This window comes from Schistocerca nitens, chromosome 6 (genome assembly GCF_023898315.1).
Source record: "Schistocerca nitens isolate TAMUIC-IGC-003100 chromosome 6, iqSchNite1.1, whole genome shotgun sequence".
Taxonomy (NCBI): Eukaryota; Metazoa; Arthropoda; class Insecta; order Orthoptera; family Acrididae; genus Schistocerca; species Schistocerca nitens.
In genome coordinates this window covers 304,181,766-304,253,854 of record NC_064619.1, presented here as the reverse complement: position 1 = coordinate 304,253,854, position 72,089 = coordinate 304,181,766, and the positions used below count along the sequence as shown (strand labels likewise).

Below are 72,089 nucleotides of genomic sequence, written 5' to 3'. Positions count from 1 at the left end.
AACCTGGACCTCTGTTCAATGACCATGTACTGTGTTCTTGACACCAGTCTTTACGGGCTCCTGTGACCAGGGGTCAGTGGAATGCACCTTGCAGGTCTCCGGGCGAATAAACCATGTTTGTTCAGTCGTCTGTAGGCTGTGTGTCTGGAGACAACTGTTCCAGTGGCTGCAGTAAGGTTCCGAGCAAAGCTACCTGCAGGACTCCATGGCCGTCTGCCGGCACTGATGGTGGGATATCGGTCTTCTTGTGGTGTTGGACACTGTGGAAGTCCCGTAGTGTAGTGACTGGACACGTTTCCTTTCTGCTGGAATCCTTGCCATAACCCTGAGATCACACTTTGTGGCACACGGAGGGCGTATGCTACGACCTGCTGTGTTTGACCAGTCTCCAGTTGCCCTAGTGTTCTACACCTCATAACGTCATCAATATGTGTTCTTTGAGCCATTTTCAACACAGAGTCACCATTAGCACGTCCGAAAACGTCAGCACACTTACTCGCTGCACCGTACTCTGATATGCACCAACACACCTCTGCGTCTGTGGCCTGCTGCCAGCGCCACCGTGCGAAGACCGCAGGTCAAATGCACCGCATGGTCATACCCCGAGGTGATTTAAACCCGGGGTGTATTTAACCGACGTGACTGTGCCTAGTAGCACATTACTAATGCTGTACCCGAATATTACGGAATTCTTGTTCCTACTCAGTAACTTACATTTTTCTACATCACAGCTGTCATTTAGCACACCAAAGAGAAATTTTGTCTAAGCCATCTAGTATCCCTATTCCACATGCTCGTACCTTCTTTAACAGCCTACAGTGGAACACCGTGTCAAATGATTATGTCAATCCAGCAATATGGAATATGCCTGTTGTCCTGCATTCATAGTTCGCACGATATTATGTGACAAACGGACAAGCTGAGTTTCTCACATGTGATGCTTTGTAAGACATAGAGGATGAGTCAGGAGGAAAGGTACACGCTTCCACGGGTGATACTACCGGTTCTAATAAACATAACGCCCTTTTCTTAACCGTCTCTGGGTAAACCAATGAAAACAGCTAGGAACGGGAAAGGTGCAGGTAACGGTAAATCCCACGCCCGGGATCCCGGGTTCGATTCCCGGCGGGGTCAGGGATTTTCTCTGCCTCGTGATGACTGGGTGTTGTGTGATGTCCTTAGGTTAGTTAGGTTTAGGTAGTTCTAAGTTCTAGGGGACTGATGACCATAGATGTTAAGTCCCATAGTGCTCAGAGCCATTTGAACCATTTTTAACGGTAAATTAAGATACTGTTATGTTATGGTTTGTTTAATTGTGTACGTTTCCTCACAGAAGATGTTCAAACAGATCACCGTCAACTTCAATGCATGTTGCTGGTCTTGTAGACAGGTGTTGCGTCGCTGATCGGAGCTGTTTTGCATTCCTTTACCTGGGCACAAGCATGTAAAATACGAGCGAGGAGTTCCTCTCTTGTGTCCACTCTGTGCTTGTAGATGTCGTTCTTCAGCCATCCCTACAAACAGTATTCCAATGGGGTAAGATTGGGTAGCCTCGGTGGCCAAGCAATGACTCCACGGCGAACGATCCAACGACCAGGATATGTTGTGTCACTGGCCGTACGGAATGTGTAGGAGCTCCGTCATGCTGAAAGTACATACGAGCTCGTGCTGCCAAAGGGATATCCTCCACGTATTCTAGTAACACATTTTGAAGAAACTCAAGATACCGTGTCCCAGTAAGACCGTTATCTAAAACAAATGGACCGATGAGTTGGTCATCAATAATTCCGCACCACACGTTGACTGAGAAACGTCGTTGAAAATTCGTTTCCACAGTAGCGTGCATATTTTCATATGCCCATATATAAGAGTTGCGCATGTTGTTGATTCCGTTGCGGGTAAATGTTGACTCATCAGTGAACAGAATATGTGGAATTAATCGCTCATTGGCAATGATTCATTGACAGAATTCTTGCCGGGTGGCAGCATCTCCTTCATGCAGATGTTGTACACTCTGCCGATGAAAGGGATGCAGACGGTGCTCGTGTATCACTCGTGTTTGTGGAATACCATGTTGGGCAGCAATTCTTCTAGAGCTAGTAGCAGGGCTGCGTTTCACTGCTTGAGGAATGTTCTCAACTTCATTAAGAGTTTGTTGTTCGGGACGTTCAGAGACAACACGCACGCTGGGAGGCGTAACATGCTCACGCAATCCGTGAAACACACTGCAAAACACCCTGCTATCTGGCACTCTGCGACTCGGAAATCATTGTTGGTATTCTCGCACAGCAGCTCTTGAGTTCCAATTGGATAAATCATAGACAAACACCGTGTCAGCATACTCTGCATGTGTGAAGATCCATGGCATTTTCACTACACAAAACTGTATTCGTAGTTCACGTAACAACACTGTAGTACCGTGCACCACGACAAGCGCTGACGGACTGAGACTTGAGCTAAACAACTGCACCGTGCACAAGTGAACTGCGTACTGACACGGTTAGTAGGGACGACGATACACGTTTCCCGTTCCTAGTTGTTCTCATGGGTTTGCCCGGAAACGGTTAAGAAAAGGGCATATGTTTATTAGGAGATTTTTGTTCAGAATCACTACCACTAGTATCACCCCTCAAAGCATGTACCTTCCATCCTGACTCACCCTGTATACTTCTCGGTCTTAAGGACGTATATTATATTCGAACTGAGAATATGTTCAAGAATTCTGCAGAAAAGTGAGGTTACGGATATTGATCTGTAATTTAGCGGCTCTGTTCTTTTACACTTCTTATACACAGGAGTCACTGCGCTTTTTCCCAGTGGCTTGGAACTTTGCATTGGGCGAGATATGTAAGCTAAGTAAGACGCAAATGCCGTAGATTAGTCTTTGTAAAATCGAACTGGGATTCCATACCTACCTGGCGACTTACTTGTTTTCAAGTCTTTCAGTTGTTTCTCTGTGCCAGGGATGCCTGTTACCGTGTCTTCCATACAGGAATCTCTACGATTGTCGAACGACTGTATGTACAATCCTCCTGCATAAACGATTTCTTACATGTGAAATTTAGAACTTCAGCTTTCCTTTTGCTATCTTCTGTTGCCGCACGAGATTGGTAAATAAATGACTGGACAGAAGCCTTCGACCGGCTTAACTAATTTAACCAAGACCAGAATTTTTTTCAGGTTCTTGGCAACATATTTTGCTAAAGAATGACGGTGGTAGATGTTACATGCTTCGCGCATGTATCTCATAACAGACTCGCGAAACTCTACTAATCTCTACCTGTGTGCGCGTTCTTTTTTAAACGGAGAGTGCAATAGTCTTCACGTCCTGGAATTTACAAATTTTATTTTTAAAGCACGTTGGGTCTTTTCCGTCCTTAACCCATTTCCTCAGAACATACTTCTCGACAGCACAATTTACAATCTGTTTAAACTTTGCCCGTAATTCCTCTACGTCCATCATACTGGAACTAAACGATGGCCATTCATTGTCTACGTAGGACGGCAGTAACTGTTTATGTGCTCATTCTAGTGAAAATACTCTGCTGTACTTCTTGATTGATTTATTAACCTCAGTAACCACCGTCGCTATGGTGACACCATGTCACTATAGTGACGCCGTCGACGTCAGGGCTGTTTGGAACTGTGACGTCTGAAACATTTCCATTGCATTTGGGCTCTCAAACTAGCTACAAAAGAGAGTCGGGTGCCCAGCGGTTCGGTTAGTGGGAGGGCGCCTGTTCGACCGTCGGCGTGTCATGCGGCAACTGAACCTTGCTGGTAGGCAGTTGTGTCAGGATGACGCCAAAGGGATGGTGATGTCGCAGAGGAACCAGATACTACGAAGATGGGTGATTAATGGCTGGCCGATTTGGCCGATGACCAGCCTTGCCGGACATACAGTATTTATGCGCACTACAGTGGGCCTGTTGTGCAGTTGCGGCTGCCGAAGGACCAGAATACCAGGCCACAAATTTTTTCAAACCAAGTGCTAGTCTGGATCAGGTGACAGAGGATTTAGGTTCACTCTGTAAAGGATTTACCAGGGAAGACACCGTGGTTATTGTGGGAGGGCCAGGCAACAGCATCGACAGAGATCCTGGGTACAGTATAGAGTGTGACCTGGTAAAGATTGCGTCGGCATCGAAACACACCAATGTTGAATTTGTATCTGTCCTGAGACGCCATGACCGGCCTCATTTTGGACTCTTCTGTTGGGAGAGTTAATTTGGAGTTGGAACGGCTGCTTGGGTCGGGTGCGGGGGCTCATATTGGTGTGGTTCCTGTTGATTCTCTCAGTAGGTGGGACTATACCAGGCACGGCCTATATCTCAACAGCAAAGGGAAGGGGAAACTGGCTGGGGTAATAGCAGGAAATTTAAGGAGGGGAGGCACTGCCATGAATGGTAAAATACCAGTGGTTACAGGTGTTGGAGCAGCACCTTTTTTAGGATAGGTGAGACAGTAAGATGTCAAGTTCTACGAGAGGTCAGGATTGAAACAAATCTTCAGTTTAGGAAAGAAATTAAACAGCACAATTCTAGCACATTGGATCACCAATCACAGCTGTCAATTATAAATTTTCACCAATCACCAGAAATTTTATCTCCACCAAGTTGTATCTCAGTCCTAGGTAATTGCATTGATGAATTAAAGTCACCCAACCCAGTTGACATAATCTGCCTCTCTGAACACCGTGTGACCACTGGTATAGGAACTAGGCCTAAGCACAATGAGAAAGACAGGAGAGTACTGCAAATGTTAGAATAAGGAAAGGTTCTCATAAAAGTATAATTAAAAATAATGTAAGTATATTTCATCAAAATATTGGGAGTTTAAAGAATAAAATAGATGAGCTTCTGGTTTGTTTAGAAGATTTAGAAGCTGAGGATGAAATAGATATACTATGCCTGTCTGAGCATCACATTGTTACTGATATGGATAAGGTAAATGTAAGTGGATATAAGCTCTCTGCACATGTAATGAGAGAAAATATGGAGAAAGGAGGAGTTGCCATATATGTCAAAAGTTATCATTGTGCAAAAAGTATAGAAAGAAAAAAGTTTTCTATAGAGAAACATATAGAAGCATGTGCCTGTGAGCTCAAGTTAAATAAAGGCACATTTATAATTGTAACTGTATATAGGTCCCCATCAGGAAATTTTCATCTATTTCTGAAAAATTTGGACTCCTTGTTGTGCTATCTGTCAGACAGACAGACTTCAATGTAGATTCTCTGAAAGAGGGTAATAGGAAAAATGACCTTGCAGTATTACTCGGTTCTTTCAATTTGACACCCGTTATTGATTTTCCTACTTGGGTGGTAAAGGATAGCAGCTCACTGATAGATAACTTCTTTATAGACCAAGATAAGTTTAACCAGATAAATGCTCAGCCTGTTGAGAATGGTCTTTCTGATCATGGTGCACAACTAGTTACAATATATGACATAGCTCCATTCAGCAATACTAAACAGTCCTCCAAAGTAGTACGTTCAGTCAATGATTTAACAATTGCAAATTTCAGGGAAAGCCTGCAGCAGTTAGACTGGGATGAGGTGTACCGTGAACCTGATGCCAATTTAAAATATAATTTATTTCATGACATTTTTGTAAATGCATTTGAAAACTGCTTCCCCAAGAAAATAGTTAAATATATTCGTAAGAAACCTTGTAACAAACCATGGCATACTAAGGGTATAAAAATATCTTGTAACCGGAAAAGGGAAATGTGTATGACAGTAAGAAAGAGTAGTGACCCAGAAACTATCAAACATTATAAAAACTACTGTGTTATATTAAGAAAAGTTATTAAAAAATCCAGAAGTATGTGTATCATGTCTGAAATCAGCAACTCTGATAATAAAATTAAAACAATTTGGAATATTATTAAAAGAGAAACAGGTCAACCAAGAGCACAGGAGGACAGTATTACCATCAAATTGAATGAAAACTTTATGAACAAAAAGTCAGAAGTTGAAAATATTTTTAATAATCATTTTCTAAATGTTGTGGATATAGTAGGATCCAGGTGTTCATTAGAAGATGCTAGGCTGTTAATGGAAGAGGCCATACCTATGCAATTTGATACAATTGAAATCTCACCCACTTCTCCCTCTGAAATTAGAAAAATAATAAACTTGCTTAAAAGCAAAAACTCACATGGAATTGATGGCATTTCCAGCAAAATACTAAAATCTTGTTCTCAACAGATAAGATTTTCAGCCACCTGTGTAATAGCTCTCTGGAACAGGGCATTTTCCCTGACAGACTGAAATATGCTATTGTTATACCTTTGCATAAAAAGGGGGATAGATCTGATGTCAACAATTACCGTCCAATCTCCCTTCTAACAGCTTTATCCAAAATTTTTGAGAAAGTAATGTATTCAAGAGAAGCTTCACATATCTGTAAAAATGAACTACTAACAAAATGTCAGTTTGGTTTCCAGAAAGGTTTTTCAACAGAAAATGCCATATATGCTTTCACCAATCAAATTTTGAATGATCTAAATAACCGAACACCACCCATTGGGATTTTTTGTGATCTCTCAAAGGCTTTTGATTGTGTAAATCATGAAATTCTGCTATACAAGCTCAAGTATTGTGGCATGAGTGGGACAGTGCACAAATGGTTTAATTTGTACCTAACTGGAAGAGTGCAGAAAGTTGAAATAAGTAGTTCTCATAATATGCAAAGATCAGCACATTCCTCAAACTGGGGAACTATCAAGAATGCAGTTCCACAAGGGTCAGTCTTGGGTCCTTTGTTGTTCTTAATATATATATTAATGACTTGCCATTCTATATTCATGAAGAGGCAAAGTTAATTCTCTTTGCTGATGATACAAGTATAGTAATCACACCTGACAAACAAGAATTAACTGGTGAAATTTTCAATACTGTCTTTCAGAAAATTACTAAGTGGGTCCTTGTAAACGGACTCTCACTGAATTTTGATAAGACACAGTACATACAGTTCCGTACAGTGAATGGTATGACGCCATTAATAAATATAGACCTTAATCAGAAGCATATAGCTAAGGTAGAATATCCCAAATTTTTAGGTGTGTCCATTGATGAGAGATTAAATTGGAAGAAACACATTGATGATCTGCTGAAACGTTTCAGTTCAGCTACTTATGCAATAAGGGTCATTGCAAATTTTGGTGATAAACATATTAGTAAATTAGCTTACTACGCCTATTTTCACTCATTGCTTTCATATGGCATCATATTTTGGGGTAATTCATCACTGAGGAATAAAGTATTTATTGCACAAAAGCATGTAATCAGAATAATAGCTGGAGTCCACCCAAGATCATCCTGCAGACATTTATTTAAGGATCTAGGGATATTCACAGTAGCTTCTCAGTATATATACTCTCTTATGAAATTTGTTATTAACAACCAAACCCAATTCAAAAGGAATAGCAGTGTGCATAACTACAATACTAGGAGAAAGGATGATCTTCACTATTCAAGATTAAATCTAACTTTGGCACAGAAAGGGGTGAATTATACTGGCACTAAAGTCTTTGGTCACTTACCAAATAGTATCAAAAGTCTGACAGATAACCAACAAGTATTTAAGAAGAAATTAAAATAATTTCTGAATGACAACTCCTTCTACTCCATAGAGGACTTTTTAGATTTAAATTAAGAAAAAATAGAAAAAAAATATTTAAAAAAATAAATAAAATAAAAAAGTTGTTATATTAACTTAAGTATGTTGTTAAATTAACTTAATTATGTCATGTATTGGAAAATTTGACTCGTTGCACATCATTACGAAATATCTTATTCATGATCCATGGAACTAGTATTAATCTAATCTAATCTAACGTACATCGCATTCTGAAGTGTCTCCTGGTTTCGGTAATCATCTCTGCAGGCGGGGGGACAACAGTCAGTGTACGCCGTGGCTCAACGCTCGGTCAGAGTATTGCTGCATGTGACCCGTTTATCAGCATCGATCCCATCTGCCTAACCTTGTGTCTTTACAATAATGGAGCATTCAGATGATCATTGTGGTGATATCTGGATAGAATTCCTGAGACACCTCGACAGAATCTACACTCATGCTCATAAATTAAGGATAATGCTGATACATGGTGAAACAGTGCTCTGGTGGGCGGTCTGCGGGTTTAAATCACCTAGGGGTATGTCCATGCGGTGAATTTGACTTGCGGTCGTCGCACGGTGGGGCTGGCAACAGTCCGCATACGCAGAAGTGTGTTGGTGCAGTCAGAGTACGGTGCAGCGAGTAAGTGTGCAGACGTTTTCAGACGTGGTGACTTTGTGTTGAAAATGGCTCAAAGAACACATATTGATGACGTTATGAGGGATATAATACTAGGGCGACTGGATGCTGGTCAAACACAGCAGGTCGTAGCACGGGCCCTTCGTGTGCCACAAAGTGTGATCTCAAGATTATGGCAACGATTCCAGCAGACAGGAGACAGGTCCAGGCGCTACAGTACGGGACGTCCACAGTGTGCAACACCACAAGAAGACCGATATCTCACCATCAGTGCCCGCAGACGGCCACGGAGTACTGCAAGTAGCATTGCTCGGGACCTTACCGCAGCCACTGGAACAGTTGTCTCCAGACACACAGTCTACAGACGACTGAACAGACATGGCTTATTCGGCCGGAGACCTGCAAGGTGCATTCCACTGAACCCTGGTCACAGGAGAGCCCGTAAAGCCTGGTGTCAAGAACACAGTACATGGTCATTGAAACAGTGGTCCCAGGTTATCTTCACGAACGAGTCGAGGTATAATCTGAACAGTGATTCTCACCGGGTTTTCATCTGGAGTGAACCAGGAACCAGATACCAACCCCTTAATGTCGAAAGGCACCTGTATGGAGGTCGTAGTTTGATGGTGTTGGGTGGGATTATCAGTGGTGCACGTACACCCCAGCATGTCTTTGACAAAGGAACTGTAGTAGGTCAGGTGTATCGGGACGTCATTTTGCACCAATATGTCCGCCTTTTCAGGGGTGCAGTGGGTCCCACCTTCCTCCTTATGGATGATAACGCACGGCCCCATCGAGCTGCCATCTTGGAGAAGTACCTTGAGACAGAAGATATCAGGCGAATGGAATGACCTGCCTGTTCTCCAGACCTAAGCCCTATCGACCACGTCTGGGATGCTCTCGGTCGACGTATCGCTGCACGTCTTCAAACCCCTACAACACTTCAGGAGCTCCGACAGGCAGTGGTGCAAGAATGGGAGGCTATACCCCAGCAGCTGCTTGACCACCAGATCCAGAGTATGCCAGCACGTTGTGCGGCCTGTGTACGTGTGCATGGTGATCATATCCCGTATTGATGTCGGGTACATGCACAGGAAACAGTGGCGTTTTGTAGCATATGTGTTTCGGGACGGTTTTCTCAACTTATCACCAATACCGTGGACTTACAGATTTGTGTCGTGTGTGTTCCCTATGTCCCTGTGCTATTAGCGTCAGTTTCTTGTAGTGCCACGTTGTGTGGCAGCACATTCTGCAATTATCCTTAATTTATGAGCATGAGTGTAGTTCACATTGGTTGTAAAAAAATGGATGTCTCCTGTTCCTGGGTGGCACGCTGAGCATTTCGTCTGCAATAAAATAACACGAACGCGAATATTTCCTACCGTCCACCACACAGCAACACTGGTCACCACCCAGGCGCTCTGAGCTCTAACCGCCTGCGATGAGAAAAGCCTGAATGCAGGTTACAAGAACGGCTAATCGGAGATACAAATCAGATATCCTCTCCAGCCGGTCAAGAAGCAGCCATAACAAGAATTAAAGTTTCTGACATTCCTACGCCGGCCGTGGTGGCCAAGCGGTTAAAGGCGCTACAGTCTGGAATCGCGCGGCTGCTACGGTCACAGGTTCGAATCCTGCCTTGGGCATGGATGTGTGTGATGTCCTTAGGTTAGTTAGGTTTAAGTAGTTCTAAGTTCTAGGGGACTGATGACCTTAGAAGTTAAGTCCCATAGTGCTCAGAGCCATTTGAACCATTTGAACATTCCTACGGTACGCAGACCCCCCACCACCAACTTTGTGAGGGCACTAGGGGAACACCATACACGTCACGTACGAAGCATTCGCCTCGGTCAGACAGAATATTTTGCTGTGACAAAGCATAGCGTGGGTCAAGGAAGAACACATGTTAGGTTTTCATCAAAGGTACCACTGTTTAGTGTCAATGGTTTCTGGGGCTTTCTTATCAAAGAGCTTGTGCAAATACGACCAAATGACGATTTGTGAGAACGTAATTTTTCGCAGCAACATCTCGAATAAATAGTTTACTCATTAGTTGACGTGCCAGAATTGTGTATAATCCCGAACTTCCTCTGTCGTCATCGTCAGAGTTATCTACAGGCCGTGTGTTACTTTATTTAGTTGGCCGAATTGTCTCATGCAGACATAGCGAAGAAACAGAACATCCATATGCAGCAAGAAATTATATCAGTGTCTATGATGGAGGAATATTGGCAGCGTTGCTGATTTCCTTGGATGATGCATAACTCAGCATATTTCTCTGTAACCTTTCAGCATCAAGCGCGCGTTTCCATACACAGGATGGGCGGGCGTCCCGGTTATAGCTTTTGCACATTTTGATCCTAGTGACTTCTCTGACGACAGGACCCCAGTAGGTGGAAGCATTTGCGCTTCATCAAACTTAGTAATACCAGCGTTCATGAGGCTGTGTTCGGCAACAGCAGATTTGCGGAAATTGTAATATTTAGCGTGGCGCCAGTGCTCTGTGTAGCGTTCTGAAATCGTTCAAAATGACTGACCAGTGTAACTGCTGTCGTAACAACAACTTTAAGGATACAGGGTACTTTTCCGGCCAATGTTATGTAAAAATCAACACTTATTTCTTTCAAGCACTGTTTATAATGTATATGTTTGACAGATTTTTTGTTGATATCAGGTAATGCAGCACACTTTCTAAACAAATTAGAAGTATTTTGAATATTTCTGAAACTGTTTAGGGTCATTAAAAAATTACAAAGAAATTGATGCATTTTTTTCCAAAATGGTTCCTCAAACTGTTATACATTTGAAGGAGACCAAATTTTTACCAGATATGCATGACATGATGGCTGAGGTACTGGACCTATTTAACTACACGTATTATGTATATTACAAGGATATAAAAATCACATCTTACATTTTAATTTTTATAATTTTTTCCTAGTAAAAATGTTATTTTTTCTATAATTTAGTTGATTCTGCAACAAAGCTTAGGTCTACAAAAAAGAATGGACTAAAGTAAATTACAGAAAAAATATTAGAACAATGCTTTATAAACTTTAGGAAGTATTTGCACCTGAATTCTTAAAAAATACAACTTGTAGGAAATTGTGAATGAAGATATGAGTCCAATTAAACTGTGCCTCAGAACATTCCTGAAGCATAGTCGTCATCCTGCAGCATTTCTTCATCTTCAAGCTTCATCTTGGCATTCCTTTTAGCACTTCTTGCTTCTTTGGTAACTTGAAGAGCGAATGTTTCAGCTTCATGCACCCGTTGTCTATCACACGCAAGCAATTGATCTTCCATATTAGAGCCACATTTTATGCCTAAATTTCTCAAAACTTCCAACCTTCCTATCAGTCCATCATTGAAGCATATCGCTGCATCTAGTACACCAACTTTTAATGTATTTAGTCCTACAAAAAATTTCTTGGGTAATCTTTCCCATATGAAATGGTTGGAACTTTCATTTGTATTATGGGTGTCCCCTTGAAGACATTTACTAAGCAAAACAGATGTCTAAAAGTTGGTTTTCTTTCATTCATAACAGACTCAGGAAGAGAATGCTTATGATGGTATATTTGACCACTTTCTTTTGCTTTTTGGTAACCACACCAAGAATCTGCTCCTCTAGGGCAAAGTCTGTGAACAGGGTGGTCATCTGTGGACAACTTATGAAAGTAGGTGGCCCATACGGCTTTTCTCATTACTGTAACATCATTCAGAGGTGCAGTTAACTCAATGGCCAGTCCATAATAACTCTGCTGAAGGTCTATTTCAGTTTCTGTCAATCTGCCTCGGCCAGACAGAGATTTTCCATCAGATAGCAACTTTCATTTCCCTTCGTAGCTTCCTCAATCTAGCACCCATCCTCTTTTGCACATGTCCACAAGACTCCAGTTTTGTTACCAAAGTATCACCATAAACATTGAACTCGTTAATTTTACTGAAAGCTTTAGAGTACCCATCGACTGGGTACTTCGTATATCTAATGTTATAAACGGGCACCGAACTCTGAATTATTTTTAGAACTCCATCACACTCCATACCTCCACTGTGACCATCATAATTTTTAGAACACGGATCTTCAGTATGTCCTTGACTGTTACCATGCCAGGTGGGGCAATACTTAGATAAACATTCAACATCAACAACTTTTCCATTCTCCATAGAAGTAGCCACGTTCCATCAAGTGCAACAGCAATGCCCCTGGTTCCACTAATATTTACATGTTCTTCTACTGCACGTTTTATAGATGCTTTAGACACAACCATCAAGGCACCCAAAAATTATTTTTATGTACTTGTTGAACCTACTGGCAAGAGGAGAAAGATCCATCAAACATCAAAACGTTTGAGCAACCTTTTTTCCTTTTCCTATTGCATACACTAACTTCAAATTCACATCGTAGGAGTTATGCACAATGCTGGAAGTCATTTTCGAGGTAGATTTATTGCAGGAGCTACACAGAAAAACTAATTTTGACATCAAACTCTTCCTGCTACTTTGTTATTCAGTTATTTCCAGACAGCCTACACCCTCACATTGTTTACATTTCGCCACTTCCTTTATCAAAGAAGATAAGATGCTCACATCAACAACAACAAATCCACTACAAACAGCGTCATTGTTAACACAAAAATTTGAATCAGCAGGAGGCGTGCCACGTGGAAGTTTCTTCCGTGAAGAACTGATACAAAGGTTACTTTCAACAGTGTGGCTTTCTCTGTTTGTGAACTGGTTACCATAGAATTTCCTTTTATTGACTTTCTTGATGCGTGGCATAGTTCGTATTTATTGCACACTAAAGGATATGTACTTCCACAAATATATGTAGCACTTGGGCAACAAACATTCAGTAACAGATGAACAAACAGCTTCAGCGAAACGAAAGTAAATACTAGCAAAGATAATCATTTACAGACACTAGAAACCTGCACTGTTACCAACACGTGCAATGTATCATACGTATAATCGCTGGAAACAGAAATTTCACAGTTCTTTTCGAAATAATACTGGTTTCTGTAACAGAAATAAAGGGGGCGTGGCGGCATAGATGACCGTAACTTTACAATTTGGTATATATAGGTCATTTTTCATGTGAAACCCTATAATGTATATATCAATGTAATCAGGAAAGACTATAGAATTTAATAAAGTTATTTAAAAAATCGATTTTTCCACCTTGTATCCTTAACCGGGACTGTGGCTACACCCTTAGTGGTGCTTGGAAACGGTGCTTGATACCGAAAGGCTACAGAGAAATATGCTGAGTTAACCGTCATCCAACGAAATCAGCACCACTGCTTATGTTCGTCCATTAAATATATAGACAGAATCTCTGGTAGCGTATGGGAGTTCCATGATTTTGAAATGTCTCCGTGGCATAATTAGGCCTACTAAATGAAATACTACGTGGCCCTTCAGATAATTCTTGACCATTATGACAGAGGAACTTAACGAAAGTTTGAGATTACACATAAATCTGATGGAGCAAAAAATCCGTGAACATTTTATCCAAATTAAGCCCTTATCAGCTGGGACAGTAGTTTTCAACCAAGTTCCGCATGGGAAGCACCATAGCGCAGATTCGTCAAGAAAATGCCCGTATGTATGTGCAGCAGGTAGAAGATGGAATGAACAGGCTGAATCACTACACGACACCCAGATAACGCCCACACCCCTCCGCTGCCACCCCACCACCCATCCACCCACTAGAGTGGTCGACACGAAAGTGGAGTCCTCAAGATCACGGCAGCTGCCTACCGCTAGGAGGGACTGCGGGCTGTGATTCGCCCGCCTCTCGGATTTGTTGCCATGCAGGTGCCATTAGCGGTGCGGTAGGTCAGAGCAGCTGAAAGCTCAGTGTTACCGTGCTATATGGAGTGTTCACGACTGATCTCAGGGTCTTACTGTCTTTAGAAAGGTGCTTTGACGTGCGTTCGGTGATGAACAACAATGCAGGAGCAACGGCCTACTTGTAGTACTACTCCGGTCGGTGTGCGTAAAGGGCGGGAAGACATTCGTAAACAATAAAAAATTATCATATCGAATGTTCTCAAGTGTTTTACTGGTCCGGCCGACAGTGAAAAAGAAAGGCATAACTTAAATTTTGGGCAAATTCATAAACTAACTGCTAAAGCGTGTGGTGTCTCCGAGTTAACTGTAGGCCGTATTAGCAAATCTGTGTCATTGGCAGAATCTCCAGACATGAATGAGTGTTTCGATTCTCCAAGAAAGGGATACGAACGTGAACGGAAATCAACCGACTTTCACGATTTTAACAAAGAGCTCGTGCATAGAACTGTACTTGGATTTTACGACAGAGGAGAGTATCGAACGGCTAAAAAAATATAAGCTGACCTCCGCAAAAAAATTTATTCCTCGGGCTCAGAGACCGCCGTTCTTCGTCTTCTCCGCTCCCTTGGTTTCCGATTCAAGAAGTGTAATGACGGATGGAAATTATTAATGGAACGCAGAGACATTGCGGCAGCAAGAGCGAAGTTTTTGCGTACAGTGCACTTCTTGCCTGTTGAAATTGGAAATTTGTGGTAAGGACTATGGGACCATACTGCTGAGGCCATCGGTCCCTAGGCTTATGCACTACTTAATCTAACTTAAACTAACTTACACTAAGACAACATATACACCTATGCTCGAGGGAGGACTCGAACCTCCGATGGGGGCAACCGCGCGAACCGTGAGAAGACGCCCAAGACCGCACGGCTACCCCGCGCGGGCATGCGTGCTGAATATACCAGGCCTGTAGTGTACTTGGATGAAACTTGGGTTTCAAAGAACCACACCAATAAGTATATATTGCACGACTCCAAAGGAAACGTCGGTTTGAAAGTGTCTACTGGTAGAGGTTGTAACATTATGTGATTGCCTTATCATTTTAAATCATTCACTAATCGAGTAGTCGCTCGGCAACAGCTACAGTTAGCAAATAATGTTGCGAGAATGTAAAAGGTGAACGACCTGTGACGTAACTTCTTTATTGTCGAAGCGCCGTCAGAGATGCAGTGAGTTATTGACTTTGAAAACCGCGGCGCGAAAAACGGACAGAAGAAGAACACTTTTACACTTTTTTTTCTTTTTATGTACGAGATATTCTCGATGAACAGTTACTCATTTTTTTCTCTTGTCTCTTGTAACTTGCGTCGGACGCGCATGTCTTGCCGCCGTATTATTATCGTTAAAAATGATATTATTTTAGTGTAAAGTAAATGTGCAATGCTAAAAGTGCAATACTGCATAGCAGTAGATTTATTGTGCGACGTGTATGTGAAAACGTCAAAGGAATTATTTTCATTACGAGAAAAGAAGTGCCAGTCAAAACGGAATCCATGTTAAATTCTTCATTGTAGTGTAAGTTCATCTATTAATTGCCATAAATTCAAAGTTCATAATGTAATAGTCTTTGAGGAATTTGATTGGTTGCGTTGGCGGCCGTGTGCCTCCATTCTTAAACGTGTTGTAGAAGGGCGTCCAGTAACTGTTAATGTTAAAAATAAGCCCGGTATGGCCATAAAACACACAGGACTTGTTATATTTGTGTCAAACGACTTTAATATTGGCGATGAAGCATTGATATCACGGTTGAATGTAATACATGCCGACTGCCACATAATACATTGTTTAAATGTTAAGGAGGAGATGGCGTCGGACACGTCGGACGTGGAGGCCGAGGAGGAAGTTATATGCATATCGTCGGACGAGGATGATGACCCGGTTTCGCCGTGCACGACCGAGGCGTTGGATACGCCGACGGAATATTCTGACTAGGCCGTATTTCGGTCGAATGTGTAAATGGCGTACCGAATATAGGCAATCAGATGGAGTACGCTTCGAATATGGAAAAATGGGCACCACCGAAAAATATGACGAAAATGCGCACAACTTCACAACACTTAGACATTATGATATTGCCGAAGAGTTTAAGTTCTTTGCAAATAAATATGGCTCTGTTATTATTAACAAGATTGTAACATATGTTTATAGAATTAACGTAAGAGTTGAACGACTAACACTTGATGACAGAGCTAATAAAAAAATATTTGAAGATCAAGGTGCATTGGAAAAAGTACGCCTAGCGTGTAGTAATAAGTTAGGTCCATTCAGTTTACGGCCGGAACGTTCATCAGGCGTTCCATGGCGAAAGTATAGTAGAAAGAATCGTTTTAAATTTGTAACATATTCTAAACCAGAGACTAGTGCAGATATAAGTAAAGTAAAGTCATGGCCTGATTTAGAGAATCTGTGTAAATCTAAGAACAAACTGTTTCAAGGTGTCAATCCGTTTTATATCGGTTTGGAAATAGCTGGCGATGAACCGGCCAAAAATGATGTTGTACAAAGTGAGGTCAAATATGTAACATTTGTAGTTAGGAACAGAGTATATATGACCTTTTGTAAACGTAAAGGTACGGTCACTTTCTAAATAAAGATTGTTGTTTACAGCTAATGTCTGCGTTGGAATTTTTTATGGAAACTGGGACCATATCAGGAATTATCCAGACGACCTGCGCCTCGCCTTCCTTGTTCCTACTACACAGCAACGCATCGACGATTTAGCATTAACATTTTATGGAAATAAGATAACTTACTCAGCTGCTGTAATTGTGCTAGAGGAACTGTGGTACTACAAGCCAAATTTGCAACAATTAATTAATCAGTTCCGTGATGCATACAGAGAGTTTGTTTTTATGCCAAATGGTGTGAGATGTGCACATCGGTATTACGATTTCAGACAGGGTAGATACAGACCATTGTGGTATAATTATTAGAACCTCAGTGAGTAAAAACCTCAGAGTCCCTCTCAGACACACAGCCGTAGGCCATCCTAGAAAATGGCCTCACGTCCAGTGAGGTCTCCTAGCCAGGGTAGTCAAAAATATAGGCTTGTTTACAAGTTAAGAAATGAAAAACCTAAATGGCATTGTACATGTCAATACGAGTACTGTCTGCATTATCGATCACAATGGCTTACACGGTTGTATTATGTATTGGACATGAAGTTATTTAATTTTCTTTATGTTTCTGCCAAATAGAGAGTTCACGGTCACGAATTCTTTCGTCGAGTTCGGACGGAAGTTGCATGCGGCGAAATATTTTCTCCGCGCCATATTCTACTGGTAAATGCATGATAAACTGCGGTCCCTTAGGAAATTCATTTTGAGCTATCCAAAAATAATTATATTTTGAATAGGCATTTACTCTCCTCTGCAATGCAACTTCTGACTGATCAGACGATCCAACAAGAGACAGCCGCATACGGTCGGCGTTCGCAAATATATTTCCACCGCTGATTATAGCTATATGTTACAGCACAAAAGTAAACATATTGTTATAATAAGCGACTACGAACGGGGACATTTATAACAGTATGTTTATGTATACACATTACGTAAACATATCGTTATAAGGTGGCCGATTAATCATCCCCCACACTGGTTCATTAGCCACAGGCTTCATACCACAGGCCAAACTTCTTTTTCGTGGTGGGAAACGTTCTTGCCAATCCGATTACCATTCAGAAATGAGCGGAGAAGTTTTTAAGAATTAGTTTATTCGACTGTTGTCTGCGCTGGAAAAAGGGTCAATTAGTGTGATAGATAACGCCAGCTACCTCTCCTTTCAGATAGAAAAGCTACCACGTTCAAATTGGCGCAAGGCAGATATTATGGAGTGGTTAAAGAGAAAGAATGTTTCATTTTCAGTCGATGAAACGAAGGCCGAACTCCTGTCTAACGAAGAAATCGTAGGTGCCAAAAAGACTTACGATTTAGATCAACTGCCAAACGAAATGGGACACCAAGTGGTATTTTTACCACAGTATCACTGCCAGTATAATCCCATTGAATTGATATGGGCCCAAGTAAAGCGAGAAGTAGCGAAAAGAAATACTACTTTCAAACTTGCTGATGTTGAGAAGCTAACACACGAAGCTCTAGACAATGTTTCTCCGTAGGACTGGGAGAGGTGCGTAAAACACGCAGAAGCATTGCAAGAAATTGATTTCTTGAACCAAGGTTTACGAGACACCTTAGTGGAATCTGTTATGATACACCTGGTTGAAACAAGCGACAGTGAATCTGAAGACATGGAGCCAGAAGATCCTTCAGTTTAGGTAAGTGCAGTCTACGTAAAAAGCTGACTTGATTTAAATGTTTGTCTACTCATTTCAGTTATAGAGGACATACTGCGAATGTTTTTCTCTTACAGTAGACATCTGATAAATTTATCATAAGTGGTGGTGATTTGTTTACTCGACAGTAAATGTCAATTAAAATAAGATTGTCAATTCTGCATTAATTAACAACAGCTTTTCCTAAAAACCTATATCGAATGTCTTTACATTCGGATATAATCTTACTGCATTCGGTTTACTTGTACATTCGAAATTTAACTCCTTTTTTTTCATAGAAAGATTTACTGGCTCTTTCGTAGTAAGGGTAACGCAGTTCATAAAATGACAAAACGTTGTGGTGCTTCTGTATAGACTGTATATATATTCAGTGCAGTAACATCAGAGCAGTCCCAGCACCTATTCCGATTCTCCGAGAAGAGCATTGAAATCTATGATATTTGACGACTTTTACAAAAAACTAGAACGTAGAATTGTATTACTTTAGGATGAGAGAGGACAGTACCCTATGGCTAGAGAACTACAGGGGAATGTCCGTGATAAAACTGATTATTCTGGCCAGTCACTTCAATGCACTGTCTTCTCCACCCACCTGGTTTTTAATTCAGAAACTGTAATGATGGACAAAATTTGTAACACAAGACAGCGACATTGCAGTAGTAAGAACGAGGTTTTTTGTGTACCAAGTACGTATTGCATGCTGAGAATAATAGGCTTACAGCAAATTTAGATAAAACTTGGGTTTCACAAAACCTTTCGAACAAATATTTGCTCGTCTTCAGTGAAAATATTAGCTTCAAAATAACTACAATTACTTTTGCCTAGCGTATATTGGCGTTTTGATTGATGGATGCAATGACGAAGGATATGTATTAGCAGCCAGTAAAATATTTTCGGGAAGGAGGGAATATTTTCGGTCATATTAAAGTGAGCCGTCCGAACAAAACACTTGGCGACGGCCTACAACGACTCGCGCGCCGCTGCGCACCGAATATCGCGGAAGTAATTTGCCTCTTAACTATTTTCTCGCGGGAAGTTTGTTCGCAGTCCTACAGAACGAAACTTCATCAGCGTACGAGGGGATGCAGATCTCTTCTGAACAGCACGTTGCAAAGCTTCCCAGATATTCTCAATAATGTTCATGTCTGGGGAGTTTAGTGCCCCATGGAAGTATTTAAATTCAGAAGAGTGTTCCTGGAGCCACTCAGAAGCAATTCTGGACGTTTGGAGTGTCTCCTTGTCCTGCTGGAATTGCTCAAGTCCGTCGGAATGCACAATGGACATGAATGGATGCAGGTGATGAGATGGATGCTTACGTACGTGTCACCTGTCAGAGTCGTATCTAGATGTATGTTGGGTCCTATATTACTCCAACTGCACACGCCCCACACCCTTAAAGAGCCTCCACCAACTTGAACAGTCCCCTGCTGACATGCAGTATCCATGGATTGATAAGGTTGTTTCCATACCCGTACACGTCCATCCGCTTTATACAATTTGAAACGAGACTAGTCCGACCAGGCAACATGTTTCCAGTCATCAACAGTCGAATGTCGGTGTTGACGGGCCCAGGCAAGGCGTAAAGATTTGTGTCGTGCAGTCGTCAATGGTATACGAATGGGCCTTCGGCTCCGACAGCCCGTATCGATGATGTTTCGTTGAATGGTTCGCACGCTGACACTTGTTGATGGTCCAACATTGAAATCTGCAGCAATTTGCAGAAGGGTTGCACTTCTGTCACGTTGAAAGATTCTTTTCGGTCGTCGTTCTTGAAGGATATTTTTCCGGCCGCAGCGATGTCGGAGATCTGATGTTTTACCAGATTCCTGATATTCACGGTTCACTCGTGAAATGGTCGTACGGTTAAATCCTCTCTTCATCCCTACCTCGGAGACGCTGAATCCCAACGCTCGTGGGCCGACTATAGCCCCACGTTCAAACTCAGTTAAATATTGATAATCTGCCATTGTAACAGCAGTAACCGATCTGACAACTGCGACAGACACTTGCTGTCTTGTACAGGCCTTGCTATATTCTGGCTATTTACATATCTCTGTATTTGAATACGCATGCCTGTACCAGGTTCTTTGGCGCTTCAGTGTAATATAAGTGAATTAATAATTTAGACCCCGTTAATAATTTATGATGAGAAAATTAAATCTGTTGTTTGTTACACATCATCCCAAATCCAATACACAGTAGCTGCCATAAACAACAAGAAAAAGATTTTGTTTTACTTTCAATTGTTTCAAATGACACATTTAATTTGCTATGTGCAATACTTTACATCAGTATAGTTCACTGAGGTAATAGTTTTCAATATTTCTTCCTTTTATTTAACCAATTTACAGAATTATAAAATTGCTAAATTTATGTAGAAAAAATTGCAGAAGGGTAGTTTACTGGGACGACGGCGGGGAGGCGGGGGGGGGGGGGGGGGGGGAGGGAATCATGGGGGGGCGGGGTAGCTTGGCAGTTCTGCAAGGGTGCGGGATCACATCAGCACGGCTTTGCCAGTGGCCTTTACACTTACGATGGAACAATGATCTAGTTTAATGGGAAATTATATCCGTTGTGACAGATGGAAGAACATCCTCGCACTCTTGTAGACTCTATGCTAATTGAACGAAACATAAATCTGGATGAGCTGTCTGGGATTTGAGTTCACTACCTTCAGAAATGCAGTCGCAATTCACCTGTTCTCTCTATGCAAATAAAAAAACGAAAAAGAAGTGTAGACGAGGCCTGACAAATAAAGGCAGAACCGCTCGTCTTGAGCGACATACTTCTCCCTCCAGCATACTCTGTAGCTTTTACAACTCGAGTACACGGGGATTAAGTTACGACAGAAGGAAAGCAGATATTAACACTAGTTGTTCTGCAACGGAAATGAGAAAAGAACTTAGGGACCTGAGTGCCTACCGGAGTTGGTGGGGAGGAGAGTTCACGAAATCGATACCCGCATTAGTTGCCACGGCGGGGCAGAGAAATGAGGCTGTTGGGCAGGGAAGAAATAAAGGGAGGGCCGCAGTTAAGCAAAGAACACTTGTGGCGGGAGGGGCTCCAGAGCTGTGTGTGTGGGACGAGGGCACGCTATGCCCGCAGGGGCAGCGGCAGGGCCGCAGCAATACGGTAATGGACGCGCCTCATCTCTGCCGCGCGGTCGATACCTCCCTCCCACATTCAGCGTTCGCCCCACACAACTCTGCTAGCGCAGTCGAACGTGGATTAGCGAGAGTTCAAAAGTCCAGGAATTTCTCCTTGCTTATATACGGAGCTCGTAAAATCCCGCTCAAACTACTAGGACGTATAGAGGGGAGTGAGTACTTAATATTTTGAATAGGAACCCATGACTGGAAACGTACCGTTTCCGTTTACGACAGTTTTAGTTCAGATGAATAATGCGTCGACATTTGGTGGGGAAAGAGAAAAGTCTCCGAGTTGCTTGTCCTGGTATGCACTAGGGTAGACAGGATGACGTGTACTACGTCAGAGGGTCACATGATATCACGTTACTCCTCCCTTGATTCTTGTAGAGACAGAAGAATATCTGCTGGCACGAGTTCTCGCCGAACTGGGAACAGAAGAGACACCAGGTGATCGAGAGTGTATACCAGAACATGCTTCAGGGGCACAGTGTTTGAACAATGTTGGTGGTCACTACTTCGAGCCTCCTTCGTAATGCGTAATGTAAACTTCTTTTAAATTTCTTTTTTTGTTTTGGAACAATGTAAGCGCATAATGTTTAAGTGTTGACACAAACAAATGTACTTAAGTGATAAATGGATATTCCGTTCTAATTGTTACCTAATAATTGTACTGCGTTACGGATAATTCAATACCTCAAGCAGAAATAGATGAGCTTTAAATAAGGACTGAAACGTCGTAGAACGGGAACTGTATGTTTCCGGACACGGGATCGGCTCCTATTCAGAATATTGTATACTCACTGAAAATTTGGAAATTTGTGGTAAGGGCTTATGAGACCAAACTGCTGAGGTCATCGGTCACTAAGCTTACACACTACTTAATCTAACTTACACTAACTTACGCTAAGGACGACACACACACCCATGCGCAAGGGAGGACTCGAACCTCCGACGGGGGAAGCCGCGCGGACCGTGACAAGAGGCTCCAGACCGCTCGGCTACCCTACGCGGCCTGTTTACTCACTCATTCCTACAAATCCTAGAAGTTTGTAAAGGGAATATCCGAACACCCCTAGGGGTTTCTCAGTTACACAAGCTCAAGCGTGGTTTTCTCATTTATGGAGACTTGTCCTAACACTAATAGCTGCTTATCTCGGTTGGGGAGGTGTAAGAATAGTTCTTCATGGGGCACGAACCTTTCTAGAAAAAGAATCTGAAGGAGCAGTTGCCTCTTTTTTAAGAATAAACACAAATCTAAGACAATGATACTCTTAGATCTTGCAGTGATCAGCATTTAGACGCTAGTGATGTAGAAGTAGAAATTTTTGGTGAATTAATAATATACTGGGCTCCAGTTGGCTGTTTTGAATTATTCATGAAACAACTTGGTGCATGATTAAATTTTTTAACAAAGGCCGCAACTAGACCTATAACGACAGGCTATTTCCCTAATGATCACCAAGACTTATTCGCAACTAATTACCTGATTTCGAGGATTAAAGTGTTATAGACACATGTGGAAGAATATAACCTTCTTTTTCATATCTACCGTCCGTGACAAAGACCATGAAAACAAAGCACTTGAAGTGCTGAACACTCTTTAGTCTGTTATAACATTTGACGGCGTGATGCATATTTCATTGACATATTTTATACCATTTATATTATGTGTAGTGTGCATATAAATAGAGTTTATACGTTAATAGCGACTTTCCCCGGCTTGGCATTGGTAGCAATAAATGTCTACGGCCAGAAGACTGGGGTCGCGCACCGTATTTCGTTTGCGGTCCACTGCGTTATCAATAAATTTCAGACAACGGTAAGTCACTGAATATCATCACTTTCTTATGATTTCCGCTTGTAAGCACCTCATGGCAAAAACGTTGTCTCGAGCCTTCAGTGTTATGTGATCCATAATTAACTTGCGTTTGGAGTGACATGTCATAGCAATGATGGGAGCACATCTTTATGTAAGTAATATGTTTACAACCCATGTGAATACTGTATGCGAATCATTAGTCTATACATGTGTGTGTGTGTGTGTGTGTGTGTGTGCGTGAGTGAGTGATTCAATAAGTACCAGAGAAGAGAAACTTTATTCTCGATAACCGGTTCCAGTAACCAGTGTTACCATCTTCACATCTTGACAGACAGGTTATTGCATATGGCTTAAAACAGCAGTAAAGGTACTCTTTTTCATTAATTGGCAAATCTGAAGATGGTAACAGTGACTATCGAAACCGGTTATCGAGAATACCGGTTATTGTTAGCGATCTCTGCAAAGATGTTTATCTTTTCTAATGTATTATCACAGATCTCCCCTTATTTCTCAAAATGAGTAAACTAAAAGATTCATTATCTATTGGCGGCTGGCTGACATGACACAAATAACAGAAAAAAATAAGAAAAAACACGCGTAACGTTCATGTTCAGCTCGTCTTACAGCACTCCTCTTGTGAAGGTTAGTGCACACTATGATGCATGGTTGAGACTCATTTCCCCAAATCTTTCTCGTGGACTCTTCACGGCAGGCTACTTCGTCGTGCCAGACAAAGAATCATGCCACATCTGGATTTGATTCAAGGCATACAAAAAGATGAAAGTTGAATCATCTGTTGCGCTGAAGAAAGAACGTAGGCCTACTGTATGTAAACAAAGCAAACTGGCTGAAGTTTTTTTCGGAAAACGTTTTACCTGTTGCTTGCCTTGTAATTATTCTCAAACGATTGGAGAGAAACTGCTGGTTAAAAATATTTTATTATTTCGAATTGTAAGACTATCATCAAGGCCTGATGATGAGAAGGGCATCTTTTCGTTATTGATCGTGTTTGTTACGATACTTCAAAGACGAATCGTTCACTGTGCACTGTTCGAAGAATTTGTAGTGAATTAAGAGTGCGAATTGTGATTGCTAATCTGAGAGAAGCAGAAACTGGCAGTCTAATTTGCCGCCATATTTCGAAATGTTTATCGCCAGTTCAGTGAAATGTGAATGCTACGTTAAAATGCGCAATAAAAGAATGTATCCCAGCCAAGACACAACCCTCCAAACTTTCGGTTTCCAGACAGATTCTGTACCGCAAGACCACCACGACAATTGCGTATTAGATCCCGCTTCTTGTGCTGTCGCAGCACTGCTACTCATTCGAATTCTGGCGGCTATTCGTTAGATGGCTTAACTTTATCATAATTCAGACAATTTGTACGAGATACACTGTAAGACACAAAAACGACGCACCAAGAAGGAATTACCCGATTGGGACGGAAATTGGAGGTGAGATGTACGTATACAGACAAACAAATGATTACTATTTCAGAAAAACTGGACGATTTACTCACCGGAAAGAGCTTCACAAAACTGAGCAAGTCAATAATACTTTAATGAAACTGTGGCCCTTATGCAAGCAGTTATTCCAGCATCACTTCATGAGGGACGTCGTACCAAATTGTGTCCAATTGGAGAGGTAGATCGTCAGAGGCTCCTGAGCTGGTTGGGGGCCCAGCCTATAATGCGATCTTTCTGGCCAAGGTAGGGTTTGGGAAACACGAAGACAAGCAGTGGAAACTCTCGTCGTGTGCGGACGGGCATTGTATTGCTGAAATGTAAGCCCAGGATGTCTTGCCAAGAAGAGCAACTAAACGGGGTGTACAATATCAGCGACGTATCCCTGTTGTGTAAGGATGCCGCGGATGACAACCAAAGATGTCCTGCTTTGAAATCTATGAAATTAAATGGCATCCCAGACCATCACTCCTGATTTTCGGTGCGTATGGCGGGCAGCAGTCAGTTTGGTATCCCACTGCTGCCCGGGGCGTCCCCTGATACGTCTTCGGCCTGGAACCTCATTGACTGCAGTTAAGTCTTCAGTGATGAGTACCTCTTCGAACTGAGCCCCAATGACCAGTGACGGCGTGCCTGGAGATGCTCCGGTCAGCACTGGGATACCAGCCTTATTGTTGCTCACTTTACGGCCCGACAACCAGGAGTGATGGTATGGAGTGTCGTTCCATTTGGTTACCTTGACGTATGCACGACTGCCCTCACGTATCTAAGAGTACCTGCGTCTACAGCGAAAGCTGAACCGTCTTTCTTTTAACTTCTTGTAGTAAATGAAAATTCAACTCAAATTCCTTTGAAGCATACCTATTCTAGCTCAGTACTTAGGCCTTTTCCATTTAATATAATCCGTCAATCCCTAATACAATTTATAACAAGAGTTGTTGGAACCAGTTGTATTTCTTTTATAATACAGACATTGAGGCTGTAGACTCATTGCGTAAAGACCTGTAGCTAAATCACAAATTAATAAACGGTAAAAGAACTGAGATCTTAAAGAAGTATTTACCAAATACAGTTTGAACAAATGTGCACAACACACCTAGCGTTAATGAAAAACAGAATATGTTAAGTACATCTACATCTACATGGATACTCTGAAAATCACGTTTAAGTGCCTGGGAGAGGGTTCATCGAACCACCTTCACAATTCTCTATTATTCCAATCTCGTATAGCGCGTGGAAAGAATGAACACCTATATCTTTCCGTATGAGCTGTGATTTTCCTTATTTTATCATAGTGATCGTTCCTCCCTATGTAGGTAGGTGTCAACAAAATATTTTCGCACTCGGAGGAGAAAGTTGGTGATTGGAATTTCGTGAGAAGATTCCGTCGCAACGAAAAAAGCCTTTCTTTTAATGATGTCCAGCCCAAATCCTGTATCATTTCTGTGACACTCTCTCCCATATTTCGCGATAATACAAATCGTGCTGGCTTTCTTTGAACTTTTTCAATGTACTCCGTCAGTCCTATCTGGTAAGGATCCCACACCGTGCAACAGTATTCTAAAAGAGGACGGAAAACCGTAGTGGAGGTAGTCTGCTTAGTAAGTCTGTTACATTTTCTTAGTCTCTTGCCAATAAAACGCAGTTTTGTATATTAAAAACTGTTGCCCTCAAAAATTAACCTTTGTTAGTAGAATAAATGTTCGTAAACTGCGTGCTACAGACAGAATTCGAATACCGTGCAGAATAAGTATCAAGGAACCTTCGACGGTTATAGAGTTACAGTAGCTTAGAAACTGAACTGTCAGTTTTTAAGCAAAATCGACAGAGAATCAAAATATTTGTACTATTAAGCAAGGTAGGAAGACTAGGCATCGACGTCCGGCGACGACGAGATTTTTAAAGTCGGAGCACATGCTCCTATTGGGAAAACCGTATGATCCTTGTCCTTTCATAGGAAGCCGCCGGTGTACGCCTTGAGAGTTTCAGGGAAATCGCCAGAAACCTAAATCTGGACGGCCGGACGTGATTTGAGCCACTGTCATCCCGCATAAGAGTTCAGTGTGTTACCACTGACGTATTTTTAAGAGAAAATGAATTCCTCCAGTAACAAGATAAGAACTATTTGTAACACAGGAAAAGGTAATAGTACAATTAAGAAATTTCTTCTAAGGCAAATAATGAAAGAATAAAGATAGTCTCGAAATTGCAGTCACTCGCTTTATTTTTAAAGTAGCAAGTAACGTAGGTCTGTATTCTTCCTTAGTGGACCGATTACAGTTTCCAAGAAAAGCATACCAAAGAAAGTTCAATAAATGGCAGTTTTTTTCAGGCGATATTCCTGCCTGTGATATATCGCTCTTGTGTGATGAAGTCGATGAGAGGCGACATCGTTGTCAATGGTATTTTTTTGTCTCTGGGGCCTTTAATGAACCCGTCGTTGATGGGACTTCTGGACGTGTCAACCATAGATTACGCGATGACATACTAAGTCATGTACAAATGATACTTACTGATATAAATTACTTTTCACCGAAATGAAGCACAGCATTAAGCTACGTCGATTATAGCGGCAGCCTATTTTGGTCAGTATCGTTTTCGGCCACAGTTGGCAACGAGAGGATTAAAACTATTAGCACCTCACATTCCAACGTTCTATGTTGATCCAAGCCTTGGGAGACAGGTAGCCAAGGAAATGACGCGTTTACTTCGCTTGAGGATACGATCTGTGTTGACATAAACAGGATACATTTTAAAAAACCGTCAGCGGAAACAACAATCCAAACCACACTTCATTTCGTAAGTATTCCAAATTTTTAACGAGTATATTATTTAAAAGGCATAGTTAGTTTTGTGACAAAACAGAGATTAATGGATTGAATCCGTTAGAAAATTTTAAAAGAAAAACTTATTCTTTTTTATCACATGTGCATGGAAAAGGCTGTTTCAAAGGTCACAATCGCAAATCGTGCAGAGTGTTGCCCCTGCAGCCACTGGAAAGGCTGCTGCTCCTCTTCGGAAACCATATGCTAGTCTGGCCTCTCACAGGCCCGTACGGTGTGGTTGTACCTACGGTGCGGCTATGTATATTGTTGAGGCATGCAAGCCACTCTATCGCTCCAACGCGGCGAGGTCTATGGGCCGCGAAAGGGTGGGGTAGTGTTTGTCTTAGGCTACTGGCTCTGAGCACTATGGGACTTAACATCTGAGGTCATCAGTCCCCTAGAACTTAGAACTATTTAAACCTAACTAACCTAAGGACATCACACACATCCATGCCCGAGGCAGGATTCGAACCTGCGACCGCAGCGGTCTTGCGGTTCCAGACTGAAGCGCCTAGAACCGCCCGGTCACTCCGGCCGGCTTCTTAGGATTACTGTTACGAACGTCAATCGATCTTTCTTCAAGTTCATAGATAACATCGTATCTCTCCTCCCAACACTTTGCTCCAAAAGTTTGTACATGTGCTCATCCATTTCGAAATACAGAGCAGTTCCTTGGTTGGACTGTACAGCGCCTTTAAGGACTAAATGTAAATTTGACTTCAATATTTTTTCACACCTCTTACGACGATGCTTCGTCATAGCCTTTGCAGCAACATTTGCTCATATCTACTCCCTTTCGTTTAACAAATTCAATTTCTTAATGCTCGAGTCCAAATGCAGATCGAGATTTGATCGGGATAAATGAAGAAATGATTCGCATACCTTTACTTCTAAATGATTTGCTGAACGATCTTTGATTGTTTTGTCATAGCGAAAGACTTCACTTGGTTGATCGTTTTGCTAATTTCTCCCCTTATTCTGCCCATCGAAAGTTTTTTTTCTTTCCTTCGTGCGCCATATATCCCTTGTTTTCGGGATTCCGGGGCACTGTTCCAGTTTTCCTAGCCTAGTTACTCAATTTCCATTGTCACTGGGTAGGTTCCCTAATCATGTGGTGAAGATTTTCTCAAAGTAAATAACAGATCACTACGTGACGCCATCCTCAACAGTACAGTGGTCCCTGCAGCAGCCCACGCTCTCGCTGAACAGCAGTCCCAGACGAAATGATTGACGGGCAAGACGAATGTGTCCATTACACAGGTAGCAAATACTTAAGATCAGAGTAAGAGTACGGAGCAACGACAGAAGCCATACGATAAGCTATCTACAAACCTCTAAGTTCCGCCAGTCTACAGCATCCACAATGCAAGCGTCAAATCGTTGACGCTTTTCGGCGGACGCACAACATAAATTATCACGGACACATACATGTTGATAATGTGGAGATCTTCGACACCACAGTTACATTTGAGAAAATCTGATTTTGGTAACTGGTCATCCAGCCTGTTTGTCACGAGTTGTCTAAAGTAGTCTGTGGGGCAGACACCTAATGTTTTTAAATCTTGCAACTACAAGAACATCGTAGAACTACAGGTTATGCATTTCCATACGAAGTTTCCGTGTCAAATGGCACTGCGAACGGCTGAAAGCCTGAGAAAACTACAACTGTTACATTTCCTGAGGTCGTACATTTCTACTACGGTATATAGCCTAATGAAGATGGCAGTCTTTTGGACAAAATACACTCTAACACAAAAAAAAGGACACACCATGAGAGATTTATTCGAATGGGACGTAAATCCATAGTGTGATGTATATGTACAGATAAACAAATGATTAAAACTGCAGAAAAACGGGATGATTTATTCAAGAGAAACAGCTTCACAAATTAAGCAAGTCAGTAATGTGTTGGTCCACCTCTGGCCCTTATGCGAGTAGTAGTTCGGCTTGATGCTGATTGACAGAGTTGTTGGATGTCCTGCTGAGGGATATCGTGCCGAATTCTGTTCAATTGGTATGTTAGATCTTCAGAATCCCGAGCTGGTTGGAAGGTCCTGCCCATAATACTCCAAACTTTCTCAACTGGGGAGAGAAGCGGCGACCTTGTTGCCAAAGTAGGTTTTGACAAGCACGGAGACAAGCAGTAGATACTCTCGCCGTGTGCGGGCGGAGGTTATATTGCTGAAACGTAGGCTTAAAATGGCTTGCCATCAGGGGAAACAAAACGGGGCGTAGAATATCGTCGACGTACCGCTGTGGTGTAAGGGTGCGGCGGAGCACAACCAAAGGGATCCTGCTAAGAAATGAAAGGACACCCCAGACTACCATTCCTGGCTGCCGTGCTGTACGGCGGGTGACTGTCAGGCTGGTATCACACAGTTGTCCCGGGCGTCTCCAGACGCTGATCGTTGGTGCTCGGTTCGAAGTAGGACTCATCACTGAAAACAGTTCAACTTTAGTCAATGAGATTCCATAAAAAACTAAACTCCTCCCGAACAGGCTATGAAGGCCCAACGGTACTGACCAGCCGCCGTGTCATCCTCAGCTCATAGGCATCACTGGATGCGGATACGGAGAGGCATGTGGTCAGCACACCGCTCTCCCGGCCGATTGTCAGTTTCCGAGACCGGAGCCGCTACTTCTCAATCAAGTAGCTCCTCAGTTTCCCTCACAAGAGCTGAGTGCACCCCGCTTGCCAACAGCGCTCGGCAGACCGGATAGTCACCCATCCAAGTGCTAGCCCAGCCCGACAGCGCTTAAATTCGGTGATCTGACAGGAACCGGTGTTACCACTGCGGCAAGGCCGTTGGCAATGAGATTCCATGCCGAAGTACAAACCTTAGTGAATACGGTGCATCTACATATACGTAACTACTTTGCAACTCACATCCAAGTGCTTGGTAGAGGGTTCACAGAATGACATTGAGACTATTCATCGGCTGTGCCACACTCGAATAGCATTTGGGAAAAAGGAGCACCGAAATCCTTCCTTGCGAGCTCTGATATCTCTTACTTTATTACGATCGCTATTTCTCCCCATGTAGGTGGCGGTCAACAGAATACCGAAACACTTCGTACTTACAGCTCTCGGTTTTCGTTTTGCCGAAGCACTTTCTTCATTTACCAACCAATTAACCAAGAAATATGCATAGGACTCGCTCTTTATTGTTTTGCTACTTGCAAGGAACACGACATTAATTTACTGTAGAAGACTGCATAACCTGCAGTCCAACTACTGAGACCTGCAACTTTTAAAAATATTAATAACAGGGAAAATAAATTACAACAATAATTAATTAAATTAATATGTAACTATACTTCGGCATTCGTGCTCTTGCTGTTGTTGATGATAGGTTTCTGCCCTTGAGAGAAGAAACTGGACCGCTCTGTGATGCAAAACTAAACCAATAGGGTCGTGCCAGATAAGTAGATACACTCATCAGCGCACACTCCGCTGCAGAGTGAAAATCTCATTCTGGAAACATCCCCCAGGCTGTGGCTAAGCCATGTCTCCGCAATATCCCTTCTTCCAGGAGTGCTGATTCTGCAAGTTTCGCAGGAGAGCTTCTGTAAAGTTTGGAAGGTAGGAGACGAGGTACTGGCAGAAGTAAAGCTGTGAGTACCGGGCGTGAGTCGTGCTTCGGTAGCTCAGTTGGTAGAGCACTTGCCCGCGAAAGTTAAAGGTCCCGATTTCGAGTCTCGGTCGGGCACACAGTTTTAATCTGCCAGGAAGTTTCAGATTCACTCATGTTTACAATTTCAAAGTATGTACATCGTACCCACCTCTTATAGCATGTAAACCTAAACCGTGTGTGTACATAGTCATGAGATCCGACACAGCTTTAGAGTACAGTACATCCTCAATGCATTTACACATAAGTCCAATCCCTATTCATTCCCCAAAAAAATACCGTTATCTGTGGCTACTGTAGGATCTGACTCAACAGTTCACGTGCTTTTGCCGACCGTTGTTTCCGAGCGGTTCTAGGCGCTTCAGTCTGGAACCGCGCTGCTGCAGCGGTCGCAGGTTCGAATCCTGCCGCGGGCATGGATGTGCGTGATGTCCTTAGGTTAGATAGTTTTAAGTAGTTCTAAGTCTAGGGGACTGATGATCTCAGATGTTAAGTCCCATAGTGCTGAGAGCCATTTGAACCTTTTTTTTTTTACGTGCTTTTGAACCAGAATGCAGGAACACGCTTGGGCAGCTGCTCTGGTATGCTGATCCATTTTTCAGTCGCAACTGTTCTATGTATCAACCGTAGTGATGACTATAACTAAAGACTTTACACAGTTCAATATTTCATTTCACACTACGACGGTATAGCTACTAAGAGGTGACTGGACGGTCCCCTTCTAACCGTCTTGTATCGATACCACCCCCCGCCCTGCCCACTTGTCCTCCCGCACGAATCGAGAGCTCGTAATGCAAGTAACTTTGGATTGTGTATCTAGCCAAGTAAATAGTTGGCGCCAAAACAAGTACGGAGAGAACATGCGTATCGGACGTTGCGGTAAAATGCGTGAACTGTCGGTAATTACAGGGGGCGGACAAAAATATGGAACCGCAACACGTTTCCATGCATAATACGGTGTAGGAAAACCGTTGGCACACAAAACAGCTTCCAGTCGTCTCGAAACGCCTAAACGCAGGTCCTGTACGGTTTTGCAGGGTATCTTGTACCATCCTTTCTGCATAAGTTCAGGAAACAATGGTGGAGATGGGTAGCGATAACGCACCCTTCTCTCCAGAGTAGCCCAAACGGCTCAGTAATATTGAGATCTGGTGACTGCACTCAGGGGAGATGCGACAATTCATCCTCGTGCTCACGAAACCAGCACTGGACGATAAGAACTGTGTGGAGAGGAACCCTGTCGTTTTGGAACACTGCATCACCACTGGGCAACAAATATTTTACCTTGGCATGGACCTGCTCAGCCGAAAAGGTCACATAATCCTTGGAAGTAATGTAGCCCTGCGGAGAGTACCCATGGCGCACAAGAAATACCACGATATAGCTGTTCAAATTACCACCGAACTGCTGTCATGTTTCACGAAAACTCGTTCAAATCTTCACCGAACTGCTGTCATGTTTCACTCTTTGGACGAAAACTTGGCCAGAAGTTGGAAACAGCGTTAACCAAGACTCATTCGACCAAATGACTTTCTTCCATTGCTGCATAGTCCAGGTTTAATGGCTTTAGCACCACGTTTTCCTGTTGCGGGCATCTGCACTACTGATGCGTAGTTTTGGATTTTCACCTAGCCTTGCAATTCCCAGCTTACGGAGCACCCATCGTGGTGTGTTGGTGCTGACAGGATTCGCGAGTGCAAAAGTCAGATCAACGGCGACTTTTGCAGCTGTCGCCCTATCACTACTCGCCCACTGCTCTTCAATGTCCTTTCGTCAAGATCACTCAACATATAGTTTCGCCCGCGTTTGACTTAGCAGATGTTTTCCCTTTTCCCCTTTCTACGTATTAACCTTCGATATGGTGTTTCTTGGAATACCAAATATTTTGCCTACAATTTGGAAATTCGTGGTAAGTTCCTATGGAAGCAAACTGCTGAGGTCATCGGTCCCTAGGCTTACACACTACGTAATCTAACTTAAACTAACTTATGCTAAGAACAACACACTCACCCATGCCCGAGGGAGAACTCGAACCTCCGACGGGGGGAGCCGCGCCATTTCGCCTACCTTGATTACTGAAGCACCAACCCTAGAGCACCAACAATTTGCCAACGTTCGAATTCACTTAGTTCCGACATAATGCATCCACACCTACACACAGACCACTGTTCTGAGCACGACTGACATTTGCCAACATGTTGAAGGCATTGTACAGGTGCCATTCATGGTCATATACACAGCGCAATCTGCAGGCTTGGCTACCATTTGCATTTACTTTCAAGCATGCATTTCTTGTGGCGCTTCCCTTTTTTGTCCAACCTTGTATATCTGTTTTACATCAAGTATCACATAGGAAACAAGGATTAAATTGTCTGTGTTCGCACATGCGGGCGCCGCGTTATGAATGTTTAACGAGAGAAATTTATATGAATACGTGGTGTCTCCGGACATATCCGAAAGAACAGACATCACGCGAAATCCGCAGCTGTGATAAACTATACAGGGTGTTACAAAAAGGTACGGCAAAACTTTCAGGAAACATTCCTCACACACAAATAAAGAAAAGATGTTAGAGCCCATTTTAGTTTCGTCAGTATGTACTGTACTTCCTCTATTCACCGCCATGATTTCATATGGGATACTCTACCTGTGCTGCTAGAACATGTGCCTTTACAAGTACGACATACACTCCTGGAAATGGAAAAAAGAACACATTGACACCGGTGTGTCAGACCCACCATACTTGCTCCGGACACTGCGAGAGGGCTGTACAAGCGATGATCACACGCACGGCACAGCGGACACACCAGGAACCGCGGTGTTGGCCGTCGAATGGCGCTAGCTGCGCAGCATTTGTGCACCGCCGCCGTCAGTGTCAGCCAGTTTGCCGTGGCATACGGAGCTCCATCGCAGTCTTTAACACTGGTAGCATGCCGCGACAGCGTGGACGTGAACCGTATGTGCAGTTGACGGACTTTGAGCGAGGGCGTATAGTGGGCATGCGGGAGGCCGGGTGGACGTACCGCCGAATTGCTCAACACGTGGGGCGTGAGGTCTCCACAGTACATCGATGTTGTCGCCAGTGGTCGGCGGAAGGTGCACGTGCCCGTCGACCTGGGACCGGACCGCAGCGACGCACGGATGCACGCCAAGACCGTAGGATCCTACGCAGTGCCGTAGGGGACCGCACCGCCACTTCCCAGCAAATTAGGGACACTGTTGCTCCTGGGGTATCGGCGAGGACCATTCGCAACCGTCTCCATGAAGCTGGGCTACGGTCCCGCACACCGTTAGGCCGTCTTCCGCTCACGCCCCAACATCGTGCAGCCCGCCTCCAGTGGTGTTGCGACAGGCGTGAATGGAGGGACGAATGGAGACGTGTCGTCTTCAGCGATGAGAGTCGCTTCTGCCTTGGTGCCAATGATGGTCGTATGCGTGTTTGGCGCCGTGCAGGTGAGCGCCACAATCAGGACTGCATACGACCGAGGCACACAGGGCCAACACCCGGCATCATGGTGTGGGGAGAGATCTCCTACACTGGCCGTACACCACTGGTGATCGTCGAGGGGACACTGAATAGTGCACGGTACATCCAAACCGTCATCGAACCCATCGTTCTACCATTCCTAGACCGGCAAGGGAACTTGCTGTTCCAACAGGACAATGCACGTCCGCATGTATCCCGTGCCACCCAACGTGCTCTAGAAGGTGTAAGTCAACTACCCTGGCCAGCAAGATCTCCGGATCTGTCCCCCATTGAGCATGTTTGGGACTGGATGAAGCGTCGTCTCACGCGGTCTGCACGTCCAGCACGAACGCTGGTCCAACTGAGGCGCCAGGTGGAAATGGCATGGCAAGCCGTTCCACAGGACTACATCCAGCATCTCTACGATCGTCTCCATGAGAGAATAGCAGCCTGCATTGTTGCGAAAGGTGGATATACACTGTACTAGTGCCGACATTGTGCATGCTCTGTTGCCTGTGTCTATGTGCCTGTGGTTCTGTCAGTGTGATCATGTGATGTATCTGACCCCAGGAATGTGTCAATAAAGTTTCCCCTTCCTGGGACAATGAATTCACGGTGTTCTTATTTCAATTTCCAGGAGTGTAACATGTGGTTCATGCACGATGGAGCTCCTGCACATTTCAGTCGAAGTGTTCGTACGCTTCTCAACAACAGTTTCGGTGACCGATGGATTGGTAGAGGCGGACCAATTCCATGGCCTCCACGCTCTCCTGACCTCAACCCTCTTGACTTTCATTTATGGGGGCATTTGAAAGCTCTTGTCTACGCAACCCCGGTACCAAATGTAAAGACTCTTCGTGCTCGTATTATGGACGGCTGTGATACAATACGCCATTGTCAAGGGCTGCATCAGCGAATCAGGGACTCCATGCGACGGAGGGTGGATGCATGTATCCTCGCTAACGGAGGACATTTTGAACATTTCCTGTAACAAAGTGTTTGAAGTCACGCTGGTACGTTCTGTTGCTGTGTGTTTCCATTCCATGATTAATGTGATTTGAAGAGAAGTAATAAAATGAGCTCTAAAGTAAGCGTTTCCGGACACATGTCCACATAACATATTTCCTTTCTTTGTGTGTGAGGAATTTTTCCTGAAAGTTTGGCCGTACCTTTTTGTAACACCCTGTATGTAAACTGAAGGTGGGGGGGGGGGGGGGGGGGATGAAAGGAAAGAAAAGGGATTATTAACGTCAACTGCATCGAGATAGTATGCGGAGTGAAAATGTGTACAGGACTGGGGGATTCGAACCCGGGATCTGCTGCTTACGAGGCATGTGAGTTAACCACTGCGCCACCCAGAAACAGTGTCATCATAACTCTGCCGACTATCTCGCACGGCTCAGGGCCGACCCACATTCCCACCGAGCGCCATCTATCCGCAATCCCTGTCCATTTCCTCCATAGTCCATGGAACTATGGTAATATTGTTTCTGGGTGGCGCAGTGGTTAATGCATCTGCCTCGTAAGCAGGAGATCCTGGGTTGAAGTCCTAGTCCGGTAAAAATTTTCAATCGTCGCCTCTAATTCTGCGTATTGTCCCGATGCAGCTGACATTAGTAATCCCTTTCCTTTCCTTTCTCCCCCCCCCCCCTTCCACCTACTCAAAACCCCTTAACTGTCGACTACGCAGTGAACATGAACTGAAACAACTGGATTAATAGTGAAATAGACTATAAATTTTTACTAACAAATTATTTTTATATTGTTTATTGAGCCTTAGCGAGAACTGTATGATCCGGAAATTACACTGCAGCAGAGCGTTGTGCACAGACTGCCTTATAGCAACTTTTAATAACGTGACCGTCTATTACAGTGTGAACATACTACCATACCTACCATTGTTATTTAAACAATATTTTGTCTTTAAGCTGTGTCTCATTACAATAATAGCACCCAGTGTGATGCCTAAGCCTAGTGAGCATGTAGCAGTTTTATTGCAGTGTATGACTACAGCAGCTTGGGAGGACCACACGAACAATATCTGTGGGCAAATCGACGTCACATGCTGCAGGTATGTGCCATCATGTACCAGACGTAACATCTCCGTCATGACACTTATTCGTGGGGCGGGACGTTATTGCTTGGTGAACCAACATAACACCAGCCCATTAACAAACTGTGTGTGGAAACCTGCCGAGTAATAGCCGGTCTGCTTACGTCTGCCACTCCCTCCCCCCATCATAAGACTCATTTCCCACTCCCTCCCCCCATCCTAAGACTCTCCAGGCACTTCTGCAGTCCGACAACATATGAATCCACCAGTCATCTTCCTGGAACCTGAAGTCAGATTTCTCCACTGGACACGTCATGATGTTGATCCGCTAGAAGGGAAAAGAAAGGACGATTAGAGTTTTACATCCCGTCGACGGTGCTGTCGTTAGAGACGGGGCACAAGCTCGGATGAGGAAGGGATGGGAAAGGAAATCGGCCGTGCCGTTTTCAAAGGAAGTATCCCAGCATTTGCTTGGAGCGATTCAGGAAAAACAAGGAAAACCTAAATCTGGATGGCTGGACAGGGATTTGAACCATTGAATACGAGTCCAGCGTACTGAATAGCGCATCACCTCGCTCAGTGCTGGAAGAACCAGGAGTGGTAGACGTCTACCCTGCCGAGAACGCCCGGAGATGTTCTGTAGTTATAGTTACCAGTCTTGAGTTACGGGATGATCGCTCGTCTTGCAACGCCACTACTGCCTTACTTTGTAATACTCGTATGTACGAGACGTATTCGGAAAGTAAGATTGGATTAGGTGCGAAATGGAAACAACTGTGGAAATCCGATGGAGCTTTGCACAGAAGTGTTGGGTAGTGCCTGTCGACCGCATCATGTCGCTCTTTTCAGTTTAGAGCGCAAAGTGATCACGTAGAAATGCCTAAAACAACACTGTCTCCCGCCAAGTACGTGGATCTGGTGAAAAAATTTCGCCTGAAGTTATGCAGCCCACATAACAAAATGTCATGCCTTTCTTTCTTGAATACTATTTTCAGCCACATTCTGCAGGGGCAATAAAGATGCTCCTGCAGCCTTTTCGATGGGAAGTATTTGATCACCCACAATGCAGACCTAAATTGGCGCCTTCCGTTGTTCATCGTTGCTCACATGAGCCACTGGCTACGAAGATAACATTTTAGCACAGACAACGAAAGGCAGATCAGAGTAGAGAATTGGCGGAAAGTACAGGCGGCAGCTTTCTATGACGAGAGTACTGGAAAGTTCGTACAACGCCACGACAAATGTCTAAGTCGGAGCGGCGACTATTTAGAGAGGTAGATGGAAGGTGTGGCTAACCGTAACGGAAAAAAATTTGATTTTCACTGTGGTTTTCATTTCACGACCGATCGGACCTTACTTTCTGAACAGCCCTCGTATTATTTCTTAAGTCAACATCATTTTTTCTTCAACACATGCTAGTCGTACAGAGATGAATGAAGTATCGTAAGCAACGTTTTTTAACAGGCTTCTGACATTGCATATCGATTTTGCGCTAAAACCTAGCATTTGTCGAAAATCTTAACATAAAAGAGACTTTTAGGTATCAATAGCCAAAAGAGCATTATGGATGCCCGGATACATGCTTATATTTTACGAAGTTAACTTATTAATCACGAATAAAGGACTCCCTTTCCATATTATCTTACTATAAATATCATTTCATTTGAAACTTCCCGGCAGATTAAAACTGTGTGCCGGGCCGAGACTCGAACTCGGGACCTTTGCTTTTCGCGGGCAAGGAGACGAGGTACTGGCAGAAGTAAAGCTGTGAGGACGGGGCGTGAGTCGTGCTTGGGTAGCTCAGTTGGTAGAGCACTTGCCGCGCGAAAGGCAAAGGTTCCGAGTTCGAGTCTCGGTCCGGCACACAGTTTTAATCTGCCACGAAGTTTCATATCAGCGCACACTCCGCTGCAGAGTGAAAATCTCATTCTGGAATCATTTCATTTGTTTTAAAGTACTTATTAACTGGATAGTTTGTATACAGCATTGTTATAATAATAGCTGTGACCACTGTGGCAAACCTTTATCTCTGTCCCTACCCCTTAAAAAAATGAAAAACAAAAATACACGAAGGTTACTTTCTTACGTCAAATATTGTTGACACCGAGGTGTCGTAATTGTCTGTAAAGAGTTTTGTCCAAAATTTTGTGCGTGAAAATGTGTATACAAAAAGTATCATAAATTCACGTTTATCATCTCACTTCGTTCAGTTAATTTTTAAAGACGTTTTCTCTTCATTCTCACAACTACCCTTGTCCCAACGACTACATTTAATACAAATGCTGTCATTATTTACACCTTTAAAAGTGCGAAAGTTTCGCATGGACTGGGATTTGTGTGCTGTCCTTAGGTTAGTTAGGTTTAAGTAGTTCTAAGTTCTAGGGGACTGATGACCATAGCTGTTAAGTCCCATAGTGCTCAGAGCCATTTGAACTTTTTTTTTTTCGCATGGATCCCCTTTGTGCTCTCATATCGCCGCTCGGAGTGACAGTGCGGTTTGAGGCGTCATGTCACGGACGACGCGGCCCTCCCGCCGGAGGTTCGAGTCCTCCCTCGGGCATGGGTGTGTGTGTTGTTCTTAGCATAAGTTAGTTTCGGTAGTGTGTAAGTCTAGGGACCGACGACCTAAGCAGTTTGGTCCCTTAGGAATTCAAAGACATTTGAGCATTTTTGAGCTCTCATTTTTTTTTTTTTTTAGTATGCTAATTCTTACCTCCCTATTGTTTCTGATACATGGTACCTGTTACCACTAGTCCTGGGATTTAAGTAGTCAGTCAGATGGGAGCACGAGATGTTGTTAGCTAAGTATCCAGCAGTTTCCGTCGCTTTTCGTTCTACAAAATACTGTGTACACTAACAGAACAATGTCATTTCCTCTCCTCAGACCAAAATATAGTCGCCTGAGTGCTTCACACTTCCATGCAATTGACTCAGCAACACTGTTGCAGGAATTTACCAGCAGCGCCACTACAGACTACTTGCGCAGGGTTACCAGTGTGTACCTGGCTTTCCACGCGGTCAGGTGGTAATGTAAGCAAGCACACATGGACATTTGCAACTCTGTAAATACATCACTGTACCTATCACAACGTAGACGTTTTACTTCTCTGCACATGTATCTGATCAGTATAGTAGATATTCCGGTATTATGGAATACCGTGTACATTTGTGAGCATAATTCACTACCAGAATGATCAAAGTGGCCAAACCCCAAACTAGTAGAGACTGTAACTTGTTGTAATAAGGCACATCTTGTGGAAAAGTAATTTGCATAAGATGAAATGTAGCGAACTACTCAGAGGGATGCTAATATGTAATAGCCAGGTAACATGCAATACAGGGTTGCAAATAAAGATAACAGACTACATTTGGCAAGAAAACTATGAAAGTGTTGCGTAACAAGCAAGAGGTACGCCACTAACACCACGGGATGCCACCACCACACAGGCACAACCACTTGTCTGGCGTCTCTCAATTCCTGGCAGCAGACTCCAGACAGCGCTCATAACCGCAGACCTCTTCTTCCTCCTGCGCCGCTTCCTTCAGCGTGTCGTATACATCGGCCACTAGAGTGGGCAGCAGCCAATAGCGAACGCTGTCAACCACAGACTACATCGATTCCGCCTTATACTGGCGGACGAGAATTCTTCTGCTGACAGCCACCAAACACGACGCGCCCTGTACACTCACGGACCACCAGTTAGACAGTTCAGCTTAGCGCTTGCAGTCAACTCAGTACGGTACTCTCAAGGCAACCTTCCGACTTGTTGTTGTTGTTGTGGTCTTCAGCCTGAGAGTGGCTTGATGCAGCTCTCCATGCTACTCTATCCTGTGCAAGCTTCTTCATCTCCCAGTACCTACTGCAGCCTACAGCCTTCTGAATCTCCTTAGTGTATTCATCTCTTGGTCTCCCTCTACGATTTTTACCCTCTATGCTGCCCTCCAGTACTAAATTGGTGATCCCTCGATGCCTCAGAACATGTCCTACCAACCGATCCCTTCTTCTAGTCAAGTTGTGCCACAAGCTCCTCTTCTCCCCAATTCTATTCAATACCTCCTCATTAGTTATGTGATCTACCCATCTAATCTTCAGCATTCTTCTGTAGCACCACATTTCGAAAGCTTCTATTCTCTTCTTGTCCAAACTATTTATCTTCCACGTTTCACTTCCATACATGGCTACACTCCATACAAATACTTTCAGAAACAACTTCCTGACACTTAAATCTATACTCGATGTTAACAAATTTCTCTTCTTCAGAAACGCTTTCCTTGCCATTGCCAGTCTACATTTTATATCCTCTCTCTTCGACCATCATCAGTTATTTTGCTCCCCAAATAGCAAAATACCTTTACTACTTTAAGTGTCTCATTTCCTAATCTAATTCCCTAAGCATCACCCGACTTAATTCGATTACATTCCATTATCCTCGTTTTGCTTATGTTGATGTTCATCTTATACCCTCCTTTCAAGACACTGTCCATTCCATTCAGCTGCTCCTCCTGGTCCTTGGCTGTCTCTGACAGACTTACAATGTCATCGGCGAACCTTAAAGTTTTTATTTCTTCTCCATGGATTTTAATATACCTACTCCGAACTTTTCTTTTGTTTCCTTTATTGCTTGCTCAGTATACAGATTGAATAACATCGGGGATAGGCTACAACCCTGTCTCACTCCCTTCCAAACCACTGCTTCCCTTTCATGCCCCTCGACTCTTATAACTGCCATCTGTTTTCTGTACAAATTGTAAATAGCCTTTCGCTCCCTGTATTTTACCCCTGCCACCTTCAGAATTTGAAAGAGAGTATTCCAATCAACATTGTCAAAAGCTTTCTCTAAGTCTACATATGCTAGAAACGTAGGTTTGCCTTTCCTTAATCTTTCTTCTAAAATAAGTCGTAGGGTCAGTATTGCCTCACGTGTTCCAACATTTCTACGGAATCCAAACTGATCTTCCCCGAGCTCGGAACTGGATGACAGCACCATATTAATTCGCTTTGTGTCTTGTGTGTGGAGGAGGGTACTTCGTGTACCCCTGCTACTAGGTCTACAACTTTGCTTCCGCCGTTTTTTCTCGAAGTTCGGGGCTTTATTGCGAAAAACTTACAAAAAAAATTACGATTCATAGTATTGCCCATCGCTGGCCACTACATTCTCCCATATTTGGATAACATACGAATCCCGTGGCGGAAGAACTGGGCGTCTTTTGTGGGGATCCATGGATCGATTCAATTTTGCACTTGTTTCATTTGATCGGAAGTGCTGGTGAGCCAGACTGTATGCCACTGATCGAGAAAGGTGGTAGTCAGAGAGAGCGACGTTGGAGAATACGGCGGGAGGGATAGGACTTCTCATTTCAACGTTTCCATGTATATTTTGACGGGTTTTGAGGCGTGGGGTCGAGCACTGACCTGCTGCAATATTACCTTTACGTTTCTATCGCTATAATGTGGCCGTTTGTGTTTCAGTTCTGGGCTCGAACGCATCAATTGCATTCGATAATAATGTCCTGTGACGGTGTTTCAGTAGCTACGAAAACGTTCTGTTTTCCACCGCCATGCTGGTCTTCAACATCAAAATTCCGTTTTTAAGGCGTTGAAAACATTCACTGCACGTTCTTCCACTAATAGTTTCCTCACCATTGGTCTTACCCAGCATTTTAAGAGCCACAGCCGCAGATTTCTTCATGTTAAAGCAGAAAATTAAAACTTCCCGCCAATGGCGAGAAATGGGTACGTACGTTGACGTACTTCATCGAGAATAACCTTATGATGCAATCACAAATCGGCTAATATTTTATGGAATTATGTTTACAGATGCCTAAGCTTATTGTATTACACCTATGACCAACCACCTGATCCCACTTGGCGCTATTGCCGTCTATTGCAAAACAGCGGAAGCAAAATTGTAGACCTCATATTTCCCCTTTCCCTGTTTCAGTATTGAATGTTTCACAGGAAGAACGATAGCTAGTACGCCTCCGTACACACACAAACCTAAAAAGCAGAAAATAATTATTTAAACAAGAAACCTTTTGAATACGACAAGTTTTTAAAACGCACTGAAGTATAAAATAATTTCTCCTAACGCCTTACAGATCCTAACTCCGTACAGACAGCCCCGAAAATTTGTGCTGGTGAATTTTGAATAACTATGACAATTCTTCTCGAATTTAAAACGATAAACGTGGAGTGCATGCATAAGGTAATAGTAAGGACTCCAGCGAAAAATTGTAAGTTAAATATCATCTTGCAAAGATTTTGCTTGTATTTGAAATATGTATTTTGTGATGCTTGTTACAGCATGTGCGGAAAACCACTTCACAATAAACTGAAAAAGAGAAAAAAATATATTTGTAAAGTAGACCTGCTCGTCGACGGCGCTGTTCCAATAAGTGTTCCAATAAGTCTTCCTAATATCTTCCATATTTCGATGTCTGAGGTGAATGAATTTTAGCGCTTTCCTGCTTTATACTAAAGATGTGTTTAGTATAATGAAAATTCATGTGAACGTCTTGATATATGTTACTGCATAGCTTATTGATATGTACCAGTTGTCAATCAGTTATCTTTATACTGTGACACGGTTTTGTAATGTATAAAGTGCTTACTACTTGGTTTCTGTTTTTTAGGATGATTTGATAATGCGCTTAAGCTCGAAACTAGTCATCAAGTAATAAAGGAAATTAATATTGCAACTTTGACGGTTCCCTGCGGTTTACTGCATAATTTGGTTAACCTGAATAACTGCTGACGTCACGATTTTCAGAATTCTAGAAATTAGCAAACTGTAATTAATTTCTTGAAGAGTTTCGATTGCTTCTTTTGTTGGGAGATTTCTGGCTTCCTGCGTTTTCGGTTTTCGCCCTTTGAACCTTTGTTGTTCTGGGCTGTTGCTTGGGTTTTAATTAGACTTTTAACTGACTATTTTATGGAGAATAGGTTATTTCAAATGATGTCCCACTTTTTTTTATCTCTATTTGAAGTAGTGTTAGAATGTAAGTTTTCAATGAACAAGGAGTGGGTGCATAAGAACTAGTCTTGCGCACAATAGTTCGCGACTGGGAACGTTCAGTTTAGTTCGCGGTTCCGTCGCGAACTAGGTCGCTCTTTTAGTTCGTTAGCTCCCATCTCGATTTCCAGAAAGACAGTTCGCTCGCTTTGCTACCGCTACTGCACACGCTTCACAAGGCGAGACACTAAAAACTCGCACAGTGATATCACTGCCGCCAGTTCAGTGTAGTCACATAATTGTCGTATACAGAGTGGTTGTGAAGTCAGTACCTATTATCCTAGAAAGTAGGATTGTTGGCGTGTAATAACCTTGACTAATATTAAGTTTACCATTGATGATTTGAGAGGTTGATCGAGTGAAAACTAAAGAATGGCTGGTGTACTCACAATAGAAGACAGAGCTAAGGTTGCCGCCAGGTATGAAGTTTGGCGATCGGTAGCGCAAGCTCATAGATAATGAAGGCAAGAAAGAGGTAGAAATGCAACGCATGACCCTAAGACAATAAAAAAAACTCTCCTAAGAAATTAACGACAACTGGTAACGTGAAAGATGCAAGTCGATCTGGAAGACCGTCAACACCAAAATCGGAAGACAATGTGAATGTTGTTCATCACATCTTTGAGCAGAGTCCTTCAGAGTCAACAAGACAAGCTGCTAGGGAAACGGGATTGTCATGTCACACGGTAACAACCATTTCAAAAAGGAAGCTGTTTCTTCGATCTTGGAAGCCAAATTACATGCAACAATCGTTCAGTGAGGATCGCGGAAGGAGAATGGGAAAAAAAATGGAAATGTCGTGCGGCTAGGGCCTCCCGTCGTGTAGACCGTTCGCCTGGTGCAAGTCTTTCTAGCTGACGCCACTTCGGTGACTTGCTCGTCGATGGGGATGAAATGATGATGATAAGGACAACACAATACCCAGTCCCTGAGCGGAGAAAATCTCCGGCCCAGCCGGGAATCGAACCCGGGCCGTTAGGTATGACATTCCGTCGCGCTGACCACTCAGCTACCAGGGGCGGACCGAAAAATGGCAACAGCGCATGGCGGCTTGGATGGTCACCCATCCAAGTGCCTATCACGCCCGACAGCGCTTAACTTTGGTGATCTCACGGGAACCGGCGTATCCACTGCGGCAAGGTCGTTGCCATAGGAGGATGGAATTTTGCGAGATTACGGTTGGTCGTGGTGGTGATTATCCCGATCTGTACGACTATGTTCTGTAGCCTGATGAAGCGGTATTTCACGTTGGAGATTTCGTGAACCACCACAATTATCATTATTGGTCAAATTTGGAAACAGATGTAATAGGTAAAAAAAATGCAATGAAAACCCAAGGTAATCGCCTGGTGTGGGATGACGTCAAGCACATTCATTGGCCCATATTTGCTAAGCGACACCATGAATGGTGCACGATACTTTGAGATGCTTAGAACGTTTGTATGACCTCTGATTCAAGAATGGAAAAACGGAGTGAAATTACTCTTCAGGCAGGATGTAGCTCCATCCCACTACGTAATTCCAGTGAGAGGATGGCTTAATGACAATTTCCCTGGCAAATGGACTGGCAGCTGGCACCGACAGAATGGCCTGCACGCAGCCCTGATATAACCCCTGCGGCTTCGTCCTTTGGGGTCGGGCTAAGTAACGAGTGTACAAGTTAAAACCAAAAGATATTAACAGCTTTGAATAAAATATCCGTGAAGTGTTTGCAAAGCCCCAGTTGGCATGCTAAGAAAAGTCATGGATTCTGTCTTAAAAGATTCAAGATTTGTGTGGGAAATGCGGGTGAATATGCCGAAATGTTACTTAACAACCAAATGGTACACCCTAGTAATGTATTCAATGGAAATAAAACTATGATAGAGGGTATACTTTTTGAAACATTCGTTGTTACAAATAGGTACTGACTTTACAACCTCCCTGTACATTGTCTGACGTGTTATAGTTTCAAGACATTTAACATAAGCTCTGATGGAATAATTGTTAATATATTCGGTTATTCCTAGCTACAAACGACTACATTAGACATTACTTCTTTTGCAGTCACTATTTATTCATGTCTTATTCTTTTAAACTTACTCCAAAAGTCAAACACTTTTAACATAGAGACTGTGATAAGTTGACTAGGGAAGTATGACAACATCGCCATCTACTGAGCTCTGCTTATTTAAAAACAGCTACACTCGGTGATGCAGACAATGGGTTCATTTAACGTGAGATCAAACCTTGTGATTTCCTTGTGTTTGATGACCACATTTTTGTTGCGGCAAAACCACAGATTGTGATCTTGTTACGTGTCATACTGGAACTGAAAATATTGCTGTTCAGGCTATGACAGCTAAAACTTAACTCAGAAATTCCTAATTAATCTCGTGACGAACCTGAGGTTGAGAATAATTAATAACCAGGGCCTAGACGGTTGTTCCCATTAATCTTACCAACACCAACACTTGAGGAAATGGGTTACTTTATGCCCATCTTTTGAAATATTGTAATCTAGTCATATACTTTATACTTTAAAGTTTTGAAATAAATATTTATTGTTTTTAATTAATTGTTCTATCAGATTCCATAATTGTTTCAAATTTTTTAGCTAAACTTAACCTAAAAATTTAAGTATTAATAGTAGATGTCACTTTTCACTGTGAACCTCATATTCAATATTTTCAGGCTCTGGATAGTACATACACATCATTGCCTCTTTAAAAAATATGTTAATAAATGTCAACAACAGTTCACAAAATCTGGTTTTTAATTTTTTTGTGGTGGTCATAAAGTTCATTCCCCCACCTTCATAAACACGTTGGTATTACACGTTACTGAAACTGTGTTCGTATTGCTAGGGTTAAGCTAAAATGGTGCCGAAGCATTTTCGATTTCGAACCATTGCCTAAAGAAAGGTCATGTGTGAGAAACCAGAAAAGTCACACAACTCAAAGCACAAGTGTTTTAATTGGCTCACCTTTAAATACGAAGTTGATCAATAAGAAAACACGCATGGTGGAATAAGAACATTTAGAACAACAAAGGAAAGCTTCCAATGAAAGTGTAGTACAGTGCGCTGCATGTTATTAGATCTGCCAGGGGACAGGATAGTGCGTTGTAATTTTCACACGTGGTGGATTGAGGACTGCTCAAACTTTGAACGAGAACAATTAGTGACTAATTTTTTACTGAAAACGCTTATGTAGAAGCATATTAATTTTCGTCATAAAAATCCTTTCATTAAATACTGTTCAATCAGAAATAAAAAGCAAAGTTTAATTAATTAATATACTGTCTTATACTTTCTTATAATAAAAATAGTATTCATCTTTTATACTCAGTACTGGGACAAGACGGCACTTTAGCTTTGGTTCTTAAAATCCACAAAAATGAATCTACTACTTGCGTAGTAATTTACTAAAAATACCAGTTTCCATTTCAGTATCAGTCTTGTGTATTTAATTATTAATATTAGTTTTGTTTCCATGTTTGCACTATTTTACATGTAAATTTTCTTCTCAAAGAAAAATTGAAGAGGCAATCATAGCCAGATTCCTTACATGCTGCAGAACAGCGTACCGGAACCTGACATGTGATACGATCATCATGAAATAACTTAGCAGTTTCTCCAAGATGGCGACAACCTTTAGAATCCGCTGAAAACTGAAACAATTGCTTCTTCAAAGTGGCGCTTTGATACAGAAAACGTACTCCATTGCGAAGGTTGGCGACTAGGCAGGAAGGGAAACCTCTGAGGAATGGAGGCATTGTCTGCTTTCTATGTTCCAGCAATAGGACTTGGCCTCTGGCGTACTCACCAGTTTTTGGCATCGGAGGTTTACCGTCGACTGGTCTGGCCGGTTATCCCATTCATTTCCAGGCACTTGCCTTTGCGAAGGTTGGCGACTAGGCAGGAAGGGAAACCTCTGAGGAATGGAGGCATTGTCTGCTTTCTATGTTCCAGCAATAGGACTTGGCCTCTGGCGTACTCACCAGTTTTTGGCATCGGAGGTTTACCGTCGACTGGTCTGGCCGGTTATCCCATTCAGTTCCAGGCACTTGCCGCCTAAGGTCTCTTCGCAGTTTTGCTGTTAATTATCTTGGACAGAGTCACGTAGTGACGCCAGCGACAAAGTGACACTATTTTAAATCGGCTGGAGCAACAGTCTCGGACAGAAACACTGCAGCAGCCTGCCGGCCACATAACCACGCCCCACGCCCCCCCCCCCCCCCCCCAACACCACCACCGTCCCATCTTGTCACCCGACCGACTTCCCTCATAGAAGCCATCATCTCTTTAATCTCTATGATTTATTTCGAGAGTTTCTCCCCAAGCAGAATATCAGCGTAGAGGCAAAATTTGACTTTTAGAGGAACGACACGTTCATTGCCACTCTGTAGGCACTACTTGCGTAGTAAGTTACTAACAATGCCAGTTTTCCTTTCAGTATCAGTGTTTTACTTTCACTCGTGTTGCAGTGAATTTTTGGCTGCAGCTGTACTTTAGTTCAAAATGGTTCAAATGGCTCTGAGCACTATGCGACTTAACTTCTGAGGTCATCAGTCACCTAGAACTTAGAACTAATTAAACCTAACCAACCTAAGGACATCACACACATCCATGCCCGAGGCAGGATTCGAACCTGCGAGCGTAGCGGTCGCCCGGCTCCAGACTGTAGCTCCTAGAACCGCACGGCCACTCCGGCCGGCTGTACTTTAGTGATGGCTGTTCTGAGCAATGTGAAAGTTCTTGGTTGTTATATGGAGTGTTAAAAAAGAATTTCATACTCAGAGAGGTAGTGGGTAATGTGGTACAGAACAAGAAAAAATGGCCAGCAAGCATGGGCTCTAAAATCCGAACGTAAAGAGCTATGAGCACTTCTTTATATCTGCTACTGTGATATACATCTCTTCTACTGCATGTCGTTTGCTCTTACGAACGACGAACAGAACGCAGTAAGCACATGAGTAAACAAATTAGAACACAGTATTCAATTATTTTGAAATTTTCAAACAGCAGATCTTCTAATGTAATCTACTTGGTACGTATTACATACGATCTGCACTTGTGCCATCGCTATAGGAGGTGTTCATTATGCTGTTTGCCACTTCCCACGTGGAATAATAAGCTTCCATTACGACGGTAAGGGCAAAGATAAAACTAAAATGTGAAAGCGTTTCACAGACTTATCAAAACACAAACTGGTTCCATGACAACTAATTTTTTCGTTGCACTCAGAACTGTCAAACAAACAGTTAAAAAACGAATATATGATTATTGCTTGTTGTATCCATGGACAACAGCAGAGGAGTGTGTCCTCATTTCTTTACTGGATTCTGTTAGTCGTTCGTAACAGCAAACAGCTTACAGCAGTAGAAGGGATGAGTTGCACAGTGGTGACAATGAACAGGGACTCATAGCTCTTAGGGTATGCATTTTAGAATCCATGTTTACGGACATTTTTAGCTTGTTTTGGTCCATACTTCTGTTAGTACTTCTAGGAAGGAGGAGGAGGAGAATGAAGAAAAAATGTTCATTACACGTACATCCACTGCTACGTGATCGGATGGAGAAAGGATTGTTTTATACTCTTTATGTCGATCTGAGACAAGATGAGAAGAAGTTTTTTCAGTACTCTCTAATGTCGAAAACTTCATTTGATGAATTGCTAGGAGAAGTGAAAGAAGAAATCACAGGAATGGACACTATACTACGGAAGGCTATCGCAGCAGAGGAAAAAACTTGCTCGCACATTACAGTAAGTACTGCAATATTATGTTATTTTACTGACAGCATATTTCACAGATTTGAGCTGGTATTAGTATACATTACAAATTATTGTAAAACTTCATGGATAGCCTACTTTCATTGTTGCTCTGCCTGTGCTATTGAAAAGTATATTAAAGATTCGTCACTGTACTCAGAGCCGTTGGCGAACACACAGATGGTAATTGATCGGACAACCTGGACTGTCCTCCAGTGTAGCCATGAACTGTTCCACGATGTGCACAGCCGTGATATGGACCCCCAGTAGAATAATTTGGTACCGGTACAAATCCTGTTGGGGAAGAAACGGAAGCTCTGTAATACTGTTGAGGATTAATAATGACATCAAATCAGATTTCACTTTCAGTCTTGCATGACTGGGTATTTTTTTTTTTTAATTCAGGCACTAAAGACTTCATGAACAAGCTATCTTCGTCTGTTTGTTGTGTTGAATTGTTTTTTGTGGTGTACTTTTTCTTCAAAATGTTATACAGCATGTCATCTTCTTCTTCAAGACTCTTCTTTTCACGCAACCTTTTTTGTGGTTGCACAGCAGTTTTTTCACGTGCCTCCTGCTCTAAAATTTCTCCTCCATCAAACTCATATCTGTCACTATCATCATCATTCTCAATACTAGTGCCCTTACAGTCAGTTGTTAAGAATTGTCGATGATAGAAGTAGATGTACTTGTTCCTACCAGTTACTGCAGAACCAATCTTTTCGGTCTTTTGCCTCAGTAACTCTCTGGTATAACTGGTCCTTAAGCTCTTCAATTTCCTTTGAATAATTGTCCCTGCAACAAATAAAAACAACCATAGTACTGTAACATTATCCTTCGTGTGTATGTATGCGTGTGTGTGTATTCGTGTCTGCAAATCGTATATTTCTGTAGTTTTGCTTCAAACGCTTTATCTTTTTGTTACGGATACTTGGGGGCCAGATCATCCATGATAGACTTACACTTTCAGTGCAGAATTGATGTATCAACTTTCTCGTATATTATACGAGACGTTTGCTTTGCCATATGGCGTAAAATGAAGTGAAAATGTTTTCCTCACCTCCCGAAGGAGCTATGGCTTACCTCAGCTGAAGGAATCCATAAAAGGGCCAACTTTCCCCATTGTGTGGGTGCAAAGGACAAAAAGCACATCAGAATTATAAAACCACCTTCCAGTGGTTCACTCTTCCATAATAATTATAAGAACTACTTTTCCATTCGGTTGTTGACTGTTTGTGATTCGACGTACAAATTCTTGTTTGTAGATGTTGGAGCGTATGGGAAATCGTCCGGCTCAACTGTGTTTCGTAATTCCGTGTTAAATACAAGATGGTACGCTAGATTTCCCTGCACCCAAACCACTGTCGTTATCGTTTGAAAGACCTATGCCATTCACGTTAGTAGGTGATGAAGGTTTCGGGTGGTCAAAATTTATTCTACGGCGTTTTGGAGGAAAGTATTTAGACATTAAAAAACGTGTGTTCTACTATAGACTGTCTACAGCAGGAAGGTATGTCGAGTGCAGTTTTGAAATTCTTGCAAACAAATGGCGCATTTTCCATAGGCCACTCGATATTAAACTAGATTTAGTAGTGTCTATTGTAAAGACATGTTGCCTCTTCGCCGGCCGCTGGTGGCCGAGCGGTTCTGGCGCTACAGTCTGGAACCGCGCGACCGCTACGGTCGCAGGTTCGAATCCTGCCTCGGGCATGGATGTGTGTGTTGTCCTTAGGTTAGTTAGGTTTAAGTAGTTCTAAGTTCTAGGGGACTTACGACCTCAGCAGTTGAGTCCCATAGTGCTCAGAGCCATTTGAACCATTTTTTGTTGCCTCTTCCATAACTTTGTGCGTGATCGCGATGGAATAGAGTTTGAGGATATGTTAACTACTCAGAGATTGCAGGACATGTCACCTTGCTTAGTCCGTGGAGGAAACATTGCGAACAGTATTAGAGATGACTCTGCAGACTACTTCGTTAGCCCTGAAGGCAAAAAATCTAATTGCTAGAAATGTTATGTGAACGTTAATGTGGTTAGGCCTCATTGTTCATCTGCTATTGTATTTGTGATGCACATTGCGCAGTTATTACTATATTAACTGTAACAAGTCATATTGTTGCATTGACTGAACTGACTGGAACTTACGATTAAAATTATCGAGTGTCAGGAACTTGTACTTCGATAATATTATGACAAATAAATAAAATTCGTTATTGTAGTATCCATCCACATATGCGTAAATAAGAATAATTAAGAATAATATTTTAAATGTATTTTTCGGACCATAAGGCGGAGCACCTTAAGACGACGACAAGACGCAGCCTTAATTTTGTCATGAAAATCCTGATATATAAGTTTTTTTTCAGATTTTCTCTCACTCGCCCTGTAGGGGTGAGTTCATTGTTTCCACGCTCATCCATTGCGTCCCTTCTTATCGCATTAAGACTGCATAACGTTACACTTGATACTGGTAAACGCAAAACAAAAGGGGTGAGGGATGCAAATGTGCTTGAAGGTTACTACCCTCCTAGCCTCGTACAGGGGTAGCAATTAAATACCGGTAGTCTTTTGTGGTCAGAAAAATAAGGTATTAATTTTGGAAAAAGAATATACATCTTACCAATTTTGTTTTTTTCATCCAAGGTCTTCTCACTGAAATCAGGCACAAATTTCGTTATAATTTCTTGCCAAGAATTCGTTTTAACCACTTTGTTGCTATAGTCATCGCTTTTGATATCCCAAATAGCAGGACGACTTTCTACTTCACTTATAAAATCTTCCGTGTTAATCAAATCTAAACTCATGGCTACAATGTGTACAGTATAGTGTACAATGAATGTTTCAGGTCACTGTCTCAGAAATGACTGCCTGTCTGTTGGTACATCTGCAGCGCTGTGTCTGTGATCTGTGTCCTAGTGCGAACTCTCCAATTCAAACTAATGCATGTCCGACGGTGACTGTTGTGAACACAATGATCTTGTCCGTCACATGTGGCAAGGGTGAGTCATTGCTCGTCACAGTGGCTCGGCGAGCCAGTGTAATATCCTGGTTCAAACATATGTATCTCTGTCGGTGACCATCGCTGGTGACCGTCACCAGTGGGAAACGGCCAAACATCTTTTTTTAATATTCTGTCTGTAAATATGTTAATGATGAAATGGCTCAAATGGCTCTGAGCCTTAACTTCTGAGGTCATCAGTCCCCTAGAACTTAGAACTACTTAAACGTAACTAATCTAAGGACATCACTCACACCCATGCCCGAGGCAGGATTCGGACCAGCGACCGTAGCGGCCGCGCGGTTCCAAACTGTAGCGCCTAGAACCGCTCGGCCACTCCGGCCGGCTTTAATGATGAACTTTTTCTTTATGTATTATAAACCCTGTTCATGTCCTCTGTTTCTTAATTAATCCGTTTAGAGCCTCCTGGAAGTAAGGACGAATTCGATCACATTACGCGGTCAGAACTCTGACGAGAAATCATACTTAAATTTCCCACGGACCAAGATGGAGAAAAAGTGCCCTACCCTCACTTACGGAGTGTCTCCCCACCCAGGGGAAAGTTGCATGAAATATGCAGAGGGAATCCCTGGCGACTTCCAATGGGCTACCAGCAGTCCGACTAGCACAGTGACTTTGGCAAGGAGTTTCATAAGCCATACATTTCTGTAGTCAATACTAACAAGGGGAGGCCACGACGTTTGCAACGCAGATTTACTGCAAATTTCGTACACTCGTAGTACTCCATGAGGACAACAAAATGTGTAAGCAGTGGCGCGTACTTCTCAAGCGTTATTGAGAAAATCGCAAGATAATTTCAGTCATCAAATATGTACCTGTGCGTGGCCGTTATTATCACGAAACGGCGGCAGCTGAGTCGCTGCCGCCACGGTAGCTCAGCGTGTTCGGTCAGAGGGTTTAGCTACCCTCAGTGTGGCCTGAGCTCCCAGTTGGTGCACATCGACAGCGCAGAAAGATACGTATATAGCTTCTTTTCTGTGTTTACTTCGTAGATTCTTACTTAAATTGCGTGTGAGTTTCGTATAGGAGGTGTAATTTCGAGTTTTAGTCACTGTAATCGTAAATTCAGGCAGATTGTAGCGCAGTCGTTAGGCATTTGTATTGTTTTGGTACGTCAGTGGCACTTGTCTGTCTAGTAGGCTCTCAGAGACCAGTGTGGCCTGAGCTCCCAGTTGGTGCACATCGACAGCGTAGAAAGATACGTATATAGCTTCTTTTGTGTTTACTTCGTAGATTCTTACTTAAATTGCGTGTGAGTTTCGTATAGGAGGTGTAATTTCGAGTTTTAGTTACTGTAATCGTAAATTCAGGCAGATTGTGGCGCAGTCGTTAGGCATTTGTACAGGTTAGTTCATACATTCTTTGCGTGTTTCCCTTGCGTTATCTAGGCACGGACTCGTCTTTCAGTAACTGTTGTTCAACATCGATTACAATGGACAGGGACTGTGATTGCTGTGTTCGGATGAGGGCTGAGTTGGCATCCCTTCCCTCACAGCTGCAGGCGGCGCTGACTTCAGTCGCACAGCTTGAGGCTGTTGCCAATGGGCACCACTGTGGGGAGCTGGACTTGGGTATCACGGGGATGTCAATCTCGTCCCGTCTGTCCCCAGATCGGTCTGCTTCTGTGGTTGCCCCAGTTGCTGCCCGCAGTGGGGCTGAGCCCTTGCCTGTGGTTGATTGGGAGGTCATTCCAAGGCGTGGCAGGCAGCGAAAGACGTCCCCGGAGGCTGATCAGAAAACCTTCCCGGTGCATCTGACAAACAGGTTTCAGGTACTATCTGTGGCTGAGCCAGATGCAGCTGCCTGCCCTGTTTCAGAGGATGATTCTCAGTCTTCAAGGTCCGGGCAATCGCAGAGGGTGGGCTTATTGGTAGTTGGGAGCTCCAATGTTAGGCGCGTAATGGGGCCCCTTAGGGATATGACGGCTAAGGAGGGGAAGAAATCCAGTGTGCATTCCGGGTGGAGTCATTCCTGGTGTGGAAAGGGTCCTTCCGGATGCCATGAAGAGCACAGGGTGCAGCCAGCTGCAGGTGGTGGCACATGTCGGCACTAATGACGTGTGTCGCTTTGGATCTGAGGAAATTCTCTGTGATTCCAGCGGCTATCTGATTTGGTGAAGGCTGCCGGTCTTGCTTACGAGATGAAGGCAGAGCTCCCCATCTGCAGCATCGTTGACAGAACCGACTGCGTACCTTTGGTGCAGAGCTGGGTGGAGGGTCTGAATCAGAGGCTCAGACGGTTTTGCGACCGTGTTGGCTGCAGATTCCTTGACTTGCGCCATAGGGTGGTGGGGTTTCGGGTTCGGCTGAATAGGTCAGGAGTTCACTACACCTGGCGGTTACACGGGTAGCGGAGGCTGTGTGGCGTGGACTGGGCGGTTTTTTAGGTTAGAAGGCCTCGGGAAAGTACGGGGTGGGCTGCAATCTCAAAGGGTGCATGGCAAATACAGGACGTGCTTGGATCAAGGAACAGTCGGAATTGTAGTTGTAAATTGTTGTAGTTGTGCTGGGAAAGTCACTGAGTTTCAAGCGCTAATAGAAAGCACAGAATCTGAAATCTTTATAGGTACAGAAAGCTGGCTAAAGCCTGAAATAAGTTCTGTGGAAATTTTTCCGAAGTCTCAGACGGTGTTCAGGAAAGATAGATTGGGTAGAATTGGTGGTGGAGTGTTTGTGTCTGTCAGTAGCGGTTTATTTTGTAGTGAAGTCGAAGTAGATACTCCGTGCAAATTGGTATGGGTGGATGTTATACTTAACAGCCGAACTAAGTTAATAATTGGCTCCTTCTACCGAGCCCCAGACTCCGATGATATAGTTGCTGAACAGTTCAGAGAAAATTTGAGTCTCGTAACAAATAAATACCCCACTCATACGGTTATAGTTGTGGGGACTTCAACCTTCCCTCGATATGTTGGCAAAAATACTTGTTCAAAACCGGTGGTAGGCAGAAAACATCTTCCGAGATTGTCCTAAATGCTTTCTCCGAAAATTATTTCGAGCAGTTAGTCCACGAACCCACGCGAATTGTAAATGGTTGCGAAAACACACTTGACCTCTTAGCCTCAAACAATCCAGAGCTAATAGAGAGCATCATGACTGATACAGGGATTAGTGAACACAAGGTTGTTGTAGCTAGGCTCAATACCGTTTCTTCCAAATCCACCAGAAACAAACGCAAAATAATTTTATTTAAAAAGCGGATCAAGTGTCACTAGAAGCCTTCCTAAGAGACAATCTCCGTTCCTTCCGAACTGACTATGCAAATGTAGACAAGATGTGGCTCAAATTCAAAGATGTAGTAGCAACAGCAATTGAGAGATTCATACCTCATAAATTGGTATTAAATGGAACTGATTCACCATGGTACACAAAACAGGTCCGAACGCTGTTGCAGAGGCAACGGAAAAAGCATGCGAAGTTCAGAAGAACGCGAAATCCCGAAGATTGGCTAAAATTTACAGACGCGCGAAATTTGGCACGGACTTCAATGCGAGAGGCCTTTAATAGGTTCCACAACGAAACATCGTCTCGAAATTTGGTAGAAAATCCGAAGAAATTCTGGTCGTATGTAAAGTACACAAGCGGCAAGACGCAGTCAATACCTTCACTGCGCAGTGCCGATGGTACTGTTACCGACGACTGTGCCGCTAAAGCGGAGTTATTGAACGAAGTTTTCCGAAATTCCTTCACCAGGGAAGACGAATGGAATATTCCAGAATTTGAAACACGAACAGCTGCTAGCATGAGTTTCTTAGAAGTAGATACCTCAGGGGTTGCGAAGCAACTCAAATCGCTTGATACGGGCAAGTCTTCAGGTCCAGATTGTATACCGACTCGGTTCCTTTCAGATTACGCCGATGCAATAGCTCCCTACTTAGCAATCATATACAACCGCTCGCTCACCGATAGATCTGTACCTACAGGTTGGAAAATTGCGCAGGTCGCACCAGAGTTTAAGAAGGGTAGTAGGAGTAATCCATCTAACTACAGACCTATATCATTGACGTCGGTTTGCTGTAGGGTTTTGGAGCATATACTGTATTCAAACATTATGAATCACCTCGAAGGGAACGATCTATTGATACGTAATCAGCATGGTTTCAGAAAACATCGTTCTTGTGCAACGCAGCTAGCTCTTTACTCGCACGAAGTAATGGCTGCTATCGACAGGGGATCTCAAGTTGATTCCGTATTCTAGATTTCCGGAAAGCTTTTGACACCGTTCCTCACAAGCGACTTCTAATCAAGCTGCGGGCCTATGGGGTATTGTCTCAGTTGTGCGACTGGATTCGTGATTTCCTGTCAGGAAGGTCGCAGTTCGTAGTAATAGACGGCAAATCATCGAGTAAAACTGAAGTGATGTCAGGTGTTCCCCAGGGAAGCGTCCTGGGACCTCTGCTGTTCCTGATCTATATAAATGACCTGGGTGACAATCTGAGCAGTTCTCTTAGGTTGTTCGCAGATGATGCTGTAATTTACCGTCTAGTAAGGTCATCCGAAGACCAGTATCAGATGCAAAGCGATTTAGAAAAGATTGCTGTATGGTGTGGCAGGTGGCAGTTGACGCTAAATAACGAAAAGTGAGAGGTGATCCACATGAGTTCCAAAAGAAATCCGTTCGAATTCGATTACTCGATAAATAGTACAATTCTCACGGCTGTCAATTCAACTAAGTACCTGGGTGTTAAAATTACGAACAACTTCAGTTGGAAAGACCACATAGATAATATTGTGGGGAAGGCGAGCCAAAGGTTGCGTTTCATTGACAGGACACTTAGAAGATGCAACAAGTTCACTAAAGAGACAGCTTACACTACACTCGTTCGTCCTCTTTTAGAATATTGCTACGCGGTGTGGGATCCTTACCAGGTGGGATTGACGGAGGACATCGAAAGGGTGCAAAAAAAGGCAGCTCGTTTTGTATTATCACGTAATAGGTGAGAGAGTGTGGCAGATATGATATGCGAGTTGGGATGGAAGTCATTAAAGCAAAGACGTTTTTCGTCGCGGCGAGATCTGTTTACGAAATTTCAGTCACCAACTTTCTCTTCCGAATGCGAAAATATTTCGTTGAGCCCAACCTACATAGGTAGGAATGATCATCAAAATAAAATTAGAGAAATCAGAGCTCGAACAGGAAGGTTTAGGTATTCGTTTTTCCCGCGCGCTGTTCGGGAGTGGAATGGTAGAGAGATAGTATGATTGTGGTTCGATGAACCCTCTGCCAAGCACTTAAATGTGAATTGCAGAGTAATTATGTAGATGTAATAAAAAACGGATCAACGAACAACCTGAGCGGATGTCATCGGACGTCCGCCACGAACAAATTCAAGACAGAAGAAAATGAGATAAAAAAAAAGTGGTTAGCGTCCAAGCCCCGTAATCGTAGGTCGTTGGTCGCTGGATGGAGCCCCGTTCGTCATTTTTTTTTCCAACGCAGTCATATACTTCACTATTTATATTACATTTGACATAACGGGAAAAATACGTGTAATCAGATGAACTTTCATTAAATTTACAATGTTATTTGGCAGTCTACAAAGTTTTATTATCACAAATAATATAATATTCACAACTACCGACCAGTAAACGACCAACGAGAGGAGGGCCAGGCTCGTACCGGATTAGAATGGGATCATTCGACGGTTAACTCGCACAACGGTGAGACCTTGCTTACGTAGCAGGAAGAAATAACGTACGTGCGAATTGTTCGTGATGTATAAAACCTTACATCGTGACTAGAAAAATGGAAGTGACACCCGGTTCGTCGAGAACTGCGGACGAGGAATGTCATGAATATTCAATCCATAGTGCAGTTGCGAAACGTCGTTTGAAAGATGCGTTCGCATACTGTGACAGTCTTCTTCAAGATTTGGACGTCATTGACACCGAAGCATAAGCCACGATTTCTGCCGATGCAATGGTGATTGGAGAAGAACTGTATCGTGCTACCATGGAAAGGTTAGGAGAAAAAATACTCGTCATTGACGAGGACCTTTTTCATTTTGATGAAGTAGACAAAGAAGATCAATTCGGTGAAGTCGAAGAAAATTCGTCCGACGATGAAGATTATGAGCCAGCAGAAAAGGCGTCAAAAGGCGATTATTTTCCGTTGGAGACCAAAATAAAAGTTGTTAAACTGGCGAAAGAACACCCCAAATGGAGTCTTCGAACTCTCGAGATAAAAGGGTCTAGAAGTTTGACAAAAAAAAAGACGAATTGAACAGATGGGAAGAAAATATAAAATCTGGAGGATCAACGATCGATAAATATTCGGTAATTGATTCGTGGACTATGACCGTTTCGTGGAGTCTCGCCAAAATTATCAGCAAGTAAGTGTTCATTTTTATCACTCTACATCTAATTTTCTATATATTCAACAACCTCATTCGAAGAAATAATTATATTAATAAATGAAACTTTGATTTTACTTTTCAGATAACAACCAGAAACCTATAGCAGTGGGCTCTGGCTGCTGCAGGCCAATTCCAATCGGAGGACTTCATCTTCAAAGCATCCCTTTCATGGATAAAAAAAAAATTCAAACTACGGCACAGAATTCGGCAGAGGAAGATCACGCAGTATGTGAGTTTGAGGGAATGTGTGTCAGCGGAAGAAACGCTGGAAGCCGCGAGAAAGTTTCAATTGCAGACGAGGGCAGGCATCCTGAATTTCGAAAAAAAAAAATTGTTATCAATACAGACCAGACAGGTTGCCAGTGCCAGTCCACATACAACAGAACTCTCGCCGAAAGAAATTCGAAGAGCCGGCCGCTGGTGGCCGAGCGGTTCTGGCGCTACAGTCTGGAACCGCGCGACCGCTACGGTCGCAGGTTCGAATCCTGCCTCGGGCATGGGTGTGTGTGTTGTCCTTAGGTTCGTTAGGTTTAAGTAGTTCTAAGTTCTAGGGGACTTATGACCTCAGCAGTTGAGTCCCATAGTGCTCAGAGCCATCAGCCACCAAATTCGAAGACCGTGTTTGTCAGATGGCGCGATATGAATAAGGAGACGCACTCGTACACGGCACAATATGCGATAACATTGTGTAGCGAATTATTGTCACACGTGTTTCTTTGTTTGCGAGAAGCCATGGGGAACTTTGGACCAAAGGCCTAGAACACCGTTGACAAATTAATGAAAGATCTTCCGAATGTCGTCGTAACGAGTTGGAAATCCGGGAAACTTACCACGTATTTACATTGTTCATTTTTATCTAGCGTCATGCTTCCCTACGTGAAGAAAGAAAAATTCTTATTAATAATAGATTCTTGGGGGGGGGGGGGGGGTCAGACGAATCCTGGTTTGTACGATGAAATTTTCACCGATTACGAAGGACTTGGACCATGTACTGTTAAAGTCGTACCTTCGAAATGCACGCCAATTTATCAACCGTGCGATGTTTATTTCTACAGGCAAGTTAAACATTTCATTAAACGTCTTCAGAATTGTTCTTATTTAATCGAAAGAGAACGAGAAATTGGTTCTCGTGAGGATGCTATTAAAATACACTCGGTACTGCATGACCAATTATCAGCACCGATATTTAAGGAAATGCTGCGTTATGCATGGTTTGCTTCCAAATTATCGGATGAAAGAGGTTTTTAAAAATGTTAGCGAGGTTTGTTTTTCCATGGAAAACCTCAAAAGACCTTGCGTAAGTGGAAACATAGCATTTATTCAATGCAGGTGGTGCCGTATAACTTTATGTTTTTAAGAAAAATACCATCCTGCAACTTGTACTCGTAATGATGAAAGCGACGATTAGTTGTACATCTTTCGAAAGCTGTCCGTGGCAGTCAAAACTTGCAGGTAACAAGTAGTTCGGGGTCCTTCCAGGTATAAGGGATTTCTTAAATCACGGACAAGCAAACATTTTCAGTATCACTTTATGCGTTTATATGGTTTATATGGTGCGGAGACCTGGACATTGGGGAAGGAAGATGAAAGAAGATTGGAGGCACTAGAGATGAGGATGTGGAGAAGACTGGAAAAAGTTGAATGGGAAGACCGAGTAAGGAATGAATAAATATTAAGAAGGGTTGGAGAAGAAAGAAACATGCTGAAAGTCATCAGAAAGAGAAAACAGATCTGGATTGGACATTGTTTGAGGAGGGACTGTTTATTAAAGGAAGGAATAGAAGGAATGGTGGAGGGAAAAAGGGGAAGAGGAAGAAGAAGATATCAAATGTTGGACAATATCAAAGGAGACAAATATTCAGAAATGAAAAGACTGGCTATGGACAGACAAAAGTGGAAGAGGTTTAACCCATGACAAGACCGACCATAAGGCAGAATACCATACTTCTACTACATATGCGTTTATTCGTTTACTAGTCGGTAGTTATGAATATTGTATTATTTGCGATAATAAAAATTTTTAGACTGCCAAATAACATTGTAAATTTAATAAAAGTTCATCTGATTACACGTACTTCTCCCATTATATCAATTGTAATATAAATAGTAAAAAATATGACTGTGTTGGAGAAAAAATTGACGAACGGGACGCGGACCACCGACCAACGACCTACGATTACGGGGCTTGTACGCTAACAACTTCTTCTTTTTTTTGCATTTTGTTCGTTGTTGATCGTTGTGTTTGGTCGTTGTGGGCGTCACATGACATCCGGTCAAGTTCGTTTGTTGATCCTTTCTTATTACAGAGGCCAACCAGCTCTCTAACCGAACACGCTGAGCTACCGTGCCGGCAGCCACTCAGCTGCCGCCGCTTCGTGATAATAACGGCCACGCACAGGAACATATTTGATGACTGAAATTATCTTGCGATTTTCTCAATAACGCTTGAGAAGTACGCGCTACTGCTTACACATTTTGTTGTCCTCATGGAGTACTACGAGTGTACGAAGTTTGCAGTAAATCCGCATTCCAAACGTCGTGACCTCCCCTTATAAGTAACGTTTGAGGTGATAAGAGCAACGCCACTGAACATTGGACCACTGGAAATGAAATATTTCGAGTGTTGAACCATGCTATACTCTGTGACAACCTGAAGGAAGAGTTAAAGCTTAGCGAATGGCTGTAGATCGTTGTCCGCCATAATGTGTAATGCGAACAGTGAAGTGCGGAAGAGGTGGTGTTGCGGTATGAGGGTGAGGTGTTTTTCGTGGTTAGGGTGTGATCCCTTTATAGCGCTTACGAAAACGCTAAATGCGAAAGGATATTTTACGACATTGTGCACCGCATGCAGTTGAGAAGCATTCAAATAACTTCCGGGAATTCAGCCAGGTAACACTTTCAGCGAGTGCCGATATTTCGGCGGGAGAACACCCCGCCATTTTCAAGGCAAACTGCAACGGACAGGCTACGTACATGCAAATTTAAAACCTCGGTTCTCGGACTGGTGCAGGAAGGATAACACACACACTGAACAACTAGTGCCACCAAAGATGACCAAAGTCAGAGGTATCGCTAGTGAGACTACGAACTCGCAGGTGAGGTTAGGAGGAAGGATGATGGATCATTGGGACATGCAGTCTACAGGAAACGTACTCATACCGACATGTACTTGCTGGCTAATAGTTATCACCATCCAGCTCAGCGTGAAGGGGTACTTCGTACCTTGGTACACAGGGCACATGTCGTTTCCGACGCTGAGACTTTGCCGGCTGAGCTGTCCCATCTTGAGGTTACGTTTCGTCAAAATGGTTATAATGATAGACAGATTGAACGTGCCTTGCGCTATCGACCAACTGTACATCGGGTGCTTGATGATAATTCTGAGTCGACACCTAAGTCTACTGCCTTTTTGCCTTACGTAGGAAACACTTCCAACAAGATCGGTCGTATATTACGGAAATACGATGTGAAATGTGTTTTCCGACCTCCATCTAAAATTAGAGTGTTTTTGAGTTTTGTTAAGGATGATATTGGTCTGCGTAAGGCGGGTTTATATCGCATTCCTTGTAGCTGCGGCATGGCATATATTGATCAAACTATTAGGACCGTGGAGGACCGATGTACTGAGCATAAACGGCAACACACGATTACAGCAGCCAAGTAGATCTGCTATTGCCGAACATTGCTTCGATACTGGTCACCCCATGTTATATAATAACACCGAGATATTGGCATGCACGTCCAGCTGCTGTGACAGTGTTATTAAGGAGGCAGTTGAGATTAAATTAGTGAGCAAGCTCGTTAACAGGGATGGAGGTTTTTGTTTAAGCTCTGTCTGTAACCCGGCTCTCTCCCTTTTCAAAAAACAGAGGGACAGAGTCAATGCTACCTCACCTGCGAGTTCGTAGTCTCAATATCGATACCTCTGACTTTGGTCATCTTTGGTGGCACTAGTTGTTCAGTGTGCGTGTTATCTTTCCTGCAAAAGTCCGAGAACCGAGATTTTAAATTTGCGTGTCCGTTGCAGTTTGCCTTGAAAATGGCGGGATGTTCTCCCGCCGAAATATCGGCAGTCGCTGAATGTGTTACTTGGCTGAATTCCCGGCAGTTACATGAAAGTTATATACGCCAGGAGAAACTCAGGTCTCAAGTTAAGGGGCAGTTCGGAGATGATGATTTTTTGTATCACGATGATAGTGCACCCTGTCCTAAAGCAGCAGCACCCCTGAGGCCATAGTCTGTAAACAATAATATTTCTGAAATAGACTGGCCTGTCCAGAGTCTCGACTTGAACCCAATGGAACATCTTTGGGATGAGTGAGAACGTCGACTTCACTCCAAAAAACGGTCTTGGTCATTCCACCACAGACATTCACGTACTTCATTGAACGTGTCCCCAGCAGACTTCAAGCTGTCATAAGGGCGAGTGATGGATACACCCCGTATTAATGTCCACTAATATGTGTACGAACTTTGAGAAAACAGCCTAGACAGAAGTTGGTGACACTGTTTAGAAAGTGGCGGTGTTCCGTGGAATTAATTCTCAAGTTACTGCGAACACCAGGCAGCACTAATTTGTAGCTAGAGACTTGAGAACGTGCAGAGGGAAACGTGTAGCGACTGTCGTGATCCTCGCTGGAGCAGTATTCAAACAAACGGGAGATATATGGACTGCTTGGGTCACCGGGGGGCGGCGTGTCGTGAGGAAGCGACATTAAGCGCGACCGTCCCCCGACAGGGGATTCCCCGCGGGCGGAGCCGGCACGCACTCCGGGCGACTCGTAAACACACAGCAGCGGCTCCCGCGAGGACCATCAGCTGCCGCCCTGATTCACAGGGGTCGCCGGCCGCTCCGACGCCGGGGCTCCGTAATGGGGACCCGTATTAAGTGACGGCCCGGCACCGTGGCGCTCGCTCCGTGAGCCACTAACTTCCCCTCTTCCTCGAAATCTACCTAATGCCAGAGCTGCTCCACATTATAAGTTACTTAGTTGTTGACCAATAAACCACCGATTCTTTTAAAGACTTGAACTCCTACGTGTAACACAGCTTCAGACTTGTGATTATTTCTTTACAAAGGAGTTAATGTGTTAAATATTTGAGGTTAAGCATAAGAAATTTAAAAAAAAAGGTTTGAAATTATGTTTAAAATTTATTGGAAGTCGGTAAGTGCGATCATTATCAAACGATCTTTGCGCAGTGGCAATATCGGAACCAGTGAAGTAGAACTGAGGTGCGATTATTGCTAGTTGAAAATTTTTACCAATATCCCGCCAGAGAGACGTGAAATACCGTCACTGTGGCAATTTTTGGCAGCCTCTGAGAGAGTGTAAGTAATGCTTGGGTAGCTCAGTTGGTAGAGCACTTGCCCGCGAAAGGCAAAGGTCCCGAGTTCGACTCTCGGTCCGGCACACAGTTTTAATCTGCCAGGAAGTTTCAGTTACCTTCTCTGCCGGCACGTTAGCTCAGCGTGTTCGGTCAGAGGGTTAGCTGCCCTCTGTAATAAAAAAAACTGAATTAATCGATCAACAACTAACTTAAAAGGATGTCTTACGACGTCCGCCGCGAGCAGACGCAAAAAAAAAGACTAGATGAATATAGTCTCGGTAACTTTCTCTCCATTTTAAGCAAAAGTCAGTTTTAACGCGTCTCAGTGTATATGACGTCGTATCTGATGAACTACGTGGAGTACAATGATATTACTTCGCAGGTACATTTAGTGATACACACTGATCAGCCACGACATTTCACCTTTTGCATGTATGCCAGCGGCGACACGTCGTGGCGTCGAAGCGATGAGGCCTTGGTAGGCCGCTGGAGGGAGTTACCTCCACATCTGCATACAAAAGTCATATAATTCCGGTAAATTCCGGGGAGGTGGGCTGTGAGCTGTGACGCCACGTTCAATCACATCCAAGATGTGTTAGAACGGGTTCAGATCTGATGAGTTGGGAGACCAGCACATCAATTCGAACTCGCCACTGTGTTCCTCGAACCACTCCATCACACTCCTCATCTTGTGACATGGCGCATTATCTTGCTGAAAACTATCACTGCCGTCAGGAAACATGATTGTCTTGAAGGAGTGGTGCCTTGCACGAGCTCCACTGGACCAATGGATGTCCACGTGAATGTTCCCCAGAGTGTAATGGAGCTGCCGCCAACTTATCTCCGTCAAGACTTCCTGGCAATTTCATATCAGCGCACACTCCACTGTAGAGTGAAAATTTCATTCTAGAAACAACCCACAGACTGTGGCTAAGCCATATCTCCGCAATATCCTTTCTTCCAGTGTGCTAGTTCTGCAAGGTTCGCAGGAGAGCTTCTGTGAGGTTTGGAAGGTAGGAGACGAGGTACTGGCGGAATTAAAGCTGTGAGGACATGGCGTGAAGCGTGCTTGGGTAGCTCAGTTGGTAGAGCGCTTGCCCGCGAAAGGCAAAGGTCCCGAGTTCGAGTCTCGGTCCGGCACACAGTTTTAATCTGCCAGGAAGTTTCATATCAGCGCACACTCGGCTGTAGAGTGAAAATTTAATTATAGAAACAACCGCCAGGCTGTGGCTAAGCCATGTCCCCGCAATATCCTTTCTTCCAGGGGTGTTAGTTCTCCAAGGTTCGCAGAAGAGCTTCTGTGAAGTTTGGAGGTAGGAGACGAGGTACTGGCGGAATTAAAGCTGTGAGGACGGGGCGTGAAGCGTGCTTGGGTAGCTCAGTTAGTAGAGCGCTTGCCCGCGAAAGGCAAAGGTCCCGAGTTCGAGTCTCGGTCCGGCACACAGTTTTAATCTGCCAGGAAGTTTCATATCAGCGCACACTCCGCTGTCGAGTGAAAATTTCATTCTAGAAACCCACTATATTGATACGAGGTATTTCCAGATCACAATATTCAGTGTTAAGGTTTCGGCATATGAACATTTATTTTGCCCACTGCAAGTCAAAAAAAATTGCAGAAAGGTAATTGTACGGAGAAAGTGGAAGGAGTGAGGGCACAGCTTTGGCAGTTCTGCCAGGGCTGCATGATCACCTCAGTATGATTCAACGCTTGCCCAATGTGCCGCCCCCAGTGACAGTGACAACTGTCCCTGTCCCTCTTCCCCCTATCTAAGACCATAGTCCTTACATAAACAATGTGTGCATGTGTTGTTGTGTAAAATGTACCTCTGTCTACCAAGATCACTACTGGTGAATTATTTTTGGAGTTCTGTAGCTCCGCCGATAAAAATGGAACCCATGTGGAATTACTTTAATGTCCTCTCTGTCCCTCTGTAAAGACCCATTTTCTCATGAACAGAAAAATGTGTCAAGTTGAAATTTATGTCAAATACGGTCTCTTGGCGGAGTAAAAAATTCAATCTTCTAAGTCAATGCAATCAAAATATACACCCATTTATGTCACGTATTTAGATCCCACAAACTCACTCATCATAACTAACAGATTAACTATCTATTTTCGTAATTAAGTTTGCATGGAACCCTCAAAGTGCATCCTATTTGTATTTGTCGAGTTTTTTTCTTTTCTTCTTTATGAGTGTTTCAAGATAATTGTTTTGTTTTCTTTTTTTATGAACACCATGATGTATTAATCCATACTTTCTTGTCTCGGTTTTGATTTTGTTTATGTGACTATAACAGACTAGTTCCTCAACTAGAAAGAGCCCCCATAGCAAAGCTCAACAGCACAAAATGTTAGGACTGCACAGCCTTTGTTTGCATTAGTTAGTTACATGTTCTGTATATCATTTGAATGATTATTCTATTGAAGTGATCTGGAATGAGTCAGTTTACTGATAGGCATGTTACATGATTAATTTTAACACTAATGAAGACATTACTTTTTAGTCTTACTCACGCCACTACACTTAAAATGTTTTTGTTTTTTTACAATGCCATCAATTCTTAAATAGAAATTCGTTCGTGGAATAGAAGTAGCTGCCAAGGAGAAATGATTTTAGGTTAGATTTAAAACTTGCTTTGCTACCTAACATGCATTACATGGTATTGGGCAAACAATTAAAAAATTTTGTTGATACATATTGAACGTCTTTCTGAGTCATTGATCACTTTAATAATGTTAATTAGACATTAACAAGCATTTGAGGCTAGCAATGATCAATCAGTTGTGACTATAACTTGGATTGTTAATTTTAGATAACCATAATTGCAATTAATTCAGAAGTTGGTAATTTTTGGTGAGATGTTGTTTTCTGTTGTAATGGCCCTTCACTCATGAATACACCGTAGAGCACTTCTGGCCATTACAGTAAGTCAGTGTCTGATATAGTTTATGGGGTATGGTTTCAAAGGGGATTGAGCAGTAGGATGTCATTGTGAATGCCAACAGGCCCTCTCCTGGAACTGCATGATATGCAGTAGCAATAATTTAGGGAAAAAGAACAGGAAATCTGTGCCTTTCAGGTGCATTTGGAGGAATTAAGGAAAGAACTGCTAAAGATTAGGAAAGATATGGCGAGGAAGGTGGTTTGGAACTGACAGGTGGCAAGAATGGCCACAGATAGAGAAAAAATATGAGAATTTCATGGTGCAAAGGTGCACACACAAAGCATGTCTAGCAACTGCCAGAGTTAAGAGAATAGGTGCATCAGATAGAAATAGGTGTAGCAAATACGCAACAGATTCCAGCAGTGGTCAGGAAGCTCAGAAGTCTGAATAACATTAAGAAGAAGAAGAAACCATGCCTTAACGGTGTTGTAAAGCATATTAATGCAGGGCTGAGGATGGCACTGATGTAGCTAACTTTGGCCATGTTGCATGGGGATCAGTTGTGACTATTAATAGAGGGTATTCACAACTCAGGTGGATCTATACCTGAACAGGGCTGGGAAGGGGAGGTTGGTTTTGTTAATCAGGGAAAACTTAGTAGTTGGGTCATGGGCCACAAATTGTCAAATACCTGTTATCATTCGTTGAAGGACTAGGCCATTTCCAGAATAAATCCAAATAACAGGTGCTCCATTTAAAAACTGTCCAGATAAGTATATTGAACTAAACTGAATTTTTTTAAATCCACTGTCAATATCAGCAGGAAACCAGGATTCGAAATCCAGACCAGTACAAATTTTCAACCTTCCTCATTGATTTAAATCAGTGCCCTCTTGCAGCCAGTTCTTGTAAGCCCTTTGTGTCTTAATTAATAATTGCTGCTGGATCAAAATGGTGTCCATTCTTTGAGACATGTCTGAAAGAACAGCCACCACTGATATAGCTTTGGATTTCTTTGGTGGGGGAGGATGTCAGATGTTTCCACTGTTGGCTTTGCCATTTGCCCTCAGACTTGAAATAGTGGCACCACACAATGTCATAATGACCTTCTTCTCAAACTGCAAGAGCCCTCTGCTCGTCAAGTTCCTATAGCATGTAACCACAATCAGTGTGCAGCACTGTGAAGACACTTTGCAGAAACTGCAATGTGCCATAAAGTCAAATACCCAGGAATGCTACTGGACAGAATCATACTGTTATACAATAATGCTTGCCCCCACACTGCCAATCAGATGAAGCTCACACTTCAACAATTTGGATACGAAACACTTCACCGTCCTACATACAGCTCAGATGTTTCGCCATGTTATTTTCACGTCTTCTGTGTCCTGAAGAAAGAGGTGCATAGGCATCAGTTTCAGTCAGATGAGGAAGTGCAAGAGTGGGTGCGGTAGTGGGCCCATCAGTGGCAAACTGCATTCTGTGAAACAGATATTGATCATCTCATCTCCCAGTGGGAAAAATTTCTTAATGTGTCTGGTGATTATTTTTGAATGCCACCATTCCATGGTCTTACTGTGGTGGGTGTTTGGCTATCACTTATTTCCTAAGGAGCAATCACTTTGACTACATTCTCTAATATCATTCATTGCAAGGAATAATACATACTAATTTAATTTAATGGGTACTCTTTAAAACTGTAAAAATTTTTTTTCATGATGTAACCTTTGAAATTCTTTTGGAGAGTTGTCATGCATACTGCCTTGTAGGATTTGAGGCAGATGTCTTAGTAACTTGATATATAGTCAGAGAGAGTCCCTTTAGTCAGCCGTAGTGCCAGTAGTGTCAGTGTCGTCGTAACTGCCCTCTGCTTCACGTCTGCTGTGCAGCGAGCTACCTTAATTTAAGTATTAACTGCATTTTTCTTACTTGTCACTTCTTCTTCCGTGTGTTTTTGCTTTTAGGAAGCTTTAATTGTCGAGTGCTAGTAATAGTGTTCCATAGATTTCGTGTTTGTTTTGAATACAGTCAGAGAGAGTCCCTATAGTCAGCCATAGTGCCAGTAGCGCTAGTGTTTGTTTTCAATACAGTCCAGATACAGGTAGTGCTATTTTATTGTTTTCTACAAGAAGTGGCTAGCAATCACAGTTTAGTCAACAATCAGCCGCCTTTAGTGAATTAGCAGTCTAGTTAAAAGTTGATTAACTCTCTACAGTAAATTGATTCCTTAGGATGGATAGGATGTGTGACTGCTGTGCACGGACGCAGGAGGAGCTGGCCACTGTTCGCGAACAGCTGAGCGTGTTGATGGCCGCGGTCAGCCGTCTTCAGGCTGCTGCCTCGGAGTGTAGCGGCAGTGGGGAGTCTGGTGCGTCGCATGGTACACCCCAGGTGTTACATGCTTCACCCACTGTCCCTGCTGTCGAGACATCTTCGCGGGTACCGGGCACGGTTGGGCCACCCTCTCCCCAAGGGGAGAGGCGGGTTCAGCGGCGTTCGCGTCGCACGAGGCGGAGGGTAAATGTGGAGGCTGGCCGTGTGGCATCGCTCGCTCTGCCTGTGAGTGGACATGTGGCCGCTCCTTCAGCAAGGTCCGAGCAGCCACCCGGGGGGAGGGGTTTATTAGTTATTGGGAGCTCCAACGTTAGGCGGGTGATGGAGCCCCTTAAGGAAATAGCGGAAAGGTCGGGGAAGAAGGCCAGTGTTCACTCTGTCTGCTTGCCGGGGGATCTCATCCGAGATGTGGAGGAGGCCCTGCCGGCGGCGATAGAGAGCACTGGGTGCACCCGACTGCAAATTGTTGCTCATGTCGGCACCAATGACTCCTGCCGTCTGGGTTCAGAGGTCATCCTCAGTTCGTACAGGCGGTTGACGGAATTGGTGAAGGCGGAAAACCTCGCGGGGTGGAATCAGAGCTAACTATATGTAGTATCGTTCCCAGAACCGACAGCGGTCCTCTGGTTTGGAGCCGAGTGGACGATTCTGCGGAGATCTGGGGTGCAAATTTCTCGACCTCCGCTATCGGGTGGAGAAATGTAGGGTCCCCCTGAATAGGTCAGGCGTGCACTACACGCCGGAAGCGGCTACAAGGGTAGCGGAGTACGTGTGGAGTGCACATCGTGGTTTTTTAGGTTAGAGAATTCCCTCCCTAGGCCCGACAAGACGCCTCCTGAGACGCGGCAAGGTAGGAGTAGGCAAAATGCAACAGGGAGTAACAATATTAATGTGCTAATAGTAAACTGCAGGAGCATCTATAGGAAGGTCCCAGAACTGCTCTTTTTTAATAAACGGTCACAACACCCATATAATACTAGGGACAGAAAGTTGGCTGAAACCAGATGTAAACAGTAATGAAATCCTAAACTCAGATTGGAATGTATACCACAGAGACAGGCTGGACAGTGAAGGGGGAGGCGTGTTTATAGCGATAAGAAGTGCAATAGTATCGAAGGAAATTGAAAGAGATCCGAAATGTGAAATAATTTGGGTGAAGGTCACGGTTAAAAAAGGCTCAGACATGGCAATTGGATGTCTCTATAGGCCCCCTGGCTCAGCAGCTGTTGTGGCTGAGCACCTGAAGGATAATTTGGAAAATATTTCGAGTAGATTTCCCCACCATGTTATAGTTCTGGGTGGAGATTTTAATTTGCCGGATATAGACTGGGAGGCTCAAACGTTCATAATGGGTGGCAGGGACAATTAATCCAGTGAAATTTTTTCAAGTGCTTTATCTGAAAACTACCTTGAGCAGTTAAACAGAGAACCGACTCGTGGCGATAACATATTAGACCTTCTGGTGACAAACAGACCCGAACTATTTGAAACAGTTAACGCAGAACAGGGAATCAGCGATCATAAAGCGGCTACGGCATCGATGATTTCAGCCGTAAATAGAAATATTAAAAAAGGTAGGAAGATTTTTCTATTTAGCAAAAGTGACAAAAGCAGATTACAGAGTACCTGACGGCTCAACACAAAAGTTTTGTCTCAAGTACAGATGGTGTTGAGGATCAGTGGACAAAGTTCAAAACCATCGTACAATATGCGTTAGATGAGTATGTGCCAAGCAAGATCGTAAGAGATGGAAAAGAGCCACCGTGGTACAACAACCGAGTCAGAAAACTGCTGCGGAAGCAAAGGGAACGTCACAGCAAACATAACCATAGCCAAAGCCTTCCAGACAAACAAAAATTACGCGAAGCGAAATGTAGTGTGAGGAGGGCTATGCGAGAGGCGTTCAATGAATTCGAAAGTAAAGTTCTATGTACTGACTTGGCAGAAAATCCTAAGAAAATTTGGTCTTTTGTCAAAGCGGTAGGTGGATCAAAAGAAAATGTCCACACACTCTGTGACCAAAATGGTACTGAAACAGAGGATGACAGACTAAAGGCCCAAATACTAAATGTCTTTTTCCAAAGCTGTTTCACAGAGGAAGGCTGCACTGTAGTTCCTTCTCTAGATTGTCGTACAGGTGACAAAACGGTAGATATCGAAATAGACGACAGAGGGATAGAGAAACAATTAAAATCGCTCAAAAGAGGAAAGGCCGCTGGACCTGATGGGATACCAGTTCGATTTTACACAGAGTACGCGAAGGAACTTGCCCCCTTTCTTGCAGCGGTGTACCGTAGGTCTCTAGAAGAGCGTAGCGTTCCAAAGGATTGGAAAAAGGGCACAGGTCATCCACGTTTTCAAGAAGGGACGTCGAACAAATGTGCAGAACTATAGACCTATATTTCTAACGTCGATCAGTTGTAGAATTTTGGAACACGTATTATGTTCGAGTATAATGACTTTCCTGGAGACTAGAAATCTACTCTGTAGGAATCAGCATGGGTTTCGAAAAAAACGGTCGAGTGAAACCCAGCTCGCGTTATTCATCCACGAGACTCAGAGGGCCATAGACACGGGTCCACAG

General features: G+C 43.2%; 1 non-coding gene and 1 pseudogene across 1 annotated transcript; one reads left to right on the top strand and one right to left on the bottom strand.

The window, feature by feature from the left end:
- Positions 1-30,361: 30,361 nt before the first annotated feature.
- LOC126191885 (5S ribosomal RNA) lies at positions 30,362-30,479 on the bottom strand (annotated as a pseudogene).
- Positions 30,480-64,145: 33,666 nt separating this feature from the next.
- LOC126191728 (U4 spliceosomal RNA) lies at positions 64,146-64,284 on the top strand. Its single transcript, XR_007538451.1, has one exon. It is a non-coding gene; the product is annotated as a U4 spliceosomal RNA (small nuclear RNA).
- Positions 64,285-72,089: the final 7,805 nt, after the last annotated feature.